Source organism: Fundulus heteroclitus, chromosome 3, assembly GCF_011125445.2.
Source record: "Fundulus heteroclitus isolate FHET01 chromosome 3, MU-UCD_Fhet_4.1, whole genome shotgun sequence".
NCBI lineage: Eukaryota > Metazoa > Chordata > Actinopteri > Cyprinodontiformes > Fundulidae > Fundulus > Fundulus heteroclitus.
In genome coordinates, this window is record NC_046363.1 from 20,905,490 (window position 1) to 20,977,578 (window position 72,089).

General features: G+C 39.6%; 2 protein-coding genes across 3 annotated transcripts in view; both read right to left on the minus strand.

Annotated features, from left to right (window-relative positions):
- Positions 1–785: 785 nt before the first annotated feature.
- Positions 786–46,327, minus strand: LOC105926321 (complement C4). Of its 2 annotated transcripts, XM_012862576.3 has the most exons (41): positions 46,218–46,327; positions 45,745–45,931; positions 45,480–45,660; positions 45,235–45,305; positions 45,059–45,147; positions 44,903–44,985; positions 44,719–44,806; positions 42,001–42,115; positions 41,779–41,911; positions 34,530–34,642; positions 34,228–34,389; positions 33,977–34,144; positions 30,046–30,237; positions 29,570–29,713; positions 29,340–29,463; positions 26,983–27,054; positions 26,683–26,898; positions 26,470–26,578; positions 26,216–26,286; positions 25,983–26,122; positions 25,661–25,876; positions 25,495–25,546; positions 25,322–25,411; positions 25,036–25,242; positions 23,719–23,794; positions 18,112–18,304; positions 17,917–18,012; positions 17,381–17,546; positions 13,895–14,076; positions 13,619–13,774; positions 13,486–13,545; positions 13,317–13,407; positions 13,065–13,239; positions 8,723–8,813; positions 6,538–6,612; positions 6,361–6,463; positions 6,195–6,284; positions 3,414–3,518; positions 1,744–1,827; positions 1,518–1,650; positions 786–1,439 (listed from the first exon to the last, which is right to left on the minus strand). In XM_012862576.3, the coding sequence occupies exons 1-41, from the start codon at positions 46,280–46,282 to the stop codon at positions 1,298–1,300; spliced, it is 5,106 nt and encodes a 1,701-aa protein (XP_012718030.2). In that variant the 5' UTR covers positions 46,283–46,327; the 3' UTR covers positions 786–1,297. The 2 variants fall into 2 exon arrangements, with proteins under 2 accessions (XP_012718030.2, XP_021172131.2); XM_021316456.2 differs by lacking the exons at positions 45,059–45,147; positions 45,235–45,305; positions 45,745–45,931; positions 46,218–46,327 and having other exon boundaries at positions 45,480–45,648.
- A 3,153-nt stretch (positions 46,328–49,480) lies between these two features.
- Positions 49,481–72,089, minus strand: part of LOC105926320 (complement C4-B) — a 79,231-nt gene continuing 56,622 nt past the window's right edge. Inside the window, exons 38-41 of the mRNA XM_036132537.1 lie at positions 61,398–61,502; positions 50,193–50,276; positions 49,980–50,112; positions 49,481–49,901 (exon numbers count right to left, since the gene is read on the minus strand). Coding sequence (XP_035988430.1) covers positions 49,760–49,901; positions 49,980–50,112; positions 50,193–50,276; positions 61,398–61,502 — 464 coding nt within the window. The 3' untranslated portion in view covers positions 49,481–49,759. The remainder of the gene's footprint in view (positions 49,902–49,979; positions 50,113–50,192; positions 50,277–61,397; positions 61,503–72,089) is intronic.

Sequence of the window (72,089 nt, forward strand, 5' to 3'; positions counted from 1 at the left end):
AGGAACATGCAGGAAAAACAGGTTACAGGGATCAGGCTGGCTCAGAATCTTCAGAGGCAAATCAAGTCTATATTAATCAGGTCAATCAGAAGTATGAACGGTGGATAAAACTCACCGATAGGCTTGTAATGATCTGGCTGAATGGAACAGATTGAGATAAATATAAGTAGTGGCGTGAACAGGTGACAGAGCTAAGTACTAATTATGTAATGGTAACAGGTGGAAGCTGAACTGATTGGATGGTGACTGGTGTCTGGGAGGGTAAACAGATCTGATTAGTTATGAACTGGTAGCAAGGGAGTGACAAACAAACTGATGACAGTGCAATGACAGGTAACTGACTGGTGAACTAAGCTGATGATTACTGGCAGATGAACTGATGAACTCAGGAAACCAAAGCAAAGTGAAAAACAGAACCAAAACAAAACCCACACTACAGCATCACTGTAGGCATAGTGTTCTTCTCAGCATATGCTTCATTCTTCAGCATTTATGTGCCTCAACTGTGAAAACTAAAATATTCGGGGCTGCTGCCATCAAGTCTTGTTGCAGGTCTTTTCTGGTGGCAGCTGTTGACTGACTCCTTTATCTGCCGCATTCAACTATTGCAGCTGCTGTTCTTGTACATTGTGAGCTATTCTTGGAATTGTATGTCAAGGAGCATCCTATTGGCTGGGTTCTTTGCTATCTGTGTGGAAAAGTTTGGACAGTTCTTTTGAATTTGCCAATTTTTATCTTGATTTAAGTTCTAACATGCAATAAAACATCACACTTTACAGCTCAGGTGGTTGACTGATGAAGCCCTTTATTGGTTGCATCAAGTAAAGAACTCATGTAGTCAGTATATGTTTTATTGTATAAATTTTGATAGTAGCAATTTTATTAAACTATTTTAACTATTGTTTGGTATTTATTGCAAGCCTCTAACAATCTTGCCATATAACCTAATTTGCAATGGGGGCTGAATTTGCAATGGGGGCTGAATATTTGAATATCCTAGTTTCTTTTAGCATGTACAAGCAATGATGACAACAACATAGGCAATGCTTATTTCAATAGGATATCTTGGAGCTGTGACATAAGGAAACAAAAGAATGCATTAACCAGAAATGATAAAGTAGTCAAGCTTAATGAGTCATTTGTTTACGGACGGATTATTCCTCCTTTTTTCCGACAGGCTATTGTGATATTAGATATTTTTATGCTACAAAGGTGAGTTATCACAAAGAAAAAGAAAACAATTCATCAATTGCAATGTCTAAATTGCAGTGAAGGTCAACAGATTTGTGAGTTAGATTTACTGTCTGCAGCCATCGGTTTTGTACTCCTCAACAAAATCATTGAATTCAGCACAACGCCGTCTGTTCACAGATTTTGCACACTCCTGCTCCGATGGCCTCTTTTCCACCCAGGTGTTTGATTCCAACAGATACTGCATGCTGCAAAGACAGATAAAGGACAGTCTATTTCAGTCTGTTTAAACAGGTGTTTTTCTTGATTAAACTTATATTACTTACTTTCCATCCAAGTCTTTAGTGGCACCATCTTTGCCCATAATCAGATACTGTCTTCCCAAGTCTAACTGACCCTTGCACTGAAGCCTTTTGGCAAACACCCGAACACTGTTGTTTGCCACGTGGAGGTCTCCATCTAGTAGATGAATGATTATAATTACTAAAAGTTAGCAAAGAATCTGAAAGCCAGCATTTTAACCTCCACAGACGGTCTTGGTTGTTTACTTACAAAGTCTGAGGATCTCAGTGACTTTAGTTTTGTATAGCTCAAAGTTGCTCTTAAGAGTGACCTCCTGGACGTCCACAATGTAAGCTGGAGCACAAACAAACAAATACAAATCAAAATAACATACCGTATACGAATTCTAGCCTTGGATCCATTGAGAGCTAAATGTGCAATAATACATGCCAATCGCTAAAGAATAATTATTTAAGAAAAATCAAATAACATTGGGAATACTTATTATAAGTAAAATATATTTTATATCTGTTGTATCTATTGCATATTTAATCAATTTATTAAATTCATAGTTAATTGCAAAATGAATTGCTAAAATGTGTAATTATAAAATGTGAAGCACAATTATTTTTTAAATGAATATTTATAGAATAATTATTTATTATTACATAAATGGCTGTGATGGCGTTATAGCTTGGGGTTGGGGCAGATCATCTGCCATCGTTCTCTCTAACATAGAAAGTTTTCCTGGATCAGTGCTTCTGTGTTCTTTTGCTTTTTGTGTCTCTGCTCTGTCTTCTCAAACCCCCAGTCTGTCATGGCAGATTACATAGAATCTGGTTCTGATGGAGGTTTTTGTCCCATTAAAGGGGAGTTTTCCTCTCCATTGTTGCTACATGCATGCTCGGTAAGAGGAATTGATGTAAAGCAAATGACAATGCAGACTACTGTCCACTGTGGCTCTACGCTCTTTCAGGAGGAGTGAATGTCAAGAATCAATGCAATCTGCTGGGTTTCCTTAGACAGGAAACTTTTTTTACCAATCTGTGTTATGATTTGATTGAATTGACTTTGTAAAGTGCCTTTAGATGACATGTTATGGGAAGCTATATAAATAAAACTAATTAATTTAATTAAACATTAAATATTTGTTATACGCATAGTAAATTGCAAATATGAATCATTAAAATTTGTAATTATAATATGTTAAACACAATTCCTTTATTATTTATACAATAATTTCATCCTACACTAATGCATAAAATCTTAGAAATCGTGTTAATTTGTCAGAGTTACCCATCAATATCAGTAGGCACTCTTTATTACACCTTGATTTATACAGGTAGCCTCAGTGAGACACAGGTTCTCGCATACAGAACAAGAATACTAAACTGACTAAAATACAGTGTCACAATGTTTAAATTACTCAAAAGTAACAAACAAATAAAAGCTTTAAAATGCTTTCTGACATTGTTGCAAGGTTTTTAAAACAATCTACAAAATTGTCCAGAGAAATTTGATCCGACAGTTTCAGTTCCTGTTGAGGAGGATTCCAACAGGAACTGTTGTGTAGGTTAACCAGTTAGTTGTGATGAGCTAAACTAACAGTCTAAATATGTTCATGATGGACTGTAGCACAGGAAATATTAAAATAATAAAATACTGTACCAATTATACTGGATTTACGTTTTATGTATTTAAGATCTAATGAACAATTTTGTGACTGTGTATTTGATAAATTGACATTCATATAAATTAAATGTATTATTTTATTTAACACATGTATCATTGTTTTAAAAAATACACATTACTAAATATTTATTTGACAAATGTGACTCTCAAAATGTGGGAATGTTTTAACATAAAAATGCAGCAAATCCTCAGAGTTATTAGCCAACTGTATCTCTGTGGTATAATAAATTCTTGAAGAGGCTACTGACCAAAATCCACTCTGGGGAAGAAACACGCATGATCCATACGCATAGCCTTCGTGATTCTTTTGCCTTGATTCAATTTGAAGGTCTCTTGTACTTTATGACAGGGTCCTGAAAAAAGCACACAGTGACATTTTTTTATGCTTGAATGAATTTTATAAATATTTAACAGAAGTTAGTATGGGTCCAAATGACTTTTTTTCAGATTTTGGGGTACATATGTTTTTTTATGGGGAAAAACAGGCAAAGATGTGGTGATAAAAAGCTGCCCAAGTCCATAGAGTCACATGTAAAAAGCCTTCATGGACTTTAAAAGTCAATATATGTGCTGGCTGATCTTTTTCGGGTCGATTTGGCAGTCCAAAAATTACAATAAAACTGCTGCCAAAAGTGTCCAGTTGAACCAATGAGACACAGCAACTGATGTATTCCAGCATTTATTTTACCCACATACACAGCAAACCAATTGATAGTTCTGATTTTACTTTCTTCATATCAGTTCAGAAGGGACCACTAGTCTGGGATCAGCGTTTAGGTAAAGAAGTCTATTTTTTGTTAGTAAAAAAGGGCCAGATTTATTTGTCTGGAAACAAAAACTTGAAAGTGATTATATGAGGTAAAATAGTGGTTATATATAAAAACATTCATATACCTTCAACTATTTCTTATTTTAGCCATTCACAACAACAAACATTAGAGGAGCATAGCACAAGTTCCAGGAATTTTGCTGACGTCTGCCCCCTCTGGTGACAAGTTGAAATAAAATCAAGACGTGCATGTGCATGGAAGAAGAAAAAAGAAACTAGCATCTGCCGTTGTGACTTCACAGGTTTTTTTTATTTTTATTTAGAAGGCATAATATCTTCCAATGTAATGAAGTTAGAAATATAATATTATATATAAATAATATTTTAGTTTGAATGGAAATGTTTCATATCAAGTCAATATTCAATTTTGTTTTCAGGAAAAAAATGGCTACTGTTTTAGTTGGTCAATAAGGTAGACAGGGGCAGACTGGCCATGGGGAGCATTGGGAGTTTTCCCGGTGGCCTGGCCCGGTGGCCTGGTCGGGTCCACTCAGCGATTGCAAGGGGTAACATAAACAATATGCACCTTTCATGTGGCTCACTCAGGTTCCTGCCTGACTAAAACTCCCACAGATTGCAGTTGTGATAGGGAAAGGACAGACAGACACCCTCATTTAATTTGCTGAGAAGGCTACGCCCTCTGTCACAGCAACACTGTTGCCAGCGACTTTTAAGATCCCTGCTCCACCAATTTTTTCATTTTCAAAAGAACAACAGAACTGTTATTCTGTGAAAGCACCATTTGTTCGTCTGTTACTGGAGGGAGCCATGATTCCCTTTTCACTTGTTCTAGTCAGTCTCACAGACAGCTGCTACTGCACAGTCCTGGCCGCAAACCCCACTATAAGCAAAAATGTATCAAGGGCAGGGCAGATAGATACACAGTAAGTTGCATGCCTGATCCCTTGTAGATAATGCAAATTGAGTGAGAAAGAAAGCTAATGCCGGCTAAGTAACATTTTTACCTTGATATATCCTTTTCCAAGTCCCCGTGATGGTAATCTAAGTGTTTATGAGACGATTGGGGGTTTGCCATCTCACCCTAGTGTCTCTGGCCAAAACAAACTTGCAACTTTCTGTGATCCAACCTGGAGGCAGTCTTGCGGCTCTGTTCTCGTTCTTGCGGTAAGACAAACGGTTTTACAGCAGCCCAATGTAAGGCCATTGGCATCAATAACAGCGTTACCAAGTCTGCTTATTATAAGCAACGTCTGGCTTGTTATTTATTATCGATACTAGGATCGATCCATCCACCACTAGTGCAAATCACTCTCATGAACTGAGTAATGGAGCTTACAGAAGCAACTGTGGTAAATAGAAGATAACTAATTTTATGTGACGTTGGGCAATTGTAAGGAAATGTATAGGAAAGAAAACAGATGGTATATAACTTCAAAACTTGCACAATACACATTTAAAGGTAGAGTGGACCATTTCTCTGGAAATATAGGTAAGAAATGCTCAAGCCATTTTTTGAATAGCTGCGCCTGCACAAGACCATCTCTAGAGCTCCTCAGGGGGTTCAGGGGAAAGAGTCTCCCAAATACATTCTGGTCCGTATTTCTGTCTACTAAAGCCTTCCTCTTCTTCTCATAAACATGTAAGAAAGTTTTATCCTCGTGACTTTCAGCCATTTTCAAAGCATATGGTGAAAGCAGTGGCGCTACAATGAATGGCTAAAACCGAAGCGCATTGGATACATAAACACTAGAAGTGAGCATGTGCAGCCAGCAAAAGGAAACTCGCAAGGATTGTGTGTGCACATTGCCGTTATATCACTGTGTCAAAAAGGCTGGCCGGAAAAAAGATTGTTCACTATATCTTTGATGCATTTTCTTTGGAATTTATGTGATAGCACAACACAAAGTAACCTATAATTGTGAGGTGGAAGAATAAAATAATAAGAATCTAAAAAGTGTTTAACGCAGTTCAATCAACTTCCCTTTATATCAACATACTTAAAAAAATTCCCATGCATCCAATTGCATCACCTGTTTGAATAAAGATAGTCCATGTGTGTGATTTCATCTCAGTATAAATCCAGCTGTTATGTGAAGGCCTCAGAGGTTTGTTAGAGGACATTAGTGACCAAACAGCCTCAAAGAGACCGAAGAACACGGCAGTTTTTCGGTCTCTTTGTATGAAAGTATGAAAACTGCCAGACACTGTATGTATACATATTTTGGAAGTGAGTACTTACTTTCTGCACATTGGCAAACATCTTCTGAACAGAGTTTGGAGACCAACTTGCTTCTTCTTGGGGGCGAGTAGAACACGGTACACTTTACATCTGTAAAGACAAAAGTTCCTCAGAAAATTAACATGGATTGACATTAACAGAGATGTTATGGAAAAGAATACCCCACCTGGTTCATAGTAATCATAGAACGTAGCTGGAGCGGGCTGTAAAAGGCCAACTGGCACAGTCTGATTGGCACTGAAACTGATACATTCCTTGGATTCAAACAGCTGGAGACAGAGAGAGAATAAGAGTTATCAATGGCCATAAAAATACCCTGATTTTAACTTGAATTCACCTTTACCTTATTAAAGTATATTAGTACTCTTCCAGAAGATATCTCATAATGGCTAATGTATTGCTCAGGTGGTTGCTTTAGCTGGGATTAAAAGAAACAAAATCAATCATCTCAGAAATTAGAAGACAAAACAAGCATTACTTGTGGGTAACCTTTGGGATTAAACTTTTTCTGTTGAGCTCCTGAGGTTGCCGTCAGGCGTATTGCATCTGTGGATTGTGGTTTGGCGTTCCAGACTTGATTTTATCTTAAATCTCTTTGCAGTGGCATGTCTCTGTTTCTAACACATAAGCACATTTAAAACACATTCTCGGTTGCCACACTTCACATTTGGGAACTCCTCGTGTTTAACACGGTTTACTTTTTTCGGCATTGTGAGAGGTTGCCAGCTTAGCCTAGCTTTAGCTTAACAATGGCTTTCTCACATATCCTTTGTAACTCAGATAGTTTCTGCTGTTTTTTTGTCTCTGTCTCTGGCACCAAGTTGTTATCGCAAGATTTTGTGTGAGATTTGGAGCACCATGCTTTGATAATGATGGCTGCGGCCATTGTGCAGAGTGGGTGTGGGATGGGCTGAGTCTTGAGCAGTTGCAGGTATGCGGTTAGCCTCTTAAACCTGTCCTTTTCAAATTCTAAATTACAAATTAATAATCGTTATGCCTACCAACCTTTTTAGATGCCCCTTCTGCTGTGATCGGCTTCTGTGTCAACTTTGATTTATCTAAGCGGTACTGGCCAGGTTCCTTGCACTGGATGGTGAGCTAAGGCCTTGAGCTCCTGCTAGTCAAAACCATGCCATGCTGAAGTGATTTGAGTGTGTTTTTACGGTTATAACAAACTTTATTTCCACAAGGGTTTTATACATTGATGGGATACTAATGTATGTGTTATCCAGTCTGCTCATTATGACCAAAATAAAGCTGAAGCCTTTTAAAATTAGCGCAGAATGTCCGCTAGCCTAATGCTATTAGCTTTCGGATAACTTCTGGTCTTCCTGGATATGCAACTACAGTTTGTTTCAAACATGATGTTTGTTTTGTTTCGCTCCACCATCGTCCGATAATGCTATGAGCATTATTACCACATTAATATGGAGTATTAATGTTGATTTAATGGTGTTTTTGTATAACTTTAGGATTAACCGATTTAAGCGACCGATCGCTACAACGACCCCTAGCTTCCCAGAAGTATAATTGCATTGATAAAATCGAGCGTTCTAAAGTTTTGTGATGTTACTGAGAAAACTATTTTTAAAATGTTATTTTATTAAGTAATTTTTTGTTTAACTCAGGATTTGCTTTGTGAATGAGTTGAAACACATACCAAATGTTGTTCTGAATTAGTCAAGCTAATTTAACCTCATTCCATGTTCTTTAAGATGAACTTTGGTTCTTTAACTTAGATCTGCAGTGAACCAGGATTCACTGAATTATTCTGATGATGGTGAACCATTTTCATTTTTCTTTTGTGTAGAGAGCCCAGTAGAGAGGATTTGTTGATTGAAATATAGTGTTAATTCAGATAAACAGCATTCTATAGTGATGTTCCCTGGATGTTCATTTTATTACTGTTAATGAATTCTTGAACTTGAAGAGAAGTTGTTATTCATTCATTCTATATGTGTGCAGAGTTTGCTGTTAAAAGAACATCGGTGCTTGAATCATTCCTTTCAACTATTGTCCCAATAGCAGCCCTTGGCCTGATATACACCGGACAATACCTAACAGCGTTATTTATTAAACATTAAATAACTTAAAACAGTGTGTAATAGCACAACAGTGCCTTGAGATTAAATGCGTTGTCATGTGGCACTATATAAATTAAATTGAACTGGATTGTCTCTGCTATAAACAAAGATTTAAATGCATGATAAAGATCAATAGATGGTGTAAAATTAATTTTATACCAGGCACTAAATTAGTCAGACTGATTTGAATGTCTCTGGACTGCTCTGAACACAAATTTGACATTTCTGTAGAAAATCTTGTCTAAGTTGTTCAGTTAATTAATGTATCATCTAACCATAACCATATATTGGTATCATCCACCAAATGTTTATAGTTTAGCATTTATTATATACAAATAAGAGGTTTACAGACATTTCCTAAATGTCTGCCTGACCCATATATGAAATAACTCTTTAAACTGTCAGTAGATGAGATTTAAAGAGGAAATAAAAAGAACAACAAACCCTGTCCAGGTCTTCGACGTCCACCTCAAATCCACTAAGTAATGTGATATCTGCAATTCCCATTCCAGTGAGGGGGCTGTTTGGGCTATAACTATGTAGCAAAAAAAAAAAAAAAAACAATCCTTAAATTCTGCTGGTTAGGGTTATTATCAACATGGTATTATTATTTATTTTAAGAAGCATATAGTTTTGTGAAAATAATATTAGCCTCTTAACAGAATATTTAAGTTTTTGCTTTCTTGTCACATTTAAATAAGTAATGTTATCAAACTAATTTTAATATCAAATAAAGACAAACAGAATACAAGATGCCCTTTACAAATGATTATTTAAATGAGCAATAAGTGAGAAATTTACTGTAAAATTAACTATAACATTCCAATTTGTCATCCGGGATATAAGTAACATTCAGTATAAACAATTGGTCAACTCCATCAACATTATCATGTTTTTCTTCTTTAAAAATTAGAGGTGCAGTGGGGAACTATTTCGGTGCAGTGTGTAGCCCGTGTTTACTTCTTGGTTCCTGAACCAATTATATGAGACTACCCAGGGTTCCCAAAACAGAGCACAACATTTGGTATGTTATATTGGCAAGGAGTAGCAGCCAGCAAATATGGGAGCCAGTAAGAGAAGCGGACCAGAAACAGAACAGAATACAACATCACATACCTATTGCGTGTGAGTAAATTTTCAGTGAAGTTTCACAGCAGCAATAGATCATTGAGGGAACTGTTCTTATTTGAAAGACTCTGTGTCATTATAACCTTTTCCCCCTTTAATTTATTATAGGCAAAAAAGCTGTCTAATCACAATGGTGTTCGTAAATGTGAATCGTGAATCTGGACACATTGACGCACAGTCTGCTGAGTGTATACAGCTTCTGTGTATATATCCTTTTACTTCTTATTTTACTGTATTCTTATTTTCTGTCTGCACCATCAATACCAAGTCAAATTCCTTGTAAGTGCAAACCTACTTGGCGATTAAACTTGATTCTGATTTATCTCAATGGCCAGTTTATTTCATAATGAAATAAACTGGCCACTGACCTCTTTTTAGCAGAATCACTTCGCTTGCCAATCAAGAGAAATAGGGTAGCGCGAGCAGTATGATAACCTGCTTCTTTACCCAGACGAAAGCAATCCAACACGGAGATTCAAATCAGGCCTGAGGGTCCCAATTCAGGGCTGCATCCTTTGAATAACCTGGTCAACATAGGCCGGGTCCTTCATCGACAGAGAAACAGAGAAGATACGAAGAGATATAGGCTTGTGAATTGGGATCAAAGCGGTCTAACCTCCAACAGCTGTCACCACCCTTACTTTAGCATTACTCATGTTGCCTAGCAACTGAGACAGCGCTGAGAAGCTAAACAAATGGAGCCCCGCTGTCTCCTCTGTAAACAACTGTACCCTGCTATTATTTTTCTATATTTCTTTACATATTCATTATGGCTCAAAATCTTTTGTTTAAAATGTTGCTTTATCATCTTTCATTTTATTCTCATTCATTAATCTGCCAACTATTTATTTTTATGTTGATATAGGAATATACCACTAAACAAAATTCCTTAATGACAAATATTTGTGTAATTTAACAGTAAAACTTTTTGCAACTTAAACACTAACCCTATAACATTCTGAGCGAAGTTTAAATACATTTATTTGTAGAGAAGAAGACAGTGACGTTTGATATCTGCATTATTTCTCATTGCGGAAAGCCAGCAAGAGTTGGGAAGCAATGTGCCCGGAGAAAGGCTTTATCTCTCAGGATAGCAAGCATCAACCCACTTAGCTGGAAGCCAGCGTCTAAAAGCAATGTGTCAGGGGAAAGGGGTTCTCTCTCGGGATACTGAGCCTAGACTCCTCAGGTCAGCTAAGCCCCCCCCCAGGTTAACAGGAAGCCAGCGGGCTTCCTTCGGATTAACATAGTTATCTTCTCACCTAAAACCTTTTTTAAGGATTTTTTTATGTCACAGAAAGTGTGATGTAACCAACTTAATGCTGGTGAAGATTCTCAGTCAACCAACTTAATTCACATCTTTTCACTCCTCTCCACCATTGCTGTTTCCAGTTAAACAAATTCTCTTTTAACTTGCAATGAAACGTTCATGGGCCGCATTTACAGCCTTTGTTGCAACATAATTGGCCTACACATATGGCCTTTGAAGGATGCAGCCCATGACACTCTCTATATTAAGCTGTTTATAGAGCAGCCAAGAAAAGCTAATCACTTTTTAAGGATCAGCCAATAGGGGTGCAGGTCCAACCCACTGATGCTTGTAGGCAGGTGAAATGATTTTGCAGGAAATATTGATTAGAAAAAAAATAGGCCATTGGGAAAACATCATCATAAAATAAAAGAGGACTTTTAATAATAACATTTTTAAATACAAACTGATGGATATAACTAATAATGCCTCAATAATAATGTATTTCATTGTGAATTTTTTTTAATGAAATATATTTTATATTATCATGCACATTTAAAAAAAGAATCAAAAGCATTTTATAATAACAAGATGATCATTTTATAATCATTCAGTTATTCCATAATTTCTTTGTCACTTGGTATATTTCTCTCTTATTTATTCAAGTAAACAATTATTTAATAATGTTTTATTTATTTATTTACTTAATTTTGAGCACTTTGGTGTTCCATACAATCAACATGGCACCATATGTGTCACAGTATGGGGTTTTGTTTATGTTTTTGGACTGTTTGGCTGATCATTCTCCACTCCATGCTCCACCCTTCCCAGTCCCAATTCAGCTCACATTTATCAGTTTCACCTACTGCTGCTAATTAGGCCAATTCAATCCACCAGGTACTTCACCTAGTTTTACATGCTTCACTCATCGCTCCCTCACAGAATGTCTCTCCTTGTCTCGTTGCCTAAATGTATTTGCCCCAGAGTTTGTGTCACTCAGCCTGCTGATCCTGTAGACCTCACTCTGCCCTCGCTAGTTTGCTTCACTGGTGCTTGTGTGTGCCACCAGATTCAGGTTGCTCCTGGGGATTCTGCGTCTCGCTCTATCCTTACTGGGAACTCATCGGCATCATCTGGTCAAGTCAATCTCTGACTGCATCACCTGGTCAAGTCTGTCTCTGCCTACATCACCTGGTCAAGTCTGTCTCTGCCTACATCACCTGGTCAAGTCTGTCTCTGCCTACATCATCTGGTCAAGTCTGTCTCTACCTGCATCACCTGGTCAAGTCTGTCTCTGCCTACATCACCTGGTCAAGTCTGTCTCTGCCTACATCATCTGGTCAAGTCTGTCTCTGCCTACATCACCTGGTCAAGTCTGTCTCTGTCTGCATCACCTGATCAAGTCTGTCTCTGCCTACATCACCTGGTCAAGTCTGTCTTTGCCTACATCACCTGGTAAAGTCTGTCTCTGCCTACATAATCTGGTCAAGTCTGTCTCTGCCTACATCACCTGGTCAAGTCTGTCTCTGTCTGCATCACCTGGTCAAGTCTGTCTCTGCCTACATCACCTGGTCAAGTCTGTCTCTGCCTACATCATCTGGTCATTTGCTAGTTCCTGCCACAATCACCCGGTAAAGCCTGACTCTGTGGCCTCCAGCCATTCCTGCCTGCCTGTCTGTTCTGCTACTATCTCCTGTTTTAAAATAAACATTTTATAATGCAACACTGTGTCTGAATAGAATATCAGGTTCCCAGAGCAGCACACATAACAATATGTGAATATATAATTTCCCCATTTCCATCAATCCATTGACAAAACCCACTTGTCCACAGATATAAAATGCATATTTCAAGCAGAAAGACCCCAGGCCAGGAATTGAACCCAGAACTGTCTTGCTGCAAGGCAACACTGCTAGCAACTGTACCATTGTGCTGGGCAAGAATGGTATCCAAGGTGAAAACAGCTGGTGATCAAAGAGAATGCAAAGGTCTGTCTCACATTTGCTAAACAACAAAAACGTCTTCATGTAGAATTTCAGACAAAATATTTTGTGGATTAAACCACCTCATCAAAGTCTAGATTCAGATGGTCTGACTTGCACCCTAAACAGGCTACTCTCGTTTGAAACCCTCTAATGTGACTGAACTAAAACCATTTTGCACAAAAAAGTGAGAAATATTTCCTCCACATAGATGTAAGAGTTATTGGCAGTTTGTGCAAAGGTTTAATTGCCACCAAGAGCTTAGCAAGCAATTAGTTTGAAAACTACTGTTATGTTTTTCTGAAATTGTTTGATGATCTGAAACATATAAGTGTGACAAAAAAACAAAATAAAAACAGAAACAGACATTGGTAAGGGGACAAATACTTTTTTACAGCACGGTATGTATACTGAATCATCAACTGACCTGACACAGACAGTAAAAGTAACCAAGTTGTCTGAATTCAGGTCATTATTAAGATCTCTCCTGCTTCGTGTGAAAGTATCAAAACGTTCAATCGCCGACCGTGCAACTCGTGCCTGCTTCTCCCCAGGAGCATCATAATCATCATCGTAGTAGTCATAATTATCTGTAATCTTTGCTGCAAATACAGATATGGCTGTCAATATACAGTTTTATTGATGTCTGTGTTTTTTGTTAACTGTTGATAAAACTTACCAGTGTACTTCACTTTCCCTTCCACTTTGACACTGATGTTAAGTTTGGAGCAATCATCCTCAGGGTCCAAGAGGTGGTAAGCCTTTGAAGTCTGCAAAATAAGAGGTAGTTACTGGAAATTAGACACATCGGTCATGAAGTACAGACAATAGAAATGAAAGCACCTCACTTTGAACTTGATTTCTCCTTGTCCTTTCAGCTCAACTGTAATGTTATTCCCAGTCAGTTTCTTAGAAAAAGAGAACAACAATTACTTCAGGAGGACATATTTTAATTCATAGTGCAGAAATGCTCTTTGATACCTGCAGGTTTGTTTCCACTTTCTCTTTATGGTTTGTCAGGTTTAGCCTAACTATCTCATTCCTTGCTGGGGTCGTGAACTCTGCTGTTACCTCAGTGACAGTACTTGTCTTATTTAGCTCATACTGTGACAGGGCTTCCAGTGCCATGATGGTGTCCTGGCCAGAGAGAAAATCATTAGCATGTCAAGCGTTTTCTTGTTATTATCAAACAGTGTATTAAATCAATTAATGAGGGTGTGTTTAGATTTAAGTTAAGTAATCAGGTGTTGCAATTACCTGAGTTGATTGATAGCCCCCGTTATAGTTTTCTTGGCTGACTAACCAGCAGGCTGTTTTGTTTGCCCACTCGATGTCACCATTTTGCAGTGCAGTTAGGAGAGCATAGGCGGTTGTCTCAATTGTGATGGCCTTTTGACTATCTTCAATTTCATTTGCCCAAAAGAAGCAGTTATTCTTGTCTGATAAAAAAGGATGTAAATGAAAAGAAACAACAACTAATGAATAACATTTTGGCTGCATACCAATAAGTACTCTGCTTTGAGTGCTGCTTTGTTGTGACCTTTTGTTTCAAATTTGCACCATCTCCTTGTGCACTGGTGCCTAAATATGTCTAAATAGGGCAATATCAAATACAACTCTCTGTTTGATGTACACAAACACTCCAGATATAAATCGTTTGCTGTGATGAGCCATCTGGATGCTCGTGGGTCTAGAAAAGGTGTATTCCTGAATTTGAACTTTGCTGTTATTGTGATATGCTAAATAACAAGCAAATATAAAGCGTTTATAGTAAGACTTGGTTTCAAAAACATCCCTCTAACAATATTCCTAGTATGAGATATGGAACTATATCAGAGACAGCTTGCAACAATTTTGAAATAAGAGATTTGGCATTATAAAATCAAACATTGAAAGATTAAACACTGAAAAATCACTTGCAATGACATAAAAAGGGATTTGACATTAAAAAATTAAACATTGAGAAATTAAACACTGAAAAATCAAACATTGACAAGTCAAGAATTGTTGGAAGGTAAAAACTTATAATGATATTGTCATTTTATTCTACAACTTTTTTTCAATGAGATATGTTTTCAGTGTCACTGCAGAATTTCTTCGGCTATGATGTCACCACAACAGTTTGCTCCATATCAAAGCTAATGAAGATAAAATTTATGAAAATAATATCCTTTCTTGTGGTCCAGTAGCTGTCCTTGAATTTTTGCCTTCTATAAGTTCACTGCTGGTAGATGACGAGGAGTACCGGAAAAACAGAAGACCAATGAAGGAGCCTTCAATTTAGCCCCACCACCGACAGCAAAACAGTGCTAGCTTGTAGTGACATTGTAGCTAAGGAACTCTGCATTGACACTGAAAACATCTCTCATTGAAAAAAATGATTTAGCATGAAAGGAGAATATCATCATAAGTTTTTATTTTGTAACAATGTTTCACTTATCAATGTTTGATTTTTCAATGTTTAAATTTTCAATGCCGGATTTTCCAATATTTAATTTTTTAATGTTTAAGTTTTTCATGTTTGATTTTGCCATGCCAAATCTCTTTTTCAATGTTATTGTAGGCTATCACTGATTTCGCTCCATATAAGGAGACATCTGCAAATACCTATTTGCTTTCATGTGTTGCTGTTACAGATTAGTTCCATGGCTGACCCAACCACAGCCTTTACCTAGAATGGCCAGCCAGACTGACTTATGCCATGTGTATTCAATACACAACTTGTTGGTCTGGACAGGCTCAGGCTCCATCTGAATACCCTTAATTGTAGCTCCTAGCTTCTGCTCCTCACTCCAGTTCCTTGACATTTCATAGGGTCAACAGTAAGAACACTATCATGGAGAGGAAAGGAGCTTCGGACTGCTGTGCCAATTTCAGAAAGCCTTTAACTTATACATCATTATGATGTGAGTCAATTCCAGGCCTACAAGCCTTCCGAAATTAAACTACAAAGTGTGGATTCTCTTCTCTCCATTTATGTTAATTTCCGCAAAGTGGGCTGTGCTTATAAGTCATGTCACGTCAAGTATTGTTGTCAGGATCCCCAAGGGTGTTATTAGTCCCTGGGGATTCTGAGTCTGTGTGCTGTTGCTTTGTTCACCCTTACATCCTTGTTTTGTTACCTCTTTAGCTTTGTATTAGTATTTAGTTTATATATTATATATATATTTGATAATATATAAACTAAATACTAATATTTAGTTTATATATTATCAGTTGTTTTGTTAGCTCTGCTTCTGTTATATTCATCCTTAGATCCTCGTGTCTGTTAGTTTTCTATTATGTTAAATTATGTAAATTATATATTCTGGTATTGGTTCGATTAGTTCGTATTAGTTATGATTTATGATCTTAGTAATCCTGTTTGATTCTTATTTTATGTTGGCCTTTCTCTAGTCTGGTTTCTGTTTTATATTATTGGTTATGATAGATTTAGTTATCTCATCAATAAGTAATCATCTTTATTGTCATTGAAACATACATTACATTACTCTGCTTTTAACCCATCACCCTTGGGGAGCAGTGGGCTGCCATGTGGGGTGCCTGGGGAGCAATCTGGGGTTGAGGGTCTTGCTCAGGGACCCAGAGTGCAGGCGGTGGGATCGAACCGGGTACTTGCATCCTTCTCTGAGTGCAAGCTCACTGCTCTAACCACTCGGCCATGACCCTCATCTGTTCTTTCCCCATTCTTTCTGGGCGAGCAGAGTGGCACAGCAGAAGCGTGCTGGGCCCATAACCCAGAGGTTGATGGATCGGAAACATCCTCTGCTATACGTTTGGGTAAGGACTCATTAGCCAAAGCCTAAGTGTGTCAGCCATGATAAGTACTGCCTGAATAGTGCAGTGAGTCGAGAAAGAGGTAAGAAAAGGAACTTACATATTTCGTTTCATAGCTATTTTAGCATTGAAACCTCACTAGGTCCCTTATCTGCACAAGGAGATATAAGGAATCCCACAATCCTTAATGTGACATGACTTAGAAGCACAGTCCATCTCACGGAAATTAACGACAATGCTCGGAGAGAAGAGAGTGCACACTGCACTTAATTTTCAGAAGGCTGTAGGCCCAAATTTGGCTAGAATCACCCATGTCTGTTTCCATTGTGTAAGGACTTCGGATTTAAAGCCTGTCAGAAATAGGCACAGCAGTCAGAAGCTCCTTTCCTACCCATGACAGCGTTCTTACTGTCGACCCCATCAAAGGTCAAGCAACAGGAGCTAGGAGCTATAATTAGACATTTTTTGTATGAGGCCCCTGTCTTTTTCTCTGAGTGCTAGGTCTTTTAGCCCAAGCTGTTACAGGACATATTTCACTTAAGCCAGAAACTTTACAATGTCCTTGTTTTTGTTCTTAGGACTGATAAACCTATTTTTCACCAAAACACGTTAATTTTTGATACACATAATCTGTTTTCTTGGATGGATGTATAAAGGATGGATGTTCTCAGTTTGTCTGTTAATTTGTTAAAACAGATATGCATAGCGACTTCAATAATCAAGAAAATTATCTCAAGAATATTTCTTTCATTTCTTATATTTTAACATATGACAAAAAGAACGTATTTTGGAAATTCTAACTGACAGGAAAAGTTCAGTCTGATTCAATGTCATATAGTGAGAAAAATATGGCCATATCTTGTTTCAACCTCACATTTCCTGTCGATATCCAAAATATACACAATAGATTTGACATCAAACAATAAATATGAATCTGAATCTTAGTGTCAGTTTGGTTGTACATGCCTTTTATCGCCCTTGATTGAAGTTTCGTCCATGCATTTAATCGACCACCGGCCCCCTGTGGCAGGTAAACTGATAGGCAATAAGCTGTAATAGCCATCGCGTAGGTATGCCTCAGCTTGTCATATTGTTCTTGGAGATAATTTGTCGCCGTTAAAACACTTGCATTCTGTTATTAAGTAAACAGGATGTTATTATTTTGCTAAAATGTTTCTGACAAAGTTGTCAAAATATTAAAGCAACACCCACATGCCTCTTGTACCAATATATTAACCGAGCATTTATTTAGCCTGAAATTCAAAATCTGTAACCATACAGTTAAGCAAAATGGACAAACATGTAGGAGGTCATAAAATAAGTTTTTACTATGAACTATTTTAAATTTGATACTGAAAGTAAATTATGATCAACATAATCTTTGAGCCACAATATTGTTACAAAAAAGTGCCATGGTTTATTACAGAAACTGCTTTAAAGCACAGAAGTAAGACTACAAACAAATTTAAAACATACAGCAGAGCAATCTCTGGAAATCTCACCATTTTATTTAGATTTTCAGGTGTAAGAAATCGACGGGAGCGAATCAGTGCAAGAGTGATGAAAGCAGTCATGGATGCATGTTGGTCGTCTCCTGTCTACGTAGACCAAAGACAGAGCTTTTACGTAATTATCTTTTTATTTTATTTAGCTATTTAAAGTTTTGATATACTTTTGTAGACTCCAAGAGAGCTTACCAGGACATCTCTGTGTAACACAGGATTTGGGTCTCTGAATGAGCCATCACCCTGCTGCACTGACAGCAAGTAACTGACAGGACGGTTAATCTTGTCATGTGGTACAACTTTGAACGATCGAGCCTGCTCTCCTTTGCCAACTGTTTGAAGTTCCGCAACCAGTGACAGAATCTTTATTACAAGAGCAGTCACCCTTAGGGAAAAGAGAAACAAACAATGAGTAGCAAGTGGCTCTCAAAAGTTTACACACATCAACTAAATTTCCAGGTTTTGAAACCTGATAAATAATTCCAAGCTTTCCCCATTAATGTAACATGTATACTTTACAGTTTAAAGTAGCAATAAGTAATAATGATATCTAGTGGCTTAAATTGGTACAACAGCCTGCCAATGACAACAATCTAATAAGGCATTGCCTAGTGTGTTGCTGTTATGAAGCCTCACTGATTTTTTTTACTTCTATAGGAGAGGTATATTATGTTGCATTCTGTTGTATTTCTGGTCTGCTTCTCTTACTGGCTTCCATGTTTGCAGGCTGCTGCTTTTTTGCCATGATTTATCTGCTGATCTGCTGACCCAGCAGATGAGCTCCTTTAGCAGAAGGCTCCTCTTACCCAGATGCACCACAGAGCGCCACAGGAAATCATTCCTACCTGTGGCCATCAATCTCTTCAACGCCTCCCTCAGTTATTCTCTGTAACCTTCTGTAACTGACATTTATGCATTCTCTGCACTGTTCTTGCACAAGTCATATCACTTTACTTGGATTTTTAAGGTGAAGTGATATGACTATTGTGATATGGTAATACCTTGTGTGGAATGTTGTAAATTTATATTGTAACCCGGATAGTAATAATATAAGAGATGGCAAGGATAAGTTTGTTCATTATATCGTTTTATTTCAATTAACATTTCAAAGGTCATACAAAGTTATCAAATATGTTTGCATTGTTTAATATAAGTTCTGTATTTTGTGGTGAATTGCCAGTGAAAATTGTATTTTCCTATAGGAGTACGGTCAGTGAAGGTAGCACAGGGGAGGAGAAAAGAACCAGAGGAGAGGGCGGAAAAAACACAGGTGAGAGCAGAGGGTGGAGGAGGAAGCAATAGGGGGTTTTCAGCTGACGTCACGCTCACGTGACTACTCAGCGCGTCCGCCATATTGGGTGGCAGTCGTTTCGCACCGTTGACCTGCGTTGTATGACGCCTTAGGCAGTATTGGAAGTGAACAATGGGGAAAACGTGTTTAATGGTTGGTTGCACGGCCCGTGGAGGTGGAGATCAACGCTCTTTCTATCGCCTACCAGCCGTAATAGTGAATCAGTGTGAAAAAACAAAACAGCTGTCTGAACAACGCCGTCACCTATGGCTGACACGGATATCCAGGTCCGATTTGGACGGTGTTAAGCTGGAATACGCCAGAGTCTGCGGTGCTCACTTTGTCACAGGTAATTAACTGTTAAGTATTTAAAACATGTAAGAAGAATATATTAATAATAGGGCTTGGGCGTTATGACTTATTACTTTCCGCGGCTGTCATGTTGACTGCCTCCGCCGCCTCTACTGCCTATTACTACCGCGTACTGTACTCCCTCTCTCAGCCGTGTTTTAATTTGATTAATTTCACCTTAACTTGATTTCAACCATGGTAAACCGTTGCTGTATTGTGGGCTGTAACAGCGCAACACATGATCGCCATGGGAAAAACATAGAAACAGATTCATTTTCCACCGCTTTCCTGCCTGGAGGCGCAACCACGGAGAACAACTGTTAGCGATAACAAAGAGTCGTCGGCTCGCTTGGATCGTGGCTGTAAGTCGACCGAACATAACTTTCCACAGTATCCCGATGTCAATGAGAGTGTGTTCTAAACGTTTGAAACACATAGCAGCAAGTTAAAAGTACATTACATGCGTGAGTGGTTGTTAGCACTAACGGTTAGCATGTGCCAGAGCCCGTCTGAGCGCAGTTTACCTTTGAACGAGTAACAGAGATAACAAAGAGTCGTCGGCTCGCTTGGATCGCGGCTGTAAGTCGACCGAACATAACTTTCCACAGTATCCCGATGTCAATGAGAGTGTGTTCTAAACGTTTGAAACACATAGCAGCAAGTTAAAAGTACATTACATGCGCGAGTGGTTGTTAGCACTGACGGTTAGCAGCTACTAAACTAGCATGTGCCAGAGCCCGTCTGAGCGCAGCTTACCTTTGAACGAGTTGCTGTGTTCCCACTGTTTGCTGGCTTTATGATCTGCAGCTCCTACCGGCGCCAATACGGTAAATACAACTTAATTTTTCACTGGTCATTGTTCTGCTTAAACAATTAAAGCCGCGAGCGGCGTCGAACGGCCTTGCAGCCAAGCGCCTTCGCGCACCGCCGGCCGCCAGCCACCGCAGAAGCATGCGACACATTTGCGTCGGATTGTTTACATTTTTACCATCTTATTAAAACTCACCCGTCCACGTATGATGGCGATTTCCTTGATGTACATAACCAGATGTGAACTGGTTGTGAGCCTCTAGACCCTTGTAAGCTCTCATTTCCTCAAGAGTGTGCAGAGGGTTTTCACCGAACACCAGGTAATGCACTATGTCGCCGTGCTCTACATTTGGCCAATCATCTGGATTACGGCTAAACAAGGCACCGTGGAGGGCATAGGGGTCCATATGGTCGATCACGGAACATTTCCTCAGATATACGTCCTTATCTGGTCGCTCTAGCGTGCTGGCGTACTTATCCATTCGCGATACGATAATACGTGTACGACAACTAGAGATAAGGAAGTGTGCCACCCAATATGGCGGACCGGAAGTTGGCCAGTGACGTCAGTGAAAACCCCCTATTGAGGAAATTGCCAAGGAGAAGCAGTTAGTGGAGATAAAAAGTGAGTAAGCTCAGAACTTGTCGACAGGAGAAGTTTTAATAAACAGCATGCAAGGTAGCAGGACCCTGTAGAGTTTCAACAAGAAGCTGTGGTGGGGTGTGCCTGTTTTTTCTTGGTTGCTGTACTTACCTGAGAGTAAGAGCGAAGCTAACCTAGCTGTTCGCTAACTTGGACTGCTGTAAGCTGGTGTTTCGCTGCTAAAGTGGAACAAAAGGGCTGCAGAGGACTGTTACCGGCTTGGATAACACAAGACGGACTCCAGATAGTCACTCTGAGTGCCCACGTCGCTCAGAGTACCTCTGGCACCGTGGGAACTGAGGACCAGGAGATGTGGAGCCCGTAGAGAGCACCTGGAATCCCAACTGCATCATTCCTGAGCTGCTGTTTCATCTGATCGCTTTGGAGGTCCATTTGGGCACAGGACACAGGTACTGAGTTGCTTTAATATTTTTGCTCTTTGAGTGAAGAGGATCGGGACTGTGGAGTTGGTGGGACTCTTCCATTTTTTTTGAGTAGCTGATCAGGCCTGCAACGTAGAGGTAGTTTCTGCCGGCATTAGGTTTAGGTGTACCATACTGATTATATGATTGGTGTTTACACTGTATGTGCATTCATTGATTCATGGTACGGGTGACAATATTATGTTTTTACTGTTTTGTTTGCATTTCCAAAAACCTGCCATCTTTTTATATTATTAATTGTGTCTAATTAAAGGAGGGTTACTATGGTCTATTTACAGGGTGTGTAGTGTAATTTACTTTAGTAGTGTTCAATGCTGCTTGATCCAAAAGCTTTAGAGATATTTAAACTAAATAGTAAGAGGGTATATGGAGATTTAAGAACCCAAACCTCACTTATCTATTATATACCTTAAGTGAGGGCTACAATATATATAACAATGTGTGTATTCTGGAGCACGTGATAAAAGTAATTTCCCCCTGGGAATATTAAAGTATGTCTGATTCTGATTCTGATTAATACCAAATGCTGCGCTCTGTTCTGGGAACTCTTGGAACTCTCACATGATTGCCTCAGTAACCAGGAAGTAAACATGGGCTACACATTGCATCAAAATAGTTTTGGACCGTACCTCTAGGTTTCAAAGGAGAAAACTTAACTAAGACATTGTTGATGGAGAGGGCTGATTGTTTATAGGGGATGTTACTTCCCTATACACGGAATGATTTTGGTTAATTCTGCAGTAAATTTATTTTCTTGACTTCTTGACTGATTTCTTTTAAAACACACTGTTCTGGGAGCTTGCTGGGTGCTAACTTCTATACTCATATTGCTATGAATGTGGCATAGCTACCCCTCTCACTGTATCTTGCCCTTTTCAGTGATCAAAAAACATTAATTACCTGATGAATGTTCCATTTCCGCTTTTACATTCCGAGTTGATCCAAAGATTGCTTATTTTGCATAATTTGCTGTTGCTGGTTGACAATTAATCATATGCTGGAATCAAAGTGAAGCTTTATGATGGTCTGTTCAATTGTCTAGAAAGAGCTGGTCCACATTTTTCATTTTCCACTTGGTTATTCATTCTCACTTGATTGTTTTTTGGTTTTATCTTTGATTATCAGTTAGTAAATGTGTGTTTTTAGTTAGTGACTGAAATAGTTTTGATGTTATCTGGACAATTTGGTTAATAAGATGAAGAGATACTTCTTTGTGCTTATTTTTAATACAAGATTTGCTGTCCGAAGGTTAGCACTCAAATTATCCCATTCAAGTTAAGAGTTGAAAAGACATTGTTAGGTGATTTGGTTGATAATTATAACTGCAATCGGTAGTAAATAACTTGCCATTATCAACAGTTACTAGGCCCAAACAACTCCAAAATTCCCCCACAAGTTAGAACATAAAAATGCTTCTGGTAAGTTTAATTATCGATAATTAATTATTCTATCTATCTATCTATCTATCTATCTATCTATCTATCTATCTATCTATCTATCTATCTATCTATCTATCTATCTATCTATCTATCTATCTATCTATCTATCTATCTATCTATCTATCTATCTATCTATCTATCTATCTATCTATCTATCTAGATCTTTGATTGGGTTTCCAAATTATTAATTGTGATTTTTAAATACAATTTCCACATTCATAATTAAGACCATAATTGCACAACATTGTCAAAGTAGATTAAACTGTGAGTAATCGATATGGATCAAAAACATATATTGGTTAAGGTGAAGATAGATTTTATTTTATGACATTTTTGGATTGGACCAGACTGACCAATATATTCTGGCAGAGAATCACTAGAGTCCCTTGAAGAGGTACGTGGACTTCTTGCAAAGTCTCTTTTGAGCACATGAGAGGTACTCAAAAGTGTACTAATGATTAATCTAACCAATCTGGAAATCTTTTGCAAGGCCTAGATAACTAGGATTAACTGGTCAGGAAGCACAATAGTGACTGACATATACCCAAGAAGATTCGATACTAAAACTTAATAAAAGAGGGGTTTCAACAAAATATTAGTTCAATGTTGTGCATGCTTATGGACCATGAGATTACAGCATTTTAGTTTTTATGTATTTTTTTTTATTAACTGAAGCTTTTTCCCCTGTAACCTATTTATTTTTCAGTTTAAATCAAGGGACATTTGTTACACTAAAAGTGAAATAAGTTTTCAAGATGATTTATCATGGTCAAAAAGGTGTAACATTCATAAACATGAAAATAATTTAGGATAATTACTCACCAGTTGCTGGTTGACTGTGATCCAAATGTTTCATAGGATCCATCAGATTTATTGAATGATAGAATTCTCATGTAGCCTGAAAGAGATTTGACCATATACGATAAGGCATGTTACTTAAACATTTATTTTTAATGAAAATCACTGCTGCCATCAAAAAGTACTATATAATAAATGTAAGTAAAAAATGATTTTATATATAATGTTTTAAGGTGATTAGTGTCTTTCACCCTTTAATATTTAATTCATGACTTCCTGTTTCCCTGAAGTGTAAAAATTAAATTAAGCTTTTGCATCTCCATGTGTTTTTATTCTCCATGTGTTTTTATTTTTTAGCACTTACCTGTTTTACTAAGTAGCACTTGGGATTTGTATAATTATAAAGTGCATTACAAATCCAAAGTATTGTTATTATTATTACTAGCCACACTTAAAAATGATTATGACAAACGAGCACGTGTGGTAGATGTCTTCATCTTCTCACATTAGGAATTTGCTATAAGAATGTAGCTACTTGCCTATTCTGCTCATATATTTACAGTCAGAGTAATAATTTAAAACAATTAAAATTAATAGAGCTGTGACAAACAAAAGTGGGAAAAGACCTGTTTGTGTCCACACAAACAGGAAAAAATGGCAAGGGAGGTCCAACATTTTCCAAGCTCAATGTTTGAAGATTAGAGCTAATCTTTCACTGTACTTTCACTTTACACTACTGCAATTAAAATGTTTAATTTAAATATTTTACACACTGCTATAAATGTGCCACAACCTGTGGAGAAACCTTCAATAAACAAAACAAGAACTAAGGTTATCAGTACAGTTTCCAAGTAAAACTAGTTATATCAATTAATTAATTGTTTATACTGTACCCAGATGCTATAGTAACTTGTACACACCTTAGCTAGGATGCTGATAGACTATGATACATAGCACACTTGTATAAGCTTTGTACGTTAGAGAATTGTACGTATGGAAATATTGCATATTTTATTATTGTGTGTAAAGTAAATAGGCTGGAGTTGTCTTTTCCACTATCAAATAACTTTGTTTTTCCTTTGGACAATGTTTAGTCTAATATTTACCCACATATTCTACTTTTGGTGTTTTTCTTTAGAGCTAACTTTAGATTAGACCAGGGGTGTCAACCTCATTTTGGTTTAGGGGCCGTATACAGCTTAATCTGATCTCAAGATCAGATTAAGCACCAACACACACACACACACACACACACACACACACATACACACACACATATATATATATATATATAGACAGACAGACAGTGATATTAGGTATATAACTGTGGCGTTTCCCTACCACTTTCAATTTTATCAAGAGCGTCATCTCGAGCACCAGGATCCAGATCAAACCACTGGTCACTCAAGTCCAGGTAGCGGATGGCTAAAGTTGTTGGCGCTAGTCTCCCCATAGTCTGTTCTAAACACCCGTAAGGTAGTACGATGAGCTTTCCAACTTTTTGGGGAGACAGAAGACTCTTTACATATGAACCACCAAATCCATTTCCTGTTGATAAGAGTAAGGAAAATATTTAAATGCATGTGACTTTTGAAATGGGTTGTGTCCTAGCCTAAAAAGAGCCTACCTTCCATTGAAACAAATATATTGGAGCTGGAGTCAGGGACTGTGCCATCTGGCAAACTTCCATCAATATATATGGTCTGGGAACTCCGTCCTGTTATGACAGAATGGTGTACTTCAAAATGGAAATCTTTACAACAGCCAAGCAAAAATCACTGTAGGACCACCAAAACTCACCATCTAAATTAAATGTCCTAGTTTTTTCCTCTCTGAACAGTATTCCCTCAGTCTTCAACAAAATTAGGCAGAGAAAAAGATTTCTATCAATATATATCACTAACATATTGGTCTTGTCTTTGATAGTACTAGAAATCTTTGTTTAACAGAATTCTGAGCCTCTCACCTGTACTTTTAAGTTTTTCTCTAATTTGTCTATTCCCATTTCATTTTCAACGTCATATAAACGTATTTTAATTGGCAATGAACCAGTTACCATCGGGACAACTGAAAAGGAAACAAACTGAGAAGATGCATTCTTCACGGTGATTTCACTGTAGGAGCTGGTGGTGGCGGAAGCAGGGGAGCAAAGTCCTTCAGTTTGTTCCATATGTACTGCCACCTGTACAAATGCAGGTTTAAAAACATAGCAATTTGAAATTTGTTCAACATATCTTGAGTAAACAGCTGTTGTTTTCTGAGACACTTATTGAATTCATTTTATTTACCCGTAAGTCTCTTTCACCGTAGTTGTAGATAACAGGTGAAATAGACAGTTGCTCAAACTTTTTCACCGAGTAAGGCAGCCTCAGAGACACAAATGACTCCTTGAAAGCTCTGATCTCATGTGGCTTAACTACACACAATCCTGAAAGGATAAAGCAAGGGTGAAGGTTTATTAATTAAAAAAATTAAAAAATATTCTCAAACAAAACCTTCTGCTTAAGTTTTGTATTCTTACCTGTTTCCGGGGATAAAGTGACAACTTGAATCTCCCATGTGGTGATTGAGTCAGGGAGCATTAAAGAGTGACTAAAAAGTGTTCATTTAAAACACATTTAAATCACATTTGTAATGCTGGTTTAACAAATGGTTATTCTTATATAAAACCACTGACATGAAGCAATCCATTAAGTTTACAATATTAGCTGAAAGAAATGTAACTACAATCAAGCATTATAGATATCACCATATTCTAGTGCAATAACTTCTTACCTTTTTTTGTCAATTACCAAAAATTCTTTGAATTCAAAACTTGGGGGGAAATATCGTCTAACATTAGTTGTTTCTGAAAAGAACTCTTCCATGTCAGCAGTTATTGCAGCTAAAAGTAAGAAAAAGGTATATTAGTTATATCAAACATTAAAATTATATTTTGTAAATGCCACTTCTTGTGATGAAAAATAATGTGAATTGTTATTATCTTACTCCTTCCAAGTCCACTCTGAGCATCCTCTAGCATCTGTTTTTGTCTCAGCTTCTCAGCAGCGAGGCAGCACTTTAGGAAAGCATCGGCACATGTCTGATTTCCTTTTACTAAACCAACCCTGTTTGATCTTATCTTACATGTACTTTCTCTCATTGGGATGTTAGAAAATGCATGAATACAACAGCTTTGCAGATCAACATCTTCAAACTCTAATTCTGGAGGAGAAAAAAATGAAACATGATTTGAGATAATGCTTTAACTATTTTATAAAATCAAAAACATTGGGCCTGAGAACTTACTTATTTTCCTCTTTGCTTCATTAAGGTCGACTGAACGTCTTTGCCTTAATTTTTCTGATTCACACCAAAAACCTGCACAGGAAGTATGAGTTAAAAAAATCAGAATAAAAAGCTCATTCTGTTCAATTGCCACCATAGTGTGGTGGAGGGTTTCTGTCCCACCACGAGGGCTATGCTTTCCAGAGATGTAGCTCCTGGTAGGGTTTGCCATGGTAAAATTGCCTCAGGGAAGGGGTCAGATTAAGAGTGAATGTGAATAATTTAAGAATATGGATAAGAATATGGCTGACCACAGAAAGCGGTCACCCTCATCCGGATTAGGGAAACCAGGGAACCCTCCTAGAGCCAGGCCTGGGGGAAAGCTTGGTGGCTTGACCAGATTGAGCTTGATGAAGCCACAGGAATAACATTCCATATGGGCCCGTTACCATTGGGATCATGTGCCATGCATATTGGGCAGCAGGCAAGGCCAGGCGTCTGGGAAGTTTAATTCCTGGAAACACAATCTGGCTTGAGGAGCATAAACTTTTCTCTCACTGGTGGGTAAAGAGGCAGAGCTGTTGTGTGAGGTTTACCAGTACCGGCTAGAAATAGTTGAGTCATAGTCTCTGGTTCTTATTACACAAGAAAACAGAGATCAGACTCAGCTGGCATTAGGGCATCCAACAGGAAACCTGCAGCAGCACAAATGCCTTGTTAAGATCAGGGGCGGTGTTATCCCTTTGGGGGCTAACACCGCTGAGCACAAATGCTATGTGGTGCCCCCCATGTGGAAATTAACAATGATACAGGATTTGTCAGTGCATTTTTCTTTCCTAAATAACTTCTCAATATTAATGTTTTGAATACAGTTGCAACAAGTAAGAGGAGAAATTAAAATTCTGAAAAAAACCCAAAACATTACACTTATTTTTTAGCAACAAGGTGCATATACTTCCATGACTCTGTTTTTCCTATCAAGGAGGAAAATTACCAAAGACAATATATTTTAAGTGAAATTAAAATGAGAAAAAAAAATAAAGTACAGTGAATGAAAAGCAACAACAGGCAGTGTACAACATTAGGACTCATTCTATAAAGTGCTCTTAGAATAAGAGTTTTGTCTGTTTTGTCTGATGAAAACCCCTAAAAAAGTCATAAATATCTGATTGTCTAGAGGACACTGAAGAATGTAATCATGACAGGTTTTGTTTTCCTGAGGAAGATTCAGGAGCTCATTAAAACAACAGTTCTTCATAGTCTGTAGAACATCTGCAAATTATTTTAGATTAATAGATTTTAACGTTGCTGTGCAGTGTAAATCATTATTGAATTGGGGCATATAAAAACGTGTGATCAATTCTCATGTCTTTGTTACTTTTGCATTCATCATTTCTTATTTCTTATTTTTAATTTGTCCTAAGATGTGTACTGTTGCTTTAGTGACTGCATGTGAAATGATGCTTTGCTACTTTTTTCAACAACAGTAAAAATAAATTCTTTTTGCAAGTTTTTTTTAACAGTCCTGTTGTCAAAAATGTTTCCGTTCATTAAGTAATGACTAGTATTACCTGTAGCTTAGGTACCTTTTTTCAATACTCAGCTATATACTGGGCTAATGGAGGAGAACACCACAGGAGAGAAGTCCCTCTTTTTCTAGAGCAAATCATTTTGTATTGCTTGTATATAATAACATGCGTCAAACAATATAATTTGAAATATGTTATGATTACTATACCTATGATTTTAACCCACCTTTCCCGCAAAAAAAGGGCAGTAGGGGAGACCTGGCATTTTCTTTTCATTTAAATATTTGCCATTGTGTTAAACATGACAGATGCATAGGAAGTAGTGTACCGCAAAGCTAAAATCTATGTCAACCAGTCAGAGTCCTTCAAAATAAAAGTGATGTTAGAAAGCATCGAAAGCACTGAATTAGAAATCGAGATGGTGCAAACTACTAAGACGATCCCAGTAGACCATCCTACAACGCCTCGCAGCAAGTTATACTTTCAGGGATCCACTGCCCCCTTGTTATAATTTCTCTCTTGCTGACCAAGTAGCTTAGTGAATAGTAAGTGGTTTTATTGATTATTTAAGTATGAGTGCTTAGGAATATTTAAGCACAACTCTGGAGTGCATGCTCTAAGACTTGTTAATTTAGCCTGATCAACCCAGATAGTCTTGAAAGAAACCCAATCTAACCTTTTAAAATATAATGTCTCAACTCAAATCCCCAAAAAGGATAGTGAGCAACGATCTGCCAAAGAGTAGGTTTTAAAATGCTATGATTTAAGATTATGCAAAGTCATACACCTAGATTACAAAAACAAGCATTTAAAATGTAACTAAATTATATACATTATTTTCATTCATACTTCTCCTATCTGCTTTCATTTTAGGGGAAGTAAAAGCAAGGCCAGCATCCATGAGAACTGCTGCTGGATCAGATCCTCCACTGTATGTACAGCCGAGATCATATGAGGTCATGGTAGAAAATATCTGCAAACACAAAGAAACTATTTAGAATTTCTATTCCTAAGATTTCCACTGATTAAAAACCAAAAGGAAAGTATGTGTGTATACCTGTAATACGGCAGTGTATTACCTGTTTGGCTGTAAGTTTATTATCAGCTTTGAGACCATAGAAAGCCTTATCTACGGCTAACAAAGCAACTTTAGCGGTTTGCTTATGTAAATCCAATTCCAGTTTAGTTATTGTTCCTGGCTTAGGTTGTCCTTCATGCTTTACCTAAAGTGGGGTAAAGATATAAAACATTTTTTTTTTCAGTCATAGTTTGCCTTCAAACTTTTAAAAGTCCTACTGAACTGCATTTGTAACTCTTATAAGGGCAGCCGCTCATACACTTATACATGTCACATATAAAGTGAAACTGTAGTCCTCAGTTTGTGAACTTTCAACATCTACCTTTCAACAAAGTTCTCATAGCAATTCTAATAATAATATGCCCAACAATAGTGATACCTAAAGAAATGATCAAATACGCACAATGAAGTGAACTGAGGTAAAGTTCTGTTTGTGGGGTGTCCCACTGGACTCTCTTATCTATTTTGTTTACTCACCGTGACCTTTATCTCGCATTCATCCCTGACATCCACCCACACCGAGTCAGCTATGATGTGACCCGTTTCATCGTGATAGTAACCAACCAGGCGGAAAGATGGAACCATATCAGCTGTTATCAACAGATTATGTTTAACTGATACACCAAAGGGAAGTGAATCGCTTTTTTTTATCATCCCACGGCTCAAAACCTGAAACACACGCAATAAAAATTATTAGTCATTGAAAAACATCTCTCTTTAAATGAAGTTATATTGCAATACAGTGGAAACCAAATGTTTACATTCATATATATATATATATATATATATATATATATTCATATATATATATATATATATATATATATATATATATATATATATATATTCATATATATATATATATATATATATATATATATATATATATATATATAGCTGTGGCAAGCAGGTTTGATGTGAGCATCCAGAGCATGGAGGTGCTACTAGGAGACTGGCCAGTACTAACCTGACCCTAGCCAGCTGAATTTCGTCCCGCTTAGCTCTGCCTAGCTTCACTCACATCCATCTGGGACATCTCCCATAGAGAGTGATTTCTTCAACCAATTTTATTGTCCATCCAATCAGGACACAGGGCTGGAGTTTCATAGATGTGACGTAGTGGAGAAGCGACCGTGAGACTGTTTTGATTCGGACAACAATGGCGGCTCGCATGGAGGAAGCAAGCGTTAACATTGATGCTGCTATTTCTTCGTGTTGTCCAATCTACCTAATATTGTTTCATTAAAAGAACATCAGAGAACGGCTCTGAAGGCTTTTGTTGGTGGAAACGATGTTTTCGCCCTTCTCCCGACCGGATTTGGCAAGTTTTGTTTTCCGGGGCGCGCCCATGGCGGACGCAGCACCCGTGGCGGACGCGCCGCCCTTGGCGGAGCGGTTAGCATGAACCATATTCGGAGGCCTTAAGTCCTCGACGCGGTCGGCCCCGGATCGACTCCGACCCGCGTCGCTTTGCCGCCTGTCTTCCCACCTCTTTCTGTCAGCTCACTGTCAATAAAACGCGTGCCTCTAGAGCCGCAAACACATTTAAAAAAAAAAGTTTTGTTTTTTCCTGCGTCGCTCTCACAGCGTCACAGGTTGGCTTCGGTGTGAGTGGTTGAAATAGCATGTCGATAAAGATGACAGACAAGTGGCTAATCCAATCATATGCAAGGATTTTTGATAAGGCCGAGCCTTCTGAAATGCCATTCCTATGGATCTGTCCCAGATGGATGAGTGGAGCAAGGCGGAGCAAAATTCATATGGCTAGAGTCAGGAGATATCGAAGAGGCCGTGGAAGGGCAATCCCCCTGCAGCAGGCGCTACCTCCGCCTTTGTGCATGGAGGAACAGGAGGAATACTGTCAGAGTCCTACAAAATGACCTCCAGCGGGCCACAAATGTTCATGTGTCTGCTCAAACAATCAGAAACAGACTCCATGAGGGTGGTATGAGGGCCCGAAGTCCACAGGTGGGTGTTATGCTTACAGCTCAACACTGTGCAGGATGTTTGGCATTTGCCAGAGAACACCAAGATTGGCAATGTTCCCACTGGTGCCCTGTGCTCTTCACAGATGAAAGCAGGTTCACACTGAGCTCATGGGACAGATGTGACAGAGTCTGGAGACGCTGTGGAGAACGTTCTGCTGCCTGCAACATCCTCCAGCATGACCGATTTGGCAGTGGGTCAGTAATGGTGTGGAGTGGCATTTCTTTGGGGGGCTGCACAGCCCTCCATGTGCTCACCAGAGGTAGTCTGAAAGCCAGTAGGTACAGAGGTGAGATCCTCAGACCCTATGGTGAGACCATTACTGGTACGGTTGGCCCTGGGTTCCTCCTAATGCAAGACAACGTTAGACCTCATGTGGCTAGAGTGTGTCAGCAGTTCCTGAAACATGAAGGCACTGATGCTATGGACCAGAACCGCCTGTTCCCCAGACCTGGATCCAGTTGAGCACATCTGGGACTCATGTCTCGCTCCATCCACCAACGCCAGGTTGCACCACAGACCGTCCAGGAGTTGGCAGATGCGTTAGTCCAGGTCTGGGAGGAGATCCCTCAGGAGACCATCCATCACCTCATCAGGAGCATGCCCAGGCGTTGTAGGGAGGTCATACAGGCATGTGGAGGTCACACATGTTTCTGAGCCTCATTTTGACTTGTTTTAAGGACATTACATCAAAGTTGGATCTGCCTGTAGTGGGTTTTTCCACTTTAATTTTGAGTGTGGCTCCAAATCCAGACCTCCATGAGTTAATAAATTTGATTTCCAGTGATAATTCTTGTGTGATTTTGTTGTCAGCAGATTCAGAAGTATTTAATAATAATATTTTATTCATTCAGATCTAGGATGTGTTATTTTAGTGTTCCCTTTATTTTTTGAGCAGTGTATTTTTTATTATCACTGTATGAATTAGCTGGAATTTTAGGCTATTCATCCTGATAGAACTGATGGAACAGAGTCAGGTTTGTTGGCTGCCTTGCTCCTACACATCTTTTCAACTCTGCGTAGAGTTTTTTTCTTTAGGACTGAGGTAAGTGATTTGTGATGACTTCTCCGAAACATTGATGTGTTTTCTTTATTCCACTTTGTAGCTAATTTGTCCCAATGGTCAAGTGAGAAATATGCAAAATCCACTTTTTTTTTAGCTCTTTAATACATTTTGTTGAGTACATGGAGTGTCTAGGAGTGCAGAAAATGTGAATGTTGTCTGTCTGTGACTTGTGTAAATACCTTTATATTATTTTGGGTCATATTTATTAAGCCATTCAGTTTTTTTTCTGTTTTCTATTACATTAAAAAAACATTACATAAAAACATTTTCTGGAGAACTGCTAAACAAGGTTATGGATTTCTGGCTTACCAATTTCAAGATTTTTTTAATTTCTTGGATTTTGTAGTTCAAGCTAAAGGATGCCGAAGCTACGAGTGGATAAATAAAAATGTTCGGTTGTTCGTTACACCATTCCCCAGCGTACAACAATAAATGGTCGAATGGGGTGGAACTCTGTGACCTGAAGGGAGGCAGGGTGTGAAGTGCCTCCTTTAGATTTAAAGATATGGCACCAAAACAAGTTGCTCTGAAACACACCGCAGAACAGAGGAAAAAAGGTGGAAGGTAGGGGTAAATTAAGGAGAAATTCATACCAAAGCAATCCAGTTGCATCTTATATAGAGCACCACTGAATGACTTTCAGTGTGAAAAGGAAGAACTGAAATGCATGATATGTCTACTTTAAAGTCATTCTTCATTTGTAACCTTCTCTGCTGTGCAACTTAGTTTCTCATATCTTGAGATGTTACTTCAAGATTTTCATAAAACACTTTTTTGACATGATACCATCCACACCGCAAGGCCAAAATTATTCACATTTGCCCCTTTACACAAGACAATGGAATGACAACCTATTCTTAGTTAAGGGAGTTTAAGCTATTTAGTTCAAAGTTTCTGTAATAGGGTTCTGTGAAGTTATTATTAATTATAATTTCCACAACTGTTGTAGAAAGAAGTCACTGTTGGCTTGTTGAAAATGCTGAGGAATTTCCTGTTCAGTTTTAAATGTGGAAATGTTCACATGAGTGAAATAAAACTCTACGGTAGAGGATATTTCAGGTCTTGCATTTCACAACAGACAGTTTGGCACTGTTTTTAATCTGAACATCTGTCTTTCTGTATCCGAGTTACCCTGGTTAAGCCTGTTGACTGTATCAAGATGTTGCTGTACATCTGATAGAATGACAAAATGTACCCTCTTCTTGGTGAAACTAGAGCAGACTGACAAGTCGCAGCAGAGCTGACAGATTGGTACAGTCGACAGGCTATACCGACTACAGTGTTTATGCAGCGCCCTCAGGTGGTTGCGCCAGGTAACTATGGTTAATAAACTGAGAGTCAACATACATTTCTTACCATGTAATAAATGTATCCCTTGTTCGGTCCGTTTTTGGTGTTAAATGTTACAGAAAAAAATTCATCCACATGGTAAACCTTGTTGGTAATAGAAATGTAAAGATAACTTCCACTTGGTGATGAAGCAAGTTGTAGAATTTTGCTTTTTTGAAGACCATCTGCTGAAACCTGCAAGAGGGAAAGGCTGAAACAGTAGAAACTTGACCACAATCGATTTTATACCACAAACAAATAAATTGTTAAACACTTACATCAACTTTAATTGGATGGGTAGAAATAACATTAAAGGTAGAATACAGTCCCCCGTCTTGATTAGTGCTGCCTTGCCAAAATGGCTCTCCGATGCCTGTGTTTGCAGAAATATTTACTGGCACACCAACTGCTGGGGTGCCATCAGGGTGACGAACAACAACCTGTAACAGAAAACGATTATACTGTAGACTGACAAGGGATCAATGGAAAAAATTGAAAAAAAAAAACAACAACAAAAAAACAGAATGACCATAAGGGCAATGGAATAAAATCTTTACATGTTTGTTTATCTTTGACTCACCACCACATCAAGTGGAAATCCTGGAATAAAATGCGAGCGTGTTCGAGACAGATCTATGCTGTATTTATGGGGAACGATGGGAAGATAAATCTCTCCTTTTTGTACTTCACCATCTGAACACATAAATGCATACAGTAATATTATAGCATGGCAAGGAAAGGCATATTTATTTGTGTAGCACATTTTAGTACAATGACAACACAAAGTGCTTTACATGACTAAAACATTGTCAAATACAATAAAAGTAAGTACAACAATGACCTTATTTTTACAGAAGTTTCAGTGATGTAAAAACTAATATGTTCAGCATATCAACAGGATGAACATGTATCTATCATTATCCCTAGGTATTGGTGTTTGATTTTGGACTGGTTTTCTTTCCCTGGATTGTGCTTTCTTTAGTTTGTTACCCTTATGTTTTTGTTTATTTTTACATTGAAGATCAGCTAGTGATTCTGTTCTTAGTTGATTCGATTATAATTTTTGTATCATGTTCTGTTAGAGTTCTTCCTGTGTTTCCTTCCTGTGTTTCCTTCCTGTTCTTTCCGTTTCAATAGTTAGAAATATTTTTCCTTATCTGATTTCAAATTGTGTGGAAATGTACTGCATGATATTTTTTTCAATCTAACCAATGCAGATACTATGAATGATAAAACTGATCTGCCATTGAACTAAGACAATATCATTAGACAGATGATTTTTTAAATTTGATGTCTTTGATTTTATGGGATCACATTCCATGTGTCAGGATCCCCAGGGGTTTGATTACTTATTGTATCTCCCTGGGGATCCTGCAGCCTGTTTATGTTTTGCACTTTTAGTATTGTTAACCCTTATTTCTGTCATTAGTTTAGATTTCTGTTCAGTATTTCTGTTAGTAGTTTATTCTTATATCTGTTAGATTATGTTAGAACAGGAAACATCAGGTGAAAGACAAGATAAAGTTTGGGTGAATTTCAAACTAAAATCACCTCACCAACTTAAGCAGGGCATCCACCATGTGTTTTTTTGGCCAATTCTTCAGCTGTGTGAGAATTTTTTGGATCGGGGCCAAGTTTCAGCTGCATCATGCGTCTTGCATCGTGCACTATACAGGGGGTAACGAGGGGCCATTAGCCTCTCACGACCACCTTCCGAGCAGGAATCGTACAGTCTGATGACAATCAAACATGTTTGAAATTCAGTCGGCCTTTGTGAGGTGATCGTGAGCACATCCTGCTGTTGAAGCAGAGCTACAAGCGTCTACGAGCCGATTTCCCCCAACCTCGCGGACTGCACATGTGCAAACAAGGGAATTCTTCTCAGACAAAAACATAGGAGTGGAGAAAAGCATGGCGGCGGTACGTGTGACAAGGAGTCAAGCTACAAAGGAGAAAGTTGTACAATTGCCAAGGCAGCACGTTTCATTCTAGTGAGCCTCATATTTAGCAGCGAGCATTGACACTTTCTTCTTTCGGATAGACGAGTCCAACAAGCGTCATCTCTCTATGGGACTGAGTCCGATGTGTGGTTTTTGAACGTACAGTGTGAGCGGTCAGATCGCATGGTATTGCATGGCTCAAAACCTTGCCTGTGGTGTGTGAATGGAACAGAATGGCTACTCAGATGAGGAAGAGGACGAATGGATGACAATTTTGAATGGGAAAGGAAGAGGTAGAGGTTGAGGAGGAGGAAAAACGGTCAAGGAAGAAAACAGGAATTAGAGGAAAGCAGTTCAGGTGAGGAAAGGGTTGCTCGTAGGAAAGTTGTGAGAGAAGAGTTTAAAATAATACAGGGTCACATGAGCCCCATTATGATTTCTAGAGAAATAAAAAAGAAGATTGGAGAAGTCAAAATGATGAAAGTTTTGAGAGATGGAAACTTGTTGAGAATTTGCAAAACCGTGGAGAAAAAAAGAAACAAGGCATGTTGGTCATATAGGGGTAAAAGAGGTGATAGAGAGAGAAGTCATAGGACTCTTCCGTTAAGGTCATCTGTGCCTGCATGCTGCAGTTCTGCCTGTCTCCTCGTGAGTTCCAACCGCTTGCTCTGCCCGTTCTGGTGGTTCTGCTCTGTCACTACCTGTATCCTCCAGTCTCCTGCTCATCCCTACCTGCCTGCACCTTCAGCCAAAATTCATCTGCCTAGTCTGGTTCTGCTTGCCTGCTTCACCTGATATTACTTATTATCTTCACAATAAACCTCTTAAACATAACTCTTTGTCCGGCTGAATATCGAGTTTACCAATATAATTTATAACAACTGTAAAACATAATGGCAACACAGAATCACAAGGAGACAGGGGTTTTTGGTGGACGACAGGATTTTTATGCACACGACTAGCGAGTTTTGCCCTAAAAAAACAAAAAGTGCATCTGTTTCTTAATCATTTATGAGGGATTGCAACAGAAAGAATCACGTGAACATCTGTTCTCACAAGAGGCCATTCAGCAGCCAGAACTGCAGCGGGTTGCTGTTTCCCTACGAGCAGTGTGAGTGGGGTTTTGTGACAAACTGGAACTGAATCAGGACCATAACCCACATCGTAGTCAGTTTGAGCCCTGGGTTAAGCCTGATTTATGCTTCATGCATCTGTAAAGTCTATATGCCATATTACATCATTTTGGCTTTCACATCCCTCCGCGCAGCCAAAGGTTTCTGCACTGCGCACTGTTATTGTATTATTATCCTAAAGTCATTATGACCTGTTGCCACTTCAAACATGTGAGCACTGGAGACACGAGAACGCATATCAGCTCTACTGTCCGCTGATTGCCGACGCCAATGCTTGCGTTTTACTGTGTAGGATAATTAATCTCTGGGATATGATTGTTACCAGGGTCCAGGTTCCAGCCTGCAACAACAAGGTCCTAGTTCTAGTCTTCAGCAATGTGGGTCATGTCTGCTGCATCATGGTTGTGGGTCTGGAATGACCTTAAGGTTGCCCCGTGAACTTTGCTTTTTTGGGTTTTTTTTGTTTTATTTTATTTGGCTCTGAGAGGGGCTATCCCGAGAGGGGTGTTTTTGTTGTGGTTCTTAGACAACTGTACCATGTGAGTTTTATGTCAAAACATAGACCAAGCATCTTTAACGTATCACACAGAAAGATTTTTGCTTAGCCCTAAAAAAGATATAATTGAGACAAGAGATATTTTGTCCTCTTTCTGGACAAGATCCTTGCCTTGCACTTGACATGTTGATAAGATAAAAATTCCTTTATTTCCCCACAATGGAGAAATTCAGTGTGACAGTGACAAAGACACAGGCATAGTTACACACACTGTTTAGTAATGAAAACAACAAGCTAATCCAATCTAATCTAATCTAAAGATAGTTTTAAATCAACAGAAAATGAAGATTACCAGAATAGCCAATATATAAAGTAAAGAATAAATACCCAGACCCCCTCCTTGCGGGACTCTGGAGCGAGGGCAAGCGTCAGACCCTTGTCTATTGAAGCAGAGGCGAGCGTCAGAACCCTCTGGTTCTGAAGCACAGCCATCAGCCGCACTCACGCCGATTGGAGCACAGCCCTCAGCCATGCCCAAAAGTTACGTTTAAGAGGTTTATTGACAAGGATGAAATAGTGGCGGATGAGACAGATGAATGGTACCAGACTTGAGCAAGTGAATAAGGGCGGCAGGAACAGGCGGCCAGGGAAAAGCAGGAGACCGAAGGATGCAACTCACACAAAGCAGATCAGACGGTGAGAACCTGGGAACCACCTGGGCGGGGAGAGTAAGCGTTGTGGACTAATGGAGGAACCGGAAGCACTGCAGCAGGGAGACATAGGCAACTTGAAAAGTCAGCTGGCAGGGCACGCAGGACATGGTAGAGCTAGAGTGAGGTAGAGAGACGCTCTGGCGGAGATGAGTTGGCTGACAAGGGTAAATATAGGCTGGTGAACAGGTGGGCTGAGCAGACCTAATTAGAGACAACAGGTGGAGATGATCTAGGGTAGGGAGATGGCTGGAGGTAAGCCAGTCCATGACAAAAATAGGAAGAGATCCAATCATAATTACTAAACAAGGAGATGCGCTACAACTGGACATACAACTGGAGTACAACTTTAATTTCAACCCTGGAAGAACGGATAAGCCTGTGAATCTTTTTTCCTAATTTGATGATGTCAGGGAGAAAGAGAAGAGCAGATGTATGGACACATTTTGCATTTGCAGTTCGTAAAAACAAGACAAGGTGTAAACCATATGAGATTACAATCTCAGGTAAAAATGCAACTAACTTTAAACAACATTTGCAGATAAGTCACCCAGATCTCCATGCAAAAGTGTTTTAAGGCAAACATTATTTGTTAGCTAATATTGTGTTTTTACTATACAATAGTACTATGCTTTAATATGCTACAATACACACACTTTTCTGTCAAGTTTATGTTAGAGACAACACCAAATTGGCAGTCAGGAGGAAAGAAATGATAACGCAAACATTTTATATAAACCTAAAATGTTAATCTCTCCAGCAGAACATTTAAAGTTATCAAGTAAGAGATTATTAAAGCTGATACAAAGAAACAAAATATCTTATTCATCCTAACATTACCATAAATGGTTAAATATGATTCATTTTGTGTTAATAATTTAAGGGAATTGATGAAAAAGTATTTATATTTTACATATAATTAAGTCAATTAAATTGCCTGTGGGTGTAGTTGACTTAACTACTATGATCATGTCATGATCTCGGCACTGATGCTGGTCTGATTACTCACTCTATACATCTGTTCAGCTCCGCCCCATTTCTCATTACCTCTCACCTGATCCACCTCCACATGCCAGCATATAACCAGCATTCAGACCAGACATCAGTGCCAGATTATTTCAAGCCATTGGTGAGATCCATTCCAGCATTCTTTGTTCCGATTACCTGATCCTGACCTGTTTTGCCTCTCGACCTCTGAGCTTGCCTGATCCCGCCTGGCCAGTCTTTTATTTTTCTGCAGCCACACCGCGTTGGCAGCCAGCCAGCTGGAACCGACACTCATCACTCACCCCGGACTAAACACTGAGAAGAGGTTAGTGACCGTTATGTTTGTGAATCCTCACTTCCAGTTAAACATGGTCACTAACCTGCTGTCTCTGTCCTCAGAGGTTCCTGCTGCAGACGCCGACGTTGGTTGCTTCAGTTCACTTTTAAATAAACTGTTACAAAGTTTTAAACTTCTGTTCTGTCTCTCTTCGAGGTCGGTCGTGTTTTTCTCTCCTCTCCAGCTTTCAACCCCCCCCCCCCCTCCCCCCTTCTGCTTCTGCTTCTATGTCTTGTCTTTCTGAGCACTTTCTTCATATCAACCGAACTCTGAAAAACATGGATCTGGTAAGCTGGTCTCTCAATGGTATTGATCAAATTTATTCAACGGGTAGGCAACGAAAGGGGGACCCGTCCGGTCCTGATTTGACTCATTTTGTGGGATACACCCTATATTCTTGGATGGAAAACGGTGTGCCTATCGACTTTGTCATTCCTGGACGTTTGAAACATTTGCATGTTTGGATTTAGGATACTTGGATTTCTACTTATTGGTTTTGGTGGATTTTTGATGTATCAGCAAATACAGCGGATGTCGGTAGCCATTTGGCCTTGATCAGTCTGCCGGCTGCATATGACACGCTCACTAAGGTGGTGAATGGACAGTTCTGGAAGGTGGAGGAGCAGAGCCGAAAAGCTGGATGTGCTGGTACGCAGACTGGCTTCGGTGGTTGAACTCGAAGGGGTGATGGGATAAAATCTGGAAGTGAAGCGCCGAAAAGCCCAACAATTTGGAAAATTGAATTTCAGCATTTGGAGCCAGCAAAAGACTTAAAGCTGACAGGAAAGTCAGTGCAGCTTGTCTCATAACAAATAACATATTTGGATTATGCCCTCCTTATCTAATCATTCCTGTATTGTTATGGCGGAGAGTGCTCAGAGCTCTACCCTGCTACCCCCTCCCCTGCTGACAACTGCGGATGCTTTCTGAACTGTTGGCCGGCTGATAACATCAAGGACAATGGCCTCTGGAGAGTGTTCACGGAAGTATAAACACTTTCATCCAAACAGACACACATAATTGATACTCATATAAACTGATGAACTTACACGTGACTAGTCTCAAATGTTTACCTTCTGCTATATGTGTCTCGTCTTATTTGTGCTTTTTGTGCAAGAGGTTTTTGATATCTCAAACTGTATCCTGTTATAGGATAAAGTATGAGTTATGTTTTTTTCCCTCCAACCTTTCTTTTTTGTGGCCTCTGTCTTTTCACAGAGTAATGGCAGCGCCATGTGGGCACCGTGTAAGGCGGTTCCTTGGCAGCAAGGCCTAGTAAATCGTCTCCCCCTAAAATGTTTGTGATGTTTGTTTGTTTATGTTATGGCGATTGTACTGAAACAACAATTTCTCTCTGGGATTATTAAGGTATTTCTGATTCTGATGTTTGTCTGGTTTGAATACAGGGTCCTTCTCTTCCGATCATAACAGATATTCAGTCAACCAAAACTAGAATTAAACTAAAACAATTCTGATGACTAAGTTATGACTAAAACTCAAGGAATTTTCTGTCAAATGACTAAGACTAAAACTGAGAATCTGATTTTCAAAATTTTCACTGTAATGGTCACACCAGCCAAACATCAATTACAGTGCATATAATTACCAACATTCCCTTCCCTGTTACAGACTATATAAACAGAAAATATAGTTTAACTTTTTTTCCAAAAAGCTTTTACATTTCTTATTTGGTTTTGCCTGCTATTACAGTGACAACTGTGTTGTGTTCTAAGGAACTTGAGATTAGATTTAAATATTGTTAGAACCTAGTAATGACAAGATTAGTTATATTACAAATTGATATGTAAAAATCAAGAATTAAAAAAACTTTGTAAATGTTTTTTTTAACATTACTATCAATTTGTGTTTAAAAATTGTACATCACTATGTTATTTCAGAGATATATTTCTACTTCAGTTTTCACTGAGGTATTTCCTTTGCTGTTATCAGAATTTATTGTTGTGAAATGGCAGCTACACAAATAAGACTCAACCACTGTTTCACAGGAAGAAGTAACTGATGATACAATATCTTTGAGATTCACAACCAGGACAATATATGAGCTTGGTCAGGCTGATATGAGCTAAAGTAACCTCTTGATGCACATAAGGCACTGTTGCCTATGAAAATTACCATTAACTTACAGAATGATATGACTGAAAAGACATTTGGAGAGTAAAGTAGTGTCAAGGAGAGTTTAAAGTAGGATACTAAATTTGCTTTTACTTTGAATGTTGGTGACATACACCCCCACGTAGAGCTGAGATCCACTTTCCTGTAAGTCAGAGAGGGTTTGGTTCAGCTGTTTCCAATCAATATCTTTTAACTGAAGAGTAGCGGTTGCCCTTCCATTTAGAACCTGCAAAAATATTTTTGTAGTTATTTCACCAAACTCTAAATGTGGTAAACAACAAAGTGCAAAAAGATTATTTATTAATTTATTTTTACCGATCCAGTCAGCTCCAGGCCACTAATAATGTCTGGTGCTTTTTGAGCTGCGGCTTTTTTCATAACACCAAACTGGCAGTGGTAAGCGCCTTTTACTTCTTCACCATATGAATACCTAAAAAACATAGCACAAAGTGTCTGGACGGGTAAAAAATTAGGCACGGCAAGGCCAATTTATTTATATAGCACATTTCAGTACAAGGGCAATGCAAAGTGCTGTACCTGATTAAAACAAGTAAAATAATAATAAAAAAAATAAAAAAACGACCAAAGATTAAATGTATAAAAATTAAAACTAAATAAAACATATAAAAATGGAAACTAAAAGCAAATATTAATGATTTTAAAAACAGCTGGACTACAAGCTTAAACTAATGATGTTCCAGTTAACAGTTTAACTAGAACAGAAAAGTCAAAAGCATCCTAAACAAATGTGTTCTTAATCTTGATTTAAAAGACCTCAGGCTTTCAGCACTTAAACAGTTTTCTGGAAGTTTGTTCCAGATAAGTGGAGCATAGGGACTAAATGCTGCTTCTCCTTGTTTAGTTCTGGTTCTAGGTATGCAGAGTAGACTGGAGCCAGAATACCTTAGTGGTCTGGAGGGTTGATACACCAACTGTCTGTGATGTATTCAGGTGTTAAGCTGTTCAGGGATATATAGACTAACAGAAGTGTTTTAAAGTCAGTTCTCTGAGATACAGGGAGCCAGTGTAAGGACTTTAGGACTGGGGTTATGTGCGCTACTTTTTTAGTCTAAATGAGGACACGGGCAGCAGCGTTCTAGATCAATTATTGCTAAAGAGATGTTATTCAAGGGCCTAGCATACCACATAAAGATAAGCCCAGAGTGCCCCTATCATATTTGGGATTAAAGTAATGAAGCTTAAGCGGAAGTGCAATTGAAGAAACTTTATTGTCTACCTCTATCCAATCAGAGGCTGATCATCCTCTGACGCAAGCCAATCAGCTTCGAACCGCACCTCCACGAAGCCCAATCAGCATCCTGAGTTCATCTTAAAAGCAACTTCAAATCCACATCTCAGGCTGCTACCCAGCAAAGTGCAAGCAGCTATTGCACGATGTTGGATTTCGAATCGGATGACCCGAAGTCTTAAATTTTTGTGTCAATAAAATTCTTCTAATTGTCTTTTCTTTGCGTGTGAGTTTTTCAGATTGAAATATTTTTATTATGTATACATCTTTCTTTTATCTGAAAGTAATAATATTTTTTTGATTATCCCAGCTAGAGTCCCGGCTTCAATCTGAGGTAGAATCTTTGGAGGGAGCTAAAGATTAAGTTGATCACAAGGAGGCCTTCAAGCCTAAGACTTTAATTTTATCATCAAATAAATGGTCCAAATACCAATAGAAATGTTACAATTAGTAAACAATTAGATTGTTTCTCTTCTGGAATACAATTGAAAATTTGCCATTTATTTTTTGACTGCAGAATTATTAATTATTATTAATAATTGAATTATTATTATTTTATGTGGGTGACAGTGGCGCAGAGGTTAGAGAATTTGTCCTGCAATTGGCAGGTTGCAGGTTTGGTCCCCCGCTCTGACTGTCTCAGTTGTTGTGTTCTTGGGCAAGACACTTCACCCGCATTGCCTGGCGACGGTGGTCTGAAGGTTCCAGTGGCGCCAGTGTATGTCAGCCTTGCCTCTGTCAGTCCCCAGGGCAGCTGTAGCTACTAACATAGCTTATTACCATCAGGGTGTGAATGGGTGAATAACTAAACTGTAGTGTGAAGCGCTTTGGAGGTTGTCAGACTAGTTAAAGCGCTATACAAGTACAAGCCATATACCATTTCAACATAATATATATATATATATATATATATATATATACATATATATATATATATATATATATATATATATATATATATATATATATATATAGTAGGACATTGGTTATTGGAAAATAAAAATGTTTACTGTTGCTTTCTTTTTCAGGAAGCAAGACATAGTCGATGTTTAATATTCGATATTTTATATTGAAATATCTAAGGGATGTGTATAAGTTTATTGACTACACAAACAGAAGAAAAAAAGGAAAAGTAATGAACAAATCGGTTAAAAGATTGTGTGTTTGTTGTAATGATTATCATAGGCTGTGTTCTGCTGTAAGTGCCTGTCGTAACTTTATCTGTAGCAGAAGTCAGCACATAAAAGCTGCTCATAGTGACGACGTGATCCCCCCTCTGAAAGGAGAACATACGGGCCACACCACATTGCAACAGCCAAAACGGGAAAAAAAAAAGCTGCACTTTGTTTAGCCTCAGAGAAAAAAACAATTCCATACAAATCTAACTCTGTCAATAGAATGACTTACTGAGTGGAAACAGACTGTAATTCAATCTTTCACACAACACTTCTCAAAGAAGAAAGAGATACCTGTGCATTCAATTTAACAAAATTTTCCTTATTTAAGCTTTTCTTTCATTTATACAGTTTCTGATCATAACACTTCTCCGTCATAGAAACATTACATATGTGGAAGATCTCAAGAATTTAATCTGTATGATAGGACAATATTTTGCACTCAATCTAAAGTCCTGCTGAAGGCCTGTTGAAAATGCTTAGTCAGGAGTGAGGTGCGGGTGAAATTTCAGGCCCTGTATGCTGTGGTAACAATCTTATTGATAAAGACCTCTTGATTTCAAAAGATGAACTTTAAGAAAAACACATTTAAAAATCAGTACCACTTACATTGCTGAAATTGTGAACTTAAGCAGCTGATCATTCAACAAAAGGTAACGACGTTCTGTTTCAATTCCCACCTCAAAACTTGGTAAAACTATAATATGAAGCAAAACAATGTCAGAGGTAAATATGTTTTTTTCAAAGATGACATAAATATGTTTGTGGATTTTTTGGACCAGAATTTTCTTACCAAACTTTTGGACTTTGAACTCTCGCACAGCAGCATTTGCTTCATCCTCTTCATAGTGAGCCGTGATCTTGAAGGTGCCCATTCTACATGAAGAAAGCATATGTTGATTGTGTTTCCATGTCACTCACAGTGTACTGCAAATCTCTTTTAACATACTCGGATACATCTGGTATTTCGAAATGGCCTTGGTAAATCCCTCCAACTGCTGATATTAAGTTCTTCATTATTCTGTTACCAGCAGCATTCTGTTTGAAGCAATAGACATGAATCTTGGGTGTAAACATTTTCAGAGCTGTTTTGAGCGTTGAAGACCGTCAAACACATCTACTCACGAACACAGATATGCAGATAGATTCCTGATGTGGCCTGAACATGTGATTAAGAGTGAAAATCCTGTAGTTCACTAAAAATAAAAGACCAAAATATCATTATTATTATTATTTAATAATAATAATAATGCTAAACTCATATATACATATATATATATATATATATATATATATATATATATATATATATATATATATATATATATATATAGTTAATTTTTATTCAAAGTAGTTGACATAATTTTTACCTTTCTGAGTTGGGTTGTACACTGGTTGATCAGTCTGTATGAAAATGTATCCCCTTTGGTTTGAAACCAGGACCCTTGCTATTTTCACTGGACCACCATCGAGGACCTCTGCCACGAGATCGAGGTGAGGGGGTACATTTTGAAAATTGTCTTTGATTTGTGACCAGCTCTTTCTGTCTATCTGTGAACATGCAAATAGGTATGTGGTAAATAAAATGTATTTTCTTTCCAGAATACATGTTGAACACAAGAAAATTCTTCATACCATTAGCTCTACCATTTGGATTTCTGACTCTGTTTTACATTCAGTTTCTTTCTTTGCAGACATAAGGTTCCCAAAAGTGTCCTTCAGGTATACGCTAATGCGTTTGTTTAGGTATTGACCGCCCATCTGGACAATAACTTTTTCTTTAGCACCCAGATGAAAGACATTTGGAGCTGAGATGAAGAATCTGTGCACAGATTGGTGATGTTAGATTTAATATCCATTAATGACATTTAAAACATGCTTATATACAATTGTAGAGTGGCATATATTTGAATTTCCTCGTAGAAATTCAGTAGTTTATAGACAATATCTTAGCAAGGTTTTTGGAATTGCTATCAAATTAAATTGTGCAGAAATCTTAATTGATCATGTTCATATTACTTACAATGTTACAATGTTATTATAACATTGTTACAATGTTATTACAATTGTTATATTGCATAAACCTAGATAATTATTACTTTATTTACCTTTCGCCCAATGTATCCTTCAGAGCTGAGATCAGCAGAAGCGTGAAAACCAAGCAGCACTTCATTTTGCTGCTTCTCTTCCTCCGCCTGCTCTGATAGGATTTGGAATAACTGTGCTTTTATAGGTCTCCCACCCCTTTATTTCTCAATCACTGGCTCTGGCATTGCTCTGAATTTGTTTTTCACTGCTGAAACTTTGAAAAGTCTTCTAAAGAAAAACTCTCCTTAGAGAGCTGTATATTTTGTACATACTAACATGCATTAAATAAACAATGTGATGTGAACCAGAGGGCAAATTGAAAACCAAAACCATGCAACATGGACATTAATCCAAGAGTACTATGGTTTCTGTGTCCATGTTTATTATAAAGAGAAGTGTAAAACAAGTTGTAACAGGTTGCAATAGACGGAGATATGGGAGTTTCTAAGTTTGGCTTTAAAAATTGTTTTTCATTGTTTGGCTCACAGCGAGGAACGTGTTTACTTAGGTTTCACAATGTGTATCTCTCCTCTCAGTGGTCAGTGAAAGTGAGCCAAATTTCCCCAAAATCATGTGATTTACCAGAAATCAAGTGCTATCTATTTGTGCCTGAGTTAAAAAAGAGAGTCGCTTTAATAGGACTTCTGAAGAAGTTTAGCTGAAATATTACCAGCTATTCCTTAAATTTGGCACTTACATATCTTACTGTAGCTATTAAAATGCCAATACAAAACAAACCATTCACACTTTTAAAGTCCTCTGCTATTTGCTTTTATTGAAGCCCTATCTCAGCCAGTTACAAAACACATCCCACATCTAAAACTTTATTTTACTATGTAAACAACACATTATGTAACGTTCTGTTGTGGTTCAGGTTATTTTTTCAGTTTAGCCACTTTTCTGTCTTAGAATTTATTTCTGTTTCTTGTTTTGTATTGGATTTATGCTTAGCCTGTTTTAGTTATCTGGTCTTTGTTATTAGTTTTTATTTCAGCTCGTATCTGTTTTGTCTTTGTCATGTTTTCTACCTTAGGTTTATTGTGTATTAGTTTGTATGCTCCTTTTATCATCTCCACCTGTTTTGGTTAATTAGTCCCGCCCTACTCTCCTGTTCTGTTCACCTATTTAAGCCCGCCTTAGTTTTCTGTTTGTTGCCAGGATGTCTTGTTTGCCTCCACTTACTCCGTCTGTGGTAAGAGCCTTCCAGCGCCTGTTTATCCGTCTGTTTACCTGTCCGTTACCCGTCCTGATCTGTTTCTGTTTTTGAGTCTGCCCAAGCTTGTTGTGTCGACTTGGATGCCAGCTCCGTACCTTCGTGCTCTTGTTATTTGCCTGGATTACCCACCTTCTCCTTTAATAAATCTTTTGCATCAGCTCCGTGTCTGGCTCATATAGGATTCCTCCAAATTCATTACACATAAAGCCATTTAGGGAAACAATACACGTACCATATAGGTAATAATCCGTCTTCAAACTTTAGCAAGACACATAGTAACATTGAACATTAAACACAATTACAAACCTTCATTTTACTTAAGTTTGCTGAGACATGTTTAGTGTGCACTGTTTCTCAAAGAACTGTGAAGGCATACAAATCAACAACCATGGATAAAATTCAATACAATCCTGTCATAAATCAGAGCAGAGGACCCAGAATTCAACTAGACCAGCAGAGGTTCGGTAAAATAATATTTATTAACAAAATCCAAAAACGGCAGAGAAACAAACAGTCCAGTTTGGCAGACAGGGCAGGAACAGACAGAAACAGGGTGGCTCAGATCTCTGGGGACAAGGGGTCAAAAATCCAAAAGTAAACCAATAAACAGAAACTTGCAGGAGGAGACTCACCCATACTCAAACAGTTAATCTAAACAGAACAATACATCTAAAACAAAGCCAAAACAAGAAAGAACCCAAAAGCAGAAACTTAACTAATAAAACGGATAACCTGAACCAAGACAAAACCCAAATCATGACAAATCCATTACAATGCTAAGATAATGTCCTTCATCAGAAAAGAATGAGATCCAGCAAGTATTTTAAAAATGGCAAGTTATGGAGAGGAGACCATGGATTTGCCGTTACTGCACCTACTATGTGGAACAACTTATCCCTCAGTATAAAATCTGCCCAAAGTCGCTCCTGAAAGCTCATATTTATTTCTTGGCATTTAAATAAGGTCTGACTTTGTCAACTACCTGTCGTATTTGTTCTTATTTATTGTTTTATTCTGATGTGTTTTAGTCAAATTGATAGTTTTATGAAAACTGTACAGCGCTTTGGTGCTGTTACAAGCTGTTTTTAAAGTGCTTTACAAATAAAATTGACATTGACATTCAGAGGCCATATGGCTACAAGTAGAGACCGAATACATGGAATTACGACCTCCCCGCTCCTGTTCGCTCTGAGTTATGTAATTGCACTGAGAACCTTCTGCATCACGTCTCCAGCTTGGCCGCATTCGAGAAGAGACATAAACTCTCTCCTAAGGGGGATTTTTGTCTTTCTGAGGGGTATGATTGATCCAAACCCTGCCCAAAACAACTCTCTCCCACCTCCTTTTCCTCTGGCTGCAGATGTCAAGCAGGAAGAGGAGGGCAGGTTGAGCACAGAGACCCCTCTTAGATCCTTAGCTGCCCGTAAAAGCAAAAGAAAACAAAAAAATGAAAGTATTTCACATGGAAGCTAAATTAAACCATACTGAATCATGTTGCTGGGTGAAACATGAATTATCACTTCTAAATTTATTTTTAATGTTAAGTTTCAGTCTGAGTATGCATAGTTGTGCTGAAAATATTTCAGTCCCCAATAAAATAAAACAATTGAAAAAGCTCAACTAAACTAAAATTGCAAGGGGTTTATCAAAAAAATTTACACAAAATGCCATGTTAAATGTCTACTGCAGTCTAAAAAAATCATTGTTTATTTCTTCAAGGCATCTTTAATACTTAGTAGAGCATCCTATTGTTGCAAGCATCATGATAAACCTTCCCTCCCCACCCCACCCAGAATAAGTCAAATCAATGGCTGCTTTAGATTTAAAGTTTTCTTTTCAATTTACCAACAGGCTTCTTTCTTTCTTTCACTTTATTTTTAGTGATTTATCCAACATTAAACACAGGAAACAGTAAAAAAAAAAAACACCGATAAAGAAACAAACCCACAATTTACCAAAAAAAAAGGAATAGGCTGAAGCAAAGTTTATTATTGCCTAACCTGTTTTATACTTACGACCTTTACAATCTACCTAGCATGTACACAATAATGATGAACACAAAAATGCTTTTTTCCCAACAACATAGGCAATGTTTATTTCAATAGGATATCTTGTAACTGTGACATAAGGAAACAAAATGATGCATTAACTAGAAATGATAATGTAGTTGCCAAGCTTAATGAGTCATTTGCTTATGGATGGGTTATTACTCATTTTGTCCGACAGGCTATTGTGATATTAGATATTTTTATGGTACAGAGGTAAGTTATCACAAAGAAAAAGAAAACAATTCATCAATTTCAATGTCTAAATTGCAGTGAAGGTTAACAGATTTGTGAGTTGGATTTACTGTCTGCAGCCATCGGTTTTGTACTCCTCAACAAAATTATTGAATTCAGCACAATTCCGTCTGTTCCCAGATTTTGCACACTCCTGCTCCGATGGCCTCTTTTCCACCCAGGTGTTTGATTCCAACAGATACTGCATGCTGCAAAGACAGATAAAGGACAGTCTAGTTCAGTCTGTTTAGACAGGTGTTTTTCTTGATTAAACTTATATTACTTACTTTCCATCTAAGTCTTTAGTGGCACCATCTTTGCCCATAATCAGATACTGTCTTCCCAAGTCTAACTGACCCTTGCACTGAAGCCTTTTGGCAAACACCCGAACACTGTTGTTTGCCACATGGAGGTCTCCATCTAGTAGATGAATGATTATAATTACTCAAAGTCTGCAAAAAACTTAAAAGCCCACATTTTAACCTCCACAGGTTACTTACGAAATCTGAGGATCTCAGTGACTTTAGTTTTGTATAGCTCAAAGTTGCTCTTAAGAGTGACCTCCTGGACTTCCACAATGTAAGCTGGAGCACAAACAAACAAATACAAATCAAAATAACATACCGTAAACGAATTATAGGCTTTTATCCATTGAAAGCTAAATGTGCAATAATACATACCAGTCACTAAAGAATAATTATTTAAGATAACTTAAATAAAATTGGAAATACTTATCTGTATCTATTGAATTCTTTCAGTAGATAAATGCATGGTTAATTGCAAAAATTAATCATTAAAGTTTGTAATTAAAATACGTTAAGCACAATTATTTTATTTATAAAATAATTTCATATTATGCTAGCACAGTAAGTCTTAGATTGTCTTAATTTGTCAAAACTTTACCTATCAAAATCATTTGGCACTGAATTTTTTGCACGTTTTATTGCACCTTGCAATAATTTTAATACAGGTAGTCTCTGTGAGATACAGGATCTAAAGGCTAATAATACGAATAATAAACTCATTAAAATACAGTGTCACAACGTTTAAAATACTCTATGATTAACAAAAGAATTACAATTTAAGAGATTTACAACATTGTTGCAAGGTTTTTCAAACAAGCTACAAAATCTTCCAGATAAATTTGATCCGACAGTTTCAGTTCCTGTTGAGGATGATTCCATCAGAAGCTGCTGTGTAGGTTAACCAGTGAGATGTGATGAGCTAAACTAACAGTCTGAATAGTTTCATGATTGTTAGGATATCAACAAGGTCAAGTGGAACGAGCTGTTTATCCCAGAACTGCATGGCACACTTAGATGGCACTGACCCAAAAGATTGGCACATATCTATCAGATACCACCCTGGAGGTGACGCAGCTTCCCTGCTGATGTCACAGTTTGGATGTGTACCGCCCTTGTATGGGTGTGTCCCGAGATCCCTTTATAATGTTTGCGTGATGAGCACTCGAGGCCTCCTGCCGATCAGGGGCCCATCAGCGCTGGTGTGACTGTAACTATTTCTCTGTCTTTACCTAGATAAAATATAACTAAAAGCATACTTGTCTGTTTTATGCTTCCTACATTCAAGGTAATAAGTAAGTGGGGGTCGCCTGACTGGGTAAAACGAACTGGGTCCACCGAGGGTGTTTCACCTTAGACACGGCACGGTGAAACAGTAACAAATTGGTGTTTCCACCCGGACCCAAAGGACGACGTACCACCTTCCGTTTTCCGGTCAGGACGCCATTCCGGAAGAAAAACACACAGCTTGCGGCCGCAAAAAAGGTAAGGAGATTTTATTCATCTCCTAGTGTCTTTTTCTTCCTGGAGGGCCGACTTTTTGTATTTCTAAAGGCAGAGAAAGGTTTGAGGATAATTGTTTGCAAACGTGTCGATAAGAACTTGGGATTTGCGTGCGGTCACAGAGGTGAGAGTCCGGGAATCCTTGGCCAGGGTTCCGAAAATACTGTGCACCTTGAGAATTTAGGGTTTAAAAGGTCCCCTTGTTAGGCACAGAGGAAAATACGTGTTCCTCTGTGTGTAACATAAAAGCGGCCATTCTGACAGACACGCCTGTACGCGTGGCTTCTAAAACATCGTGTAGCCTAGAAAATGTGGGTTTAGATGCCCCCTTATTTTCCGCGAGGACGAACATAAAAGTCGTTTTTGCGGTAATATAAAAGCAGCCTTTTTCGAAAAACGAGCGCGTACGACCTGGCTAATACACAATAGTGTGAATGCGGTGGTTTGACGTTTTGTTAAAACCCCGATTACAGACGAATATAGAAAGAGAAAAAAGCCAGTGGACGCACACACAACCAGCAGGACCGGAGGTACGTACTGAGTTAACTAAAGATTGGCCAGAGAGAGTGTGAGTGTGTATGTGTGTGTGTGTGTGTGTGAGACACGTTATTGTCATTGAGCCGTGGAAGTGAAGTGAAGGGTAAGGGCCTTCTCATCCTGAGTACACTGGCTCATTGAAATTGCCGTGTAAAAACACAATAATAAGGCATATAGGAACATAATAAGTTTTGGTGTCTGAGAGATAAAAAATAAGCTCTCATTGGACCGGGGTCAGGACGCTGTCCCAGCAGGTTGGCCAAGACGTGTGAGTGCTGGAATGGCTGAGAATCAGGCAGAAAATGAGCTCCAGGGGGGTTCTTTAGGAACACTGCTGGAGACAGGAAAAAGGAGCATAATGGCAAGCTTCCCACATAAAGATGCTGAAAACCATTTAAAACAATTTGAGGAGTGGTGTGAAAAAATGAGGAGAGACGGGGTCTTTGGGGATACAGAAGGACCTCCACCCGATGCCCAAATGTGCACTTACTATTTGCAAATATTAAAAAATAGACTAGTTCAAGCACAAGTAGAAACGGCTAATGCAGGTGAGTTTGCTACAGAAAAATGCCAAAAAGAGGAAATCAAAATAGCAGGCTTGATAAAACTAACTGAACATTATTTCAGCATTTGCTTCTCAGGCCTCGACAAACAACAAGAGAGTGAAAATCTGCAGGGGGTAAGGGAATCATCTTCTTTCAAACAAGAAGGTAAGTACACAGCCCCTGTTACTCCAGAGATGTCTGCTTCTGGTGCAGCCGCTGTTATGCAAAACAATCTGTTTGGTGATAGTGGAGAGCTGTTATCGAAGGCCAGGAGTGTGGTGACTTCATCAGACCCTTCGGTGCATGTGCCTGGTATAGAATTATGTGGGGGACAGGTAAGCTGTGACGTAAGACCCAGATGCAGCCGGCATTCTAGCGAAACTGATCTTTCTTTACCTGCAACAAAACAAAGTGTGCAACTGCCATTGTTTCAGACTCACAGTGCTACAGGACAGGTGAATGCAGCTGTTTACAGCCCTCTTTTATGTGCTGACAACGTTTATCTGAGGCACATGTTCCCCGATCCCAGAAAAGGGGCGCACCTTTGGATCCAAGCATTCGTGGAGACTTTAAGCGGGTATGTATTGGCTATTGGTGATGTGAGGACTGGCTTATCAGCATACCTGGAACCACAAGAGGTACATGCGGTTGAAGTCTCTGCTGGAACTGACGTACTAGGAACAGCTGCTCCTTTGGCCCCAGTGGCACGGCAACTTTGGAGCACATTGAGGACATTTTTATCCAGTAAGTACGGATTCTGGCCTTTTTAAATGACACTACACGTTGGGCAGGGGAGACGGCTTCAGCATATGTGAACAGAATGTTGAAAGTTTGCGCGCAAGCTGTCTGTCTGATATTGTTGCCTTCGTCATGTCTTGTACAATATATTGTGTCTGTTGAAATGAGATTATTGAGTCAGAGTGAGTGGGGGAGAGACTGCTTGGATCCGCGGATATTGAGTGTGTCTGTGTGTGTGTGTGCAAATGGGTCTTTGTGTGTAAGTGAGGTTACAGATAAATGTATTTGTGTTTTGTTTTGTTTTGGGGGTTTTTGGCGCAGGGGGGTGTTCAAAGTGCAACCAGTTGGTCGGGGCAGTTGGATTAATAAGAAAAAGAAAAGCGAAAGTTTTTAATAAAATAAAAAATAAAAAGGAAACGGAAACGGAACTAAAAGGGCGTTGCACCGGGGAAGCGTTTACGTGGGGACCGACTAGGACTTCCGTTGTGGATAAAATTGTTCGTAACTATTAAATGCAACGTATAACTTTCAAAAAGGGGTAAGCGTCCAGGTGTCTGCGAGACACAGAGTTGTATCCTTGCGGGGCTGAAGAGTAAAACCGTGTTTGGACGAAACATTCGGGGGTCGTAGCCAGCGCAAGCTCTCCACTTTTAAACTAAGCGGGAACTTAACACGTTGAAAATACGTCTTTCGGCGTTGCTATAGACGTTTAAAAACTATGAAAAACATAGAACTATTTAAGACAGTCAGAAAAAGCAGGCCTGCACGTGTTTGTCTGTCTGAATGTCATCTTTGTATGTAAATGTATGTATTTGTGTATCGTATGTAACTAAACGTTCGTCTGTGTGATGTTCATGGTTTCAGAATGTTCATTTGTTTTGGGAGAACTGCAGCTCCGTAATTCAAATGACGTTTTTAATCATGAACTACGTTAACTAAAAGCTGAAGAAAGGTAAAGAGAGATTTCAATAACAGTTTGTTTTCTTCCCACATTAAACATCCGGCCAAATTAAATTGTTACACTGAGAGATGTTAACGTGTCTTAAACAGAAAATATCCCAGGGCTGTAGGAAATACTTGGGACTGGGGATAAAGTTTTTTGTTGTTGTTTGGAGCTTAATTATGCAGAACAGTAACCAGAGGTGTTGGGGCTGTATTCAGTTATGCTATTAGATTGTGCTTGGCTTGTGTTTGTCAATGAATTCATGACAGCTGAAATAATAACAGAGTAAAAGCTTTTATATTGTAATTTTAGAACATTAATAAAATGGCAAACAGCATATGGGGAGCATATGGGAGAATGTTTGGGAGAAAAGGATTTTACAGCTGCCTAAAAAGAAGAATTTAAGAGCACTAAGATATACATGATTTTTGATTTAAATAGATGAGACAAACTGTGCTTTAAACAAACTATATGGGACTAAATATGGTTGCTTTTCTAAGGGTTCTGTATTAATTTATTTTATTTCTTTTTACTGGGGATTTGAATGCAGCTAATGAGAAATTTTGAGAAGTGTCAAGATATCACAAGGCCACATTAAGCATGTCATCGGTTACAAAAGCATCTGATGTTATCAGTTATGCTGAGCTGAGGCAAGCCTCAGAGGGTCAGTTTAACCTGAAACAGGACAATAGATATGATAAACAAATCTGACCATGATGTAAACATCTGAATGTTTATGGCAAGGCTGGGTCTGTGTGTTCTGGCCTGGGGCATGAAAACTATGTCAGAGGGAAAAAATAAAATAAAGCCAGCTTGTGAAGAGTTAGATTCTACTTCTAATCTCTTTGTTTTTGGGTAGCTTTCTCAATGTGCTGAATTACGGGGAAAACTCTTATCATGTATAGAAAAACACTAGAAGCTCAAAAGCCTGAAAGAGAAAATGGTTGCTTTAAAGTTTCACCCTTAACCAATTAAGATTGAAAAGCATTAATAACTAAGTTTGCATGATCGAAAGAGCTAGAAAGAAATCAAAAGAATGCTATAAGATATTGGAACACACATAATGCACGCTTTGGGAGACTTTTTACTTTCGGGTTTTTATTGTTTTGTGTATTTTGATTATTTCTTTGTTAAATGATTCCTTTGCTTTAATTTTTGCATCACCAGTGACAAAGAAGTGACAATATTTAAGGTTGTTCGGCAGATAATTTAAGAAAAGGAGAAGTTTTAATACAAAACGCTGAAAGAAAAGGAACGAGAGATTCCTACCTCCCCTGGACCAACCAAGAACTTAGACACATCACATTAAGAACCAAGACACTAAAAAGACCAGGTTTTCTTTTGTCACCTAATACACTAACAGAATTGTTTTTCTCTGAGTTACTTCTTTCAGATGATGTGAGATGAAACTGTAAAGCCACCTTGTTCCAACAGAAGTCTCTGGAAAGTGAGCTCTTTCAGGCCGTATGGTAAGAAGTCATGATCTAAAATGGACGTGCAGGGATTGACAAAAGTGACTAAATTATGCTAAGTTTAACAAACTTATGACAGGTAATATTGAGACCTTCTTGGCAAGGCAAGGCAAATTTAGTTATAAAGTACAATTCAGTATTCAGTATCCTTCTAGCAGTAAGAAGGTGGCTTTGGAAATTGTTCATGTACCCCTTCCCACTGTTCCGCTCTCCACTGACTCACATTAACATTTCTATCCAGTTTTCTGCTTTTTTCTTGCAAGGAAACCTGGTCATATATAATTGGAATGTGCTAACGGAGAGATTTTAGTCTCTTTTCTTAGGCATTCTCAGAGACAAGTGAGTACCAAGCAGTGCCACAGTGGTCCAGGGGGCGGAGAGAAAAAGGTGATGTACTTGACTCCTGCCTAATCCAGTTTTTGATCAAATTTTGGACAAAAAATCAGTAATTTTTGCAGAAGCTGCATAGAGGTTTAATGGGGAATGTGATGCTACAAGGTTAAGAGAAATGCTTTTTATTAATGAACTTATACAAAGAGGTTGAACTGTCTGTAAAATATTTTGCTTGGATAAATTTTTAAGGGATCAAGATCTGGGGTAAAGGTGAAAAACTTCAAGAATAATTTTGTTTTAGAGGGAACGATGTGGTTGATTTTGTTTTGAGACAGTTTTCTTGTAATTTTTGTTTTGATTTTTTTCTTTTCAACTTATTTACACTACACTACGGATGAAGATAGACAATTCTTGTATTGGACAATTTGATTTTGGACAAAATCCATATTGGCAAAATGCTGGCAGAATTCCTTGTGGTTTCAGACACAACGATTGGAGAAAGAATATTCATGGACAACGCTTGTCCTGGAACGATGTTGTGCTGTTGAACTGAGACATGAGGACTGAAAATGGACAACTAATTGCGGGGGCAAAGACAGAGGCATCGGATAACCTTCAATGGACCGCAACACGAAACAAAGATGAGTTGGCAGACACCCCTTCTGCATTTCACATCAGATTTTCCTGCACATAATTAAAACACGAAACACACATTAGAAACATACACATTGGCGGATGCGCTTAGAAGAAAACTTTCAGATTCAAAGCAATCAGGATTATAATTAAACCCCTAGGATGTTAATTGTTTTAAGTCAGAGCTGTTATTAGCGAGCGATAAGAGGGTCAAACGCATTCGGACAAGTGGTACTGGTCTGGAAACAAAGCTGGTAGAGATTTTGGGCCGCTGATAAGAAGGATTTTCTTTTACTTTTCTAACAAGGTTTTTATTTAAATCATTTAAAATACATATAAATATGTTTTGGAATTTTATTAACCCCACAAGGGGTTTTGAAGTAGATTCAAAGAGGCACCTTTAAGATACAATAAGCTTCATAAAATACATCATGCATGAGAAGAAATAGGGGGAACCGCTAAAAGACATCCATTTTGCACCAAAATATTAAGTTACGGGATGAGAGCATAGAGCAGCTTAAGTAATTATGCTAAACCTAAAAGGTTTGACAACTTATATTGGGGATTACATAGAGGGGCCGTTTAAACGTAAAAGGAAAGTGGATAAGAACAATGTATGCTATTACATCAATGGGCGATAATTATGATCATGACAAAACTAGTGGGCGAAAAAGTTAAAGTAGGCATTACAGCAACAGTTAATAGCATAACCGACTGAACGAACGAGTGAGCAAGCTAATTTTTCAATATAAGCAGAATAACTGCAGGTTTAGAATAATGCCTTATTCTAATAAATAACTTGGGTAAATTAGGATTAAGGCACCAATGTAAATAGTTCGGAATTGTACGCAGTTACCTAAAAGGTGTGAGGAGACTTAAAAACTATCTGTTTAAACACAAAATAGCACAATAGTTTAACTAACTAAATGTTAAAACATCCAGAAGAAAAGAACACATAAACATAGTTTAGCCATCTATTAACCTAGTGGTCTTTTAGACCAGGATAATCTAACGATCGTCCTCTTGTACATGCAGAAAAGTAATGAGGTCAATTAGATTAGTTGGACATTTGGAATCTGGTCAGGACAGCAGAAGTGACTCCTGGACACAAGATGAGGATAACAGCTCCAACATGATATCAATGCATGAAGGTTGGCTCTGAGGAACATCAGAGCTGCAATGGCATCAGACAGTGACACTCCTGCTGTGATAAAGAAATTCTTGAAAATAACTATGCATGACTGCTTTGCTTCACAGGTGATGGAATTCAACTACAAGGTTTCACGAACATGACATGGAGAGGTTGGCGTTCAGGAAACGCACCTAGAACACACTCTTGGACTCTTTGGGGTGAATGGGCTCTAAAGGGGGACACTAAAGAGGAGATAAACTGAAAGCCTGGGCTTACGACGAGAGACATTTCAGACAGGGGGTGTGGACACCCAGGAATTGCTGCTGTGGTTTGAAAATGTCAGAGATTTGTCGCAGGTGGTGGAGTGTTTCGATGACCCAGGCGCTTGAAACCAGGTTGAACAGAGGAGACGACGTCGTGTTCCCACAGGGATTACCTATAACCTAACACTGACTGTGAACAATTTTATGTCTGGGGTTGCTGGGGTTGCCAAAAGGAGCATCGGAGATGACTTTCTCTATCCTGACCAGGTTCACACTTAAAATGCAAAGAAAAAACAAAATTATAGAGGCCAAAACAAATACGGACATAGAGAAGTGTTTATACAAAGAATTCCACTATTCGTCAATTTAAGGTGCAGATACTAAGGCTAAACAAAGAATTAGAAGAAGGGCAAAACTTAAAGCTGATCATTTACCAATGGGTGGTCAATATTTAAGAGGTTTTAAAGGAACTGCACAATTTCTTCAATGATCACAACAGACAGTGATTGATGAAACAAACAAGCAAATTCTAGAATGGGAATTTTTAATCTGCTGGGACAAGACGGTGCAAACATAAAATAAGGATTTATAGATCACTGGGTGATATAAGATCACAAAGGTAATAATAATAAATGTATGAAAATGTAAGAAAATCACTCGGAGTAATGTCTGCTTAGAGTTTTTCAAAATAAGACAAGAAGTACATAGGGCTGCTTCTTATTAACATCACAACATTATTCTGCAAATATATATAGTGGAGCTTTCTTTTACAAACTTAAGGGTTTTTCTGTTGGACTTTTTAGAAAAATGTGAAGTATTTTGGAGCTGGTTCAGTAAGAAGTTTCTGAAAGGTTTTAATACAATTCCTTGTGTGCTAGATAAATTGAGATGAACCGTGTCACAGTAGCCATGAAACATATGATGATAAATTTCTATTGCAGAGATCTTTTCAACTGTTGGACAATTGTAAGGTGAGACACACATGGGAAAGAATTATAGAGAAATGCTGCTGCAGATAACGTTGAACTTTCAGATTTCTCTTTTATATAAGGGTAATGCAAGATCTAATGATTACAGTAAAGGAGGTTAAGCTAAGAGCACAATAATTGTGAACGGAAATATCTGGATGTGAAAGTGTTTGAAGAAGGTAAATGAAAGAAGGATTGGGAGTCTTGATAAGAACACTAATTACACCTTGTTTCTGTTATCCAACAGTAAACAAGGCCTGGTGTCTGCCAACCATCTCAACAGAGCATTTTCCTGGGGATAAAATGCTTATTGCCTGAAAAAGGACAGGACACTCATTACCATCCAACTAAATCGTTTTTGTCCATGCTGAGGAATAAGAAGAGGACTTAAGAAGTTTGGGAGTACATGCCAGAGACCTATGGATTTGCCATGAAGGAGCAGTTGCCTGAGAACACTGAGCTGACCACTTATGCGCGAATAGATTCATGTCTGCCACGTGCTCAGACTGGCCTGACGTTTTTTACTTGCGTTATTGACGTACGGACACTTTTTATATCACAAAACTGATTTTTTCCTTTCTCTTCTCCACTGACTTCCATCACCATGTTTGATCTTATGTGTTATGATGTTTATACTGTGATGTTGCATTATGATGATCGCTATGGCTTTATGACTAAGAATGGAAACTCTCTGTTACAGACACACACACCAAGACCTACAGTTCTTGCAATCTTTTTGCTTTGTTATATAGAGAACCAGGATCTGATGGCTATCACAGATCCATAAGTTACTCGGTAAGGCTAATTTCTAGATTCAATACAGGGTGTCTTCTCGCTCAGATTGGCCCAGAGTGGGAGTGCCCTTGACTGGGGCTCCATCACTTTTTTGCCATTTCTTAGAGATGGTTTTTTGTGATGAAGACTCAGCCTGCCCTCTGATGCCCCCTACTGGTACTCCTGGATTTGTGAGGTTGAAAGCGATGGATATTTGTCCATAGGAATGGAGAGTGGAGGACCAAGTAGGAGGTTTTTCGGGGTGGAGGTAGAGTAGACAAATTTGGCCTTGATTAATGTACATCTTTAGCTTATCTAGTCTAAAGTAAACTTAAAATAATGTGCGCATAGGAACCTAAAACAGGCCTAGCACAAATAGTTGAACCCTAAATTGTAGATAAAAGGCTTGGACTGTGGGCTTGAGTAAAAAATTATGAAGTATTCATGCTGATTGATGCTAAGATGTTTCCATTGTGGTTTGTCCGGCCCTTTTCTTAGAACTATTTTCGTTGTGATGTGCCTTTGGGGCACACCAACAGGGGGGGCTAACGGACAACTGGACTGTTTTTACAAAGTGCTTTTCAGTCACACCAGCAGAGACTGTGTGACCCCAGAGACTGAACCGCACTATCGACTGCCATGGAGATCACAGATGGATGGACTCTGGAAGCCGGAAGCTGACGTGATTGGATTGCTTGGACTGGACGGAATGACCGACTGTTCTGGGAGAGGGACAGACTGAGAGCTGTCGTTCCACTGGTTGATCATCTTTGGTGATGTGCCATAATGACACATCATCAGGGGGTCTGTTAGGATATCAACAAGGTCAAGTGGAACGAGCTGTTTATCCCAGAACTGCATGGCACACTTAGATGGCACTGACCCAAAAGATTGGCACATATCTATCAGATACCACCCTGGAGGTGACGCAGCTTCCCTGCTGATGTCACAGTTTGGATGTGTACCGCCCTTGTATGGGTGTGTCCCGAGATCCCTTTATAATGTTTGCGTGATGAGCACTCGAGGCCTCCTGCCGATCAGGGGCCCATCAGCGCTGGTGTGACTGTAACTATTTCTCTGTCTTTACCTAGATAAAATATAACTAAAAGCATACTTGTCTGTTTTATGCTTCCTACATTCAAGGTAATAAGTAAGTGGGGGTCGCCTGACTGGGTAAAACGAACTGGGTCCACCGAGGGTGTTTCACCTTAGACACGGCACGGTGAAACAGTAACATGATAGAATGCAGCACAAGATATAATCAAATACTTTACTAATTATGTTCAATTTACGCTTTATTTAATGACCGATTTTGTGACTGTGTGTTTGATAAATTGACACATTAATATAAATTAAATGTATTTTTTTAGTTTAACACATTTATCATGTTTCAATTAAATACACATTAAATATTTATTTAACTAATGGATTGTGGCTTTCAATAGTTAGGAAAAAAACTGCTTTTTGTTTGTTTTTTTTAACATAAAAATGCAGCAAATCCTCAGAGTTATTAGGCCAACTGTATCTCTGTGGTATAATAAATTCTTGAAGAGGCTACTGACCAAAATCCACTCTGGGGAAGAAACACGCATGATCCACACGCATAGCCTTCGTGATTCTTTTGCCTTGATTCAATTTGAAGGTCTCCTTTACTTTATGACAGGGTCCTGAAGAAAGCACACAGTGACATTATTTGATGCATGAATTCATTTTTCAAGTATATTTAACAGAAGTTAGTATGGGTCCAAATGACTTTTTCTCAGATTGTGGGGTACATATGTTTTTATGGGGCAAAACAGAAAAACCTGCAAAGATGTGGTGATAAAAAGCTGCCCAAGCCCATAGATTCATATGTAAAAGAAAGTCTTCATGGTGTTGTGCCAGTTCAGACGTGACAGAAAACGGCATCAATTCGGGACATAACGGACTGCGTTACCCATGATGCAATGTGGTCAAAATGGCCACCAACTCATGTGGTCAAAATGGCCACCAACTCCCATCACGCAACACGGCAAAATGGCCGCCGATCAAGATAAGGTTGCTATGGTGATGGCTATAAAAGCCGATCACACACGACAATCTTCCTTCTTCCCTGGCTTTTAGCCAACTCGAGAAGACACACACAGCTGTCTCCGTTGGGGTAATCCCACGCCACGTGTTGGAGTTCCTCGCTGGACCGAGAGTTTTCGACGCAACGGTTATTCCCTGCTTTACATAACAGGAGGTCGACTAAAATAAGTACTTTTAAATTTCCTCTGATCAAAAGACTGAGAGACGCCGTATCTCCCAGTGATCGAAGAGGACCCCGCTTTGTCTGGCCAACAAAGCGACTGTGAACCCGGTGGAAGAAACGAAGGAGTTTCTTCCCCGTCCCGCTGCAGCCTGCGGACAACTGCGCTCGTCAAGACGCGTCCAGAAAGCCGCATTACCCGGAGCGTTCCGGACCAGCCCCGAGGCAACTCAAAGTAACGGGGTTTTCCCCTTTTATTTCTGTTTCACCAACAGGGTGTTTAGAAGTGCCTGGGCAGGCGGTAGAACTTTGTAGGTGTTGGTTAATGCTTTTATTCCACGACGAAGTTGGAATTATTTTGCTGAACATTTTCTTTGTATGTGCATGCATTTTAAAATTGATTTTGCTGTGTTGATTTGTGATCCATCAAGAACCCCGCCGTGGGTTACTGCTTCATTTCTTTCCATCTCCTTCCCTGCTTTCCCCCCTCTCTCTTTTCGCTTCTTCTTATCAATTTAATCTTTTTGTCCGAGCTCAAGTCGCGGGCTTTGCTTTAAACTCCCAGTTAGCTGCGCCCTCTCGAAGCGAGGCATTATCCCATCAGCGTAAGCGTGGTTACGTCATTAGGACCTCCCCTCGTATGTCATCGTAGCAGCCATCTTGGGAGGGTGACGTGTATCTGGACTGTAGGGAGCTTAGCTGAACTAGCTTTTGTGTAAGACATCAAAGCGTCCAGTGAGATTCCCGAAGCTGTTCTGTCTATCAATGCTGATACGTGAAATGCCGGTGTTTCGAGGGCGGTGTTAAACAACTTTGAGTTAAGTTAAGATCTGCTAACCGCTCATTTTAATCCATTGTTTATTTTTGTTTTGTTCTTTATTTCCACATATATATTTTGCATGTTTTAGTTTAGTAATGAGTAAGAATTCCAAAGTTGTTGAATCAGAGAATTACTGTAACAGGGAATTGCTTTTGGTTCAATAAAACCAACGACTGCGGAATAGACATTGTTTTGTGTTCAGTCCAATTCACAGTTGCCTGGGTATTCAGAATTCAGAGCTAACCTCCTTTGGAGTTAACATCTGATATTAACACAGAGACAATATCATTGGATGGTGATAAGGAATAAGGATTTAAACTCTAATTGCAGTTACATTGGGGTTCTCACAGGCTGCTGGATAAACCTGGTCGGTTAACAGTCCGACCTGATCATTTATTCCAGCATAAATGAGTTCATAACAGCAAATTAACTAATGCATTAGTGGTATAAATACTTACAAGCTTATAGCTAACATCACCACCATTTGAACTATATTTGTTATAGCGGAAATTTGAGTTGAATGATTTATTATTTAAATTATAATACCAAATTATAATTAATAATAATAATAAGCATATTCAACCAGCTTATGGCATAACATAAATTGGCTTTTCCCTGGGTGGGCAGGAGTCTACTTATTGGCGTTCCTTTAGACTAAATCGAATAACCAGCAACTTATGAATTTAATGAACACAATCCATATTCCAGCATTTTGACTGCTCACCTTGCCAAAAGGGCTATTCAGTCATAATTGATTAAGGAGGTATCATTACTAAATATATACGTGTTTGTGGTGGTTTGAGGTTGTTAACCTGAGGTTTGAATATTGATTTCTGGACTGGAAGTCAGCTAGATTGAAATAGACAGCAGCCAGCGTCTGCTACTTGTCAATCAGAGTCTGTGTCGTGTTCTGCTTTGAAAAGAGAGACCTTGCCTCCATCTGGTGGACGTTGTTTGTAATTGCAGCATAATTGTTTGAAAGAGGGACACGATTCCCCATCTGCTGGACATTGTGTGTAATTACGGCTCAGTCTTCCCAAAGTGAAGGGCACCCTGCCTCCATCTGGTGGCCAGGATAGGTAGTTGCAGTCACGGTTTTAAAGACAGCTTAGATCGCTCAGTGTCCCGGAGGGACCGTTTTGAAAGTCAGTTTCTTTAAACTTGCCTTATGGTTACGCCCTTTTGACACTTTAATTTTATTTTATTAATTTTTCCCCAACTTATTATCATATCTTAAAAAAAAATTTTTCTCCCTTCTTGAATATTTTTTCTACTTTTATTATTATTTTATTTTGAAATATTTTTTTTCTTTCCTCCCTTATCCGCTTCTGCTCATCATAAGTGGTCAAAATTGAGCTGTGATTTTGAAACTAAGGTTGCAATTTAGCGGTTTTTAACTGTCATTCTTTGCCACCTCTGAAGCTCCAAAACACTTTGCTATTTTCCACACATGTGTAGAGCACCTGTTCTTAAATAACTTACATCACAAACAAAGCCACAGCTTTATCACTTAATTACTGGCTGAAAGGTTAGTGGTCCATGTCACTCAAAGTTAATATTCTCAAAGTTAAACAAGCATATTAACCGTTCCTAAAACATAGGAGTTGTAAGTCGCAGGGTTGATTTTCCCTTGCGCAGCCTAATTAAACGCACGTATTTGAATCCACTTCCTGCGGTAAAGTGAGTCATAGTGCGTGTTTGCTGTTAACAGTTAAAGTGAAGCCACTTAACAGTTGTTGTTAGCAGTTGTTGTTTAGCGCTGAGCTAAATTAAAGTGTATGCGTTGTTGCTTAGTGCTAAGCTAAAATACAGCGTTGTTATTTGTTGTCTGTCGTTTAGCGCTGAGCTAAACTACAGTGTTGTTACTTGTTGTGTTGTTATCCATAGCTGACACAGAATGGATAGTGAATATTCCTCAGTGTTTAGGTCTGAAGGAGCTGAAGGTCCAAACCATTCCATTGGAATGGAGGCCCAGGATGTCATTAGCTCACTGCTTAAAATGACACCGGACGAACAAACCCGTCTGAATCAGTTTGACATAGGAGACTGTGAGAGGAGAATTCAGGAATTGGTGGAGGAGGTCCAGAGTAAGCCAAAGGGTAGATTGGTAGCAGATGTCTTGGGTGAGTTATCTGCATTATACCACCGAAGGTTAGTGATAGAAACTGAGAGGCGTGTTTTAGCTGAGGAAAGAATCAGGGAGCTAGAACAGAGAAGTGTTCAGGGCAGCTGTCATCTCACAGAGGAGCGAGAGGAGGATCGCATTAGCTTGCAGACAGAAGGATCTGAGTGTGAGGACTCCAAAGGAAAACATGGAGATCACACCTGGAGGACATTGGATGAACTGGGCCCCCAGACACCTTCTGAGCGAAGGGTAAGCAAAGGTCAGGACAGATATAGCAGTGTGATACGGAAAGAAATGCCTAAACAACTTAGGGTGGCAATCAGGACTGATCCACATGATGTAAATCATGGGAAAACACCTGCTTCCCACCTGACCCCTGACACGGCCCGCTACGATCTTTTCCCCCCACCAGGGCGACGAGAGCACCGTTCCTGGGACACAGGTGAACCCCACTCCTCTGAACTGCGTCCACAGACAAGAGTTCATGACAGGGGGGGTCCCCCGGCGTCCCACGAACGGCCGCCGATGCCAGGTAGGTGGTCAGAACTGGAGCCTCCCTCCTATCGTGGTTACCGCAGGCAAGAGTCGTCAGGAGAGGACTCAGATGGACCAGCTCCGATCCCTGAACAGGGACTGCGGATGCGTCAACTTGAGTCCCTGGCCCGAGACATAGAGCGTTTTGATCCTAGCAATACAGAATCCACCATTGATGACTATCTCAGAGAGGTAGAGCGCTGTCTGCTAGACTTATATAGCCCCTCAGCTCGAGAAAAGTTGAAGCTTATCTGGAAAACCACGTCCAGAAGTGTCCATGTTTTCATAGAAAGCCTCCCTCCAGCTACACGTGACCGTTATTCAGCTCTTTGTCAGGCTTTAAGAGAAGAATATTCTGTGTTTACAGACCCAGCTTCTGCGACTCTTGGAGCTTTTGCAATTCAGCAAAAGACAACTGAAGCACCAAAAGAGTACTACCGTCGCTTGCGGGCTGCTTACTTTCAGGGACGAAATGCTCCCGGCTTGGAGGAAGATCACACTTTCAAATCTTTGTTCCTCCATAATCTTCATGAAAGCGTGCGTTATGAGGTTACCATGCATTGTAGAACCAAGAAACTTACCATGCAGGAAATCAGGAAATACGCGCAGGTGGCATGGGAAACACGTGTCCGGCCCAACAAAGGAGCCGATAGTGATAAAAAGGTTCTGCAGATTCAAGCCGAACCAGAAAAGAGTTTAGGTCTGGAGGGACATGAGATGCCTCCCTTCAAACCTAAAACTAGATTTGGCCCTAAGAAGCAACATGGTTTTGAGCCGCAGCAGGAGAAAGCTTCCCAGGATAGGAGAGGTCAGCATGGCAGCATGGAAGGTGAGAGGTTTCAAAAATGGCACAGGCCGGATCCAGATCGATACGGTAAGCAAACTGACAGGCCAGAAAGGTCGAAAAGCACACATGACAACAAAGGCTGGAACCTGCGCATGGAGGAGTCAATGAGAAAGGAGATAGAGGAGACTTTTCGCAGGTCGCTAGTCGAAACAGTGCATCAGATCGCGCCGCAGCCGTCCCAGCCATCATCCAATCCTGTCGACCCTCCAGGTAAGCCAGGCCCAAAACCTCCGCCAGCATGACTAGGCGTGGACCAGGCTCCCCTTTCTAACAGAGTGTATCTGATTAAGTGGGGGAACCGACCGAAAAATCACCAACAACCTTCTAAGATCCCATCAGCAGGTGATCAGAAAGCCCCTTTTCTAAGGTTTCTAGGTGAGCTAAACCATCATGAAAATGCACACCGCTTATACTGCTCGACAGTTATCGGAGGATGTGTAACTGCAAATGCTCTTTTAGACACGGGTTCCGAGATCAGTCTAATGTGCTCAGATTTGTTTGATGAGGTGACCAGAGCTATGGTGTCTCTTGGGAAACCGTTCCAGGTGGAGACCTGCAACGTGGGCATCACCAGCTACACTCAGGATCAGTCATGCATCACCAAACGGGCGTGGTTAGACATCACTTTCCATGACATGACCCTGGTGCACCCCATCTACATATGTACTTTGGACACAGAACCTTTTCTTGTGGGTCAGGATCTGTTGAACAGGTTAGCCCCACTCATTGACTGCTATCATGGTCATCTTTGGGCCCAAGTGGGGACTCCCAAGCCCCTCACTTCTGGAAGTGGACTGTCCGTCCCTATCAATCAGGTGACATGCTCCGAGGAGCCCAAAGAACTTTTAGCACCATTTCTGCCGTCAACAGAGCCGATTTCCAAATCCTCTGACACACCACCGCTTCTCAGCGATCAGAGAACTTCTCTCAGCAGCCACACATCTTTCCTCTGCTCACTTAAACACTCTGGAGTTGAACCCTATAACCCCAGAGTGGCCGAAGGTGTGCACCTGGAAAGCACAGTCATGCCAGACGTGTTGCTGGCCCTTTGGTCAGAGAAGTCTGCGATCAGCAGAGATCTGTACAACTCTCTGTGCCGTGAAAAGCCCCATCTGGCTGAAACAAAACACAGCCACTACTTGCTCTCAGCAGACTGGCCTCGCCGGCTTCTGAAAGCAACGGGGGTGTGCATACTTTATGCACAGATTGGCACAAGACAGCTTTCTCATCCTTTCAGCATTGTGGAGAATTTACATCCTCCAGTATTTGTTGGTGCTGATCTTCTGGTACGGCTGGGTGCACAGCTGGACACTTGTAACCAGGTCCTGTGGGCCCAAGCTCACGTGACCCCAAGTTCCTTCCTGGGCACCCCTGAAGCCATGCGTTCAGGGCAAACCATCCCACAGGCTTGCCAGGTGGCTAGCGAGACAAACATGCTAATACCACCACAGACTGCAGGTGTACCTATCAGATTAGCCATCCTGAAAGGACAACAAATACAGAGCACACAGGTTTTCTTTCAACCCCTTTCCTATTTCCAGGAATCCAACCTGGTCATCCGGGGCACACCCCTGCTTGAGCTGAACAATCGCTCAGCTTACCTGTTAGTGGAGAATCCAACCCACATGCTGATCCAAGTGGTGGCGAAGAAACCTCTTGGGGTGCTCATCGAAAGCTCTTTCCACGACTTTGAGCTGAGCATTCCCGTCATCGGAGACCTGCCCTTATCCTTGACCGGCAGACAGGACTCTCCAGACACCGTGTTTACTTTTCCTTCCAACATGATCCAAATCAGGCGACACGAAGCTCTGCCTGCTGGATCCATTTGTGGTGCTACGCTTGAAGCTGAAGGAAACCTGTTGGTGTATGCGACAGCAACCAACCCAACAGAACCAGCACCGAATCAACCAGAGAACTGGGACTCACCCACTGAGCCCTGCCCTGGCTTCGAAACAGAAATCATGCAACAGCTGGAAAAAGCTGATGCACTGACCACTGAAACAGAGGAAACAGCATTTAAGGAGCTGTTTTATGAGTTTCAGCCCATTCAGCCCAAAGATTCAAACGAACTTGGGATCACATTGACACACGTCCATGACTCACCAGTAGGAGGACACAGAAGCTGCAAAGCTAATCTGAAAACTCCCCAACAGGTGACGTCCCGGCCTTCAACGGCCCAGGACACCCAGGAGTATGTACAAGGCTGCTTAACCTGCAGCCAGTTACAACCCACACGACCACTAGACCAAGCCCTGCTTCAGCGAAGGGGGGTTATATTTCCATGGTCACATTTGCAGACTGACTGGATCGGTCCAGTCCCCAAATCGTCAAGAAATAACAAATATCTTTTGACAATAACAGACAGTTTCACAGAATGGGTCGAATGTTTGCCGGCACTGAATGACCCCGCTGTCACCACAGCAGCCCTGCTGCTAAGTCACGTTTTCAGCCGGTGGGGCCTTCCCCTGTCCATCGACTCGGACAGAGGAACGCATTTCACGTCAAACATTCTGACCGTGCTTTCTGACATGTTGGGCGTGGAAGTTAAATTCCACATCCCCTACCGCCCACAGTCATCCGGACAGGTGGAGCGAATGAACTGCACCGTGGTCAGCATGTCAAAGGAACATGTCAGCAGCCATGACAGGGACCGGGACATAAAGCTTCCCCTGGTCCTAATGCTAATCCGCTCTACCTCACCATGCTCCACAGGGGTGACACTTTTCCAGATGATGACAGGAAAACAAAGGACACTTCTCCTGAATCTCATCTACCAGCCCGAAGACGTCAGTGTGACAACCGTCTACACTGCACACCAGTGCGTCACTGACTTAAAAGACCGTCTCCGAACGACATTCACGTGGCCTCGAAAGAACCTAGAAGCCAGCGTGCAAAGTCCAGAGTACAAATGGGTTCATGCGAACCAAATTAAACCGTCCACCAAACTCTCCTCACAGGGAACGGAGCCTAACTCCGCCCCCGCCGAAGAGAACAATGCATAGCATTAAATAGGACAAGTGCATGTTCAATCAGGACACTTTAAACATGCACTAATAAAGCAAGTGTCCATACATAACTTCACGTCTATAATTTCACACTCAGCCATAACACCATGCATTGCTTTGGAAACGCTCACAGAAGTGGTAAAGAATGACATGATGTATACTCAGGTCGTTAGAGATTTAATGCAGGACCTCACTCGAGAGGTTAGCTCATCCATAAATAGCCTTGCTGAAGGACGGATTCCTCCGTACCTGGTACCAGTAGATTTGGTTGAAAAGGTTCTCAAATCTGCCTCTAGTGAAACACTGCAACCACCACAAACGCACCTGGCGTACAGCCTAGGTAGTGCAATTCCGATATTTGTAAATCCTGACAACTTGGAGATAGGATTTATGCTAAACCTTCCCATCATTGAAAGAGCTAATGTGTATAGGTTTAAATCAGTATTGAATGTCGGTTTTTGGCAAGGTGAGACCCACGTACACCTACAAACTCCCTCAATATTGGCCTATCATGATGCTGACCCCAAGCTTTATTTAGTCCCTAATTTGGATTTGTGTACCAAAACCAAAGACATCCACTGGGTATGCCCAAGCAACCCATTTATCAGAGATGTTACCAATTACCTGTGTGGTCTAAGGAATGAATCCCCTGAACAGAACTGTCAGGCTAGAATGACCCTTAAAGATGCAGGTGTGGAAACCAAAATTGAGCGGGCAGGTAACCGCTGGCTCGTTAGCACCCCGGAGGCAGAAGCCCTGTTATCCTACGAGCAGCATGACACAGTTACTAGACTAAAACTGCCCAACCAAACCATTTTCTGTTCCCCACCTCAAGGTGCTGTAGTCCACATTGGAAACATGGTTCTGCATCACCTTGACGTTGACAAATATGACTCAGAGATTGAAATAATAGATGTCTTTAAGGGATACAATTTCAGCATTGATGTCGGCATTGAAAGACAGCTTTTACTTGCAGGCACCCAGCTGATTAAATTCAGTCTCACTCCATCAGAGTTGAGCTCGGTCCCTCTGCTTCGCTTCCCCAGAGCTACAGAGTCGACCGACACTCACATTATGACCATTATTGTGGTTCTCCTTGTATTTGGATGGGCCATCACTACCGCGATGGCGTATGCAGCATACAAGCAGATCAAATAGTTGCAAACCAGGATTGACGCCCTCACCTTTGTCGCTCCCAGGTTCGTAGCACCAGCTCCTTGAAGGCCATAAGCTGATTAGACTACGAACCGCTGTCTCTTTCCTTTCCCTTTTTCCCTCTCTCCTTTCTTTGGTTCAAAGTTCAAACCTGATGACCAATGAATGTATTGACAATGGTGATTGTGAAGTTTGCATTTCTTTTTTTTTTTATTACTTTATTGTTGCCTTATTAGCCAATAGAAATGACTAGCTATAGCTTAGTCCTGCCCAGGCTAGGTCACTGACCCAGGCACAATGAATGCTTTGTTTTTCCTCCTCTTGGATGATGAACTGAACTGCATGAATCCCAATGGACTACTAGAAAGACTATTAGCTTGTTCCACTCATGCACAACGGATTTTCGTCACGCCAGAATGGACTTGGTTGTAGCTTTAAAGACTGTGACCAGCATCCCACTCTTCAAAGCTAAAGGGGGGTATGTTGTGCAAGTTCATACGTGACAAAAAGCGGGCATCAATTCGGGACGTAACGGACTGCGTTACCCATGATGCAATGTGGTCAAAATGGCCACCAACTCCCATCACGCAACACGGCAAAATGGCCGCCGATCAAGATAAGGTTGCTATGGTGAGGGCTATAAAAGCCGATCACACACGAAAATCTTCCTTCTTCCCTGGCTTTTAGCCAACCCGAGAAGACACAGCTGTCTCCGTTGGGCGATCCCACGCCACGTGTTCGATTGCTCGCTGGACCGAGATTTTTCGACGCAACGGTTATTCCCTGCTTTTATAACAGGAGGTCGACTTAAATAAGTACTTTTAAATTCCCTCTGATCAAAAGACTGAGAGACGCCGGATCTCCCAGTGATCGAAGAGGACCCCGCTTTGTCTGGCCAACAAAGCGACTGACTGAACCCGGAGGAAGAAACGAAGGAGCTTTTTCCCCGTGCCGCTGCAGCCTGCGGAAAACTGCGCTCGTCAAGACGCGTCCAGAAAGCCGCCTCACTCGGAGCGCTCCGGACCAGCCCCGAGGCATCTCAAAGTAACGGGGTTTTCCCCTTTTATTTCTGTTTCACCAACAGGGTGTTTAGAAGTGCCTGGGCAGGCGGTAGAACTTTGTAGGTGTTGGTTAATGCTTTTATTCCACGACGAAGTTGGAATTATTTTGCTGAACATTTTCTTTGTATGTGCATGCATTGTACAATTGATTTGCTGTGTTGATTTGTGATCCATCAAGAACCCCGCCGTGGGTTACCGCTTTATTTCTTTTCATCTTTTTCCCTGCTTTCCCCCCTCTCTCTTTTCGCGTCTTCTTATCAATTTAATCTTTTTGTCCGAGCTCAAGTCGCGGGCTTTGCTTTAAACTCCCAGTTAGCTGCGCCCCTCGAAGTGAGGTATTATCCCATCAGCGTAAGCGTGGTTACGTCATTAGGACCTCCCCTCATACGTCATCGTAGCAGCCATCTTGGGAGGGTGACGTATATCTGAACTGTAGGTAGCTTAGCTGAACTAGCTTTGTGTAAGACATCAAAGCGT

What these genes read in the sequence shown, in the direction of transcription:
- LOC105926321 (XM_012862576.3), bottom strand. Translation starts at nt 46,282, where the DNA reads ATGAAGTGCTGCTTGGTTTTCACGCTTCTGCTGATCTCAGCTCTGAAG. An exon ending in ATAAACTTACAGCCAAACAG is followed by an intron (nt 29,464 to 29,569) that starts GTAATACACTGC and finishes TTGTGTTTGCAG; the next exon opens with ATATTTTCTACCATGACCTC. An exon ending in TCAGAGTGGACTTGGAAGGA is followed by an intron (nt 26,579 to 26,682) that starts GTAAGATAATAA and finishes TCTTACTTTTAG; the next exon opens with CTGCAATAACTGCTGACATG.